The sequence below is a fragment of the Lemur catta genome, chromosome 14, assembly GCF_020740605.2.
Source record: "Lemur catta isolate mLemCat1 chromosome 14, mLemCat1.pri, whole genome shotgun sequence".
Taxonomy (NCBI): domain Eukaryota; kingdom Metazoa; phylum Chordata; class Mammalia; order Primates; family Lemuridae; genus Lemur; species Lemur catta.
Window position 1 is genome coordinate 64,969,392 of NC_059141.1, and position 71,414 is coordinate 65,040,805.

General features: G+C 47.2%; 1 protein-coding gene, 1 non-coding gene and 1 pseudogene across 5 annotated transcripts; 2 read left to right on the forward strand and 1 right to left on the reverse strand.

The window, feature by feature from the left end:
• Positions 1-18,241: 18,241 nt before the first annotated feature.
• On the reverse strand, positions 18,242-26,001 carry DYDC2 (DPY30 domain containing 2). 4 transcript variants are annotated; one of them, XM_045567965.1, is made up of 5 exons: positions 25,674-26,001; positions 23,006-23,117; positions 22,179-22,333; positions 21,637-21,759; positions 18,242-18,709 (listed from the first exon to the last, which is right to left on the reverse strand). In XM_045567965.1, the coding sequence occupies exons 3-5, from the start codon at positions 22,323-22,325 to the stop codon at positions 18,446-18,448; spliced, it is 534 nt and encodes a 177-aa protein (XP_045423921.1). In that variant the 5' UTR covers positions 22,326-22,333; positions 23,006-23,117; positions 25,674-26,001; the 3' UTR covers positions 18,242-18,445. The 4 variants fall into 4 exon arrangements, with proteins under 4 accessions (XP_045423921.1, XP_045423924.1, XP_045423923.1 ...); XM_045567968.1 differs by lacking the exon at positions 25,674-26,001 and adding an exon at positions 22,496-22,577; XM_045567967.1 differs by lacking the exon at positions 25,674-26,001 and adding an exon at positions 22,483-22,577.
• Positions 26,002-26,034: 33 nt separating this feature from the next.
• Positions 26,035-44,805, forward strand: LOC123649785 (annotated as a pseudogene).
• On the forward strand, positions 40,792-40,896 carry LOC123650522. The gene has a single exon (XR_006739389.1). It is a non-coding gene; the product is annotated as a small nucleolar RNA U13 (small nucleolar RNA).
• Positions 44,806-71,414: the final 26,609 nt, after the last annotated feature.

Here is a 71,414-nt window from a genome sequence, read left to right on the forward strand (position 1 = left end):
AATACGACTGTATTGGCTAAAGCTGGCAGCCGGCCTGGGGGCCTCAGTTTGCAAGTTTGATTGTTTCCATACTGCAAAAATATTATTTATCCTGACTTGAGGTTTTGGCACATCTCACATCCTTTGGTCTCCACGGTGTGTCTGGCACCTACTTCAGTCACTGGGTCATGTCTAGCCCTCCCTTCTGGACTGTGAGTCCCCCTGGACCCCTGGACTTTTGCACCTGAGCCCAGTGCCCCCTCACCCCACCTGAGTCCCTGAGTTCCTAAAAATGGTAACATTCTGGGTGGTGGAGGGACAGGTGGGCACCTTCCCGCACCATCTTCCCAGAGTGGGTATCTGGTCCAGGATACCCTGAGACACCCCAGAATCCCCTCTTCCCAGCCAGGGAACACCTTCTGCCACAGGGACGCCAGGAATGGGGCCAAGGAGGAGCCTGGGGGCTAGTGTTCTCCTCATGTCTGCACACAGCAGGGACAGCAGAGATGCTGCCTGAACGTGCAGAGCTCCAGGAGAGCATCATGCGTGCCTGGGCCTTGCCAGCAGGAGTCTGGAATACCAGCTCTTCCTGGTCAGACTGACCTCTCTCTTAATACAAAAGCAACAAGACGGGCATATGTGTTCAACACTATGGGAAAATTTCTCTTGTGAGCAAACAAGGCAGACCGTGGCTTTAGCACTGGCCGTGAAGTGCATAGATGCCCTTCCCAGGGGGCTGGACTCCTTCCAAAGAGTTGGTGCTGAGCTGAGGGTGGGCCCCTCTCTGCGCCCGCCCTCCCTCCGCCCCAGATGGGCAGCTGTGAAGCCAGCCCCACAGTGGAGGGACCAGGTACAGGGACCTGGTCCCAGCTGTGTTGAGGGGCCAGAGGATGGTGATTCGGTGAGGTGTAGAACTTCATTCTTAAAAATACATTCTATATAAACATCCCTGGATTTAAGGAAGGAAAAAATGGGATTGTGTGAGGGACTATAAAATGCAGTGAGATTTAATTATTCAGTAATTGTTCCAAATTATTAAACATGACAATTGCATGGCAATATGATTGGCTGTTGCTGTGCATTAACGTGGCAGCATGAACTCCAGAACAGTGAGTCTTCGTGAGTTAATCATGAGGTCAGCCCTGGAGGGAGATCACTGGCACCCTGCCAAGTGTGGGGTGGGTGTTGGTGCCTTGAGAGTGTCAGAGTGACAGAGGTCATAGCCAAGACCACACGGTGGGCTCAGGGCAGAGTGAGCTGGGAACGCTCAGGGGTCACCTATCTGTGTTGTGCATCTGTCCTTTCCAGGTGGCTCCCAGCATCTTCCCTTGTGAGTGGCAGGAAGACAGACCTAACCCAACGGAGGCAGGTGACCCAGATGGAGAGAAGCTGGGACCCTGGGCACTGTAGAGCCACCGGGCCCTGGTGCTGGAGGTGAGGTGAATCCTCCCAGTTCAGAGGATTGGGGACCTGGCACGGGAACTACTCCAGTGGATGGACAGCAGTCTCAGTGTGGGAGGGAGCTGGCCCAGCCAACACACCAGCCTGGGGGCGCGAGTCACACTAGATGCTGCTGCAGCCACCTGTGGGAGGTCCCTTCTCACCAAGAACATAAGCAGCTTCCCCTGGTAGGAAGGGGCGGTTGTCTGAGGCCTGGAGTGCGTGCTGGTTTTATGTCATGCTCCTACAGGGACACACTGAGGTTTCTTTCAGAGCCTGGACCTTGGCTTGTGCTGAATTCTGCCTTTGATCCTTTGGGATCAAAGGGAAAATAAAGTTGCACGGGTTGACAAAATCAACCTTTGTTCCCATTGCTGAGTCCATCTCTCGGTCCTCTCACTCAGGTGCAGACCCTTGGTGCCCCCAGAAGCTTCAGTTGGGGTACCTGGCTGGAGGGGTGAGAAGGGCTTGGGGTGGGGCTCCCGACAAAGCAGGTGCAGCCTCGGCACATCTGCGCCCCATCTTCCATCACGCCTCCTGCTGAGTCTCCAAGGCCCCCAAAGTGGCTTGTGGGGACCCCAAGGAGCCACGTCCCCTCCTGGCTTCAGACAACTTCCAGGACACACAGCGGGTAGCGTCTGCTGGGCCAGGCCTCCCCAGTGGCACCAAGGACCCCCAACGCCAGAGCATGGAGGGGGCCCAGTGGAACTGCAGCTCCCGCCTGAGACACACACACACACACACACACACACACCCTGCCCTCAGGCCTGGCCCTACAGTTCCCTCCTGGAGGCCCTGCCCCCTTGCTGCCCTGCCTAGGGCAGTGTGCTTCCCTCCCTGACCTGCCCCAGAGGCTGCTTGGCCACGGAGCTCTTCTCTCTTCCCGACCCTTCCCTGACATCCCCCCCTCCGTCTCCACCGTGCATCTGAATCCCGCCTGCACCATGTGTGCCCCTCCACACTGAGCTCTGCAGGCAGGACGTGTGTCTCATTCACCTCGGTGTCTCGAACACACAGACACACTCACACACAGCCACGTACACACACGTTCACATATACACACATTCAGACATAGGCATAGACACACTCACACATACACTGACACACTCACACAACACACACCCCTGAGAACACTGTTTTGCAGAAACAGGTGATCAAGTGACCTATAAAGGCTTTATGAATGTAAAAGCTTCCGCACAGCCAAAGAAATAATCACTGAGGCTTTGTCCTGGCCTAGTCTCATGGTCCCAGAATGGCTGCTGCTGCTCCAGGCAGCACACAAAGAGAGGATGACACTGAAGTGTTGTTCAGAGTCTGTTTCCTCCTGCAGATCTTAATTTCTCAGTGGAAGCTCTCCTATGTAGCCCCCTGGCAGAACATCCTCCCATCTCATTGGCCAAAACAACAGCCAAGCCAAACCCTGGTACAGGACTGTAATTACCAGAATCAACTATGGTTCTCAGTCCAGCAGGTTCTGTTCTTTGAAACAGCTTTATTGAGATACAATTCACCCACCCACAGTGGGAGGTTCAGTGGTTTGTAGTGTATTCACACAATTGTCCAGGCATGTCCACACCACAGCCAATTTGAGAACATTTTCAGCCATCATTTCAAAAGGAAACTCTGGTCTCGTTAAGCACTGTCTCCGCATCCCTCCTCCCCCAGCCCTTGGCAACCACTAATCTGCTTTCTCTCTCTGTGGACTTGCCTACTCTGGACTTTTCCCATAAATGGAATCACACCCCGTAGAGCCTTTTGTGTCTGGCTTCTTTCACTTGAAAAAAATTTTCAAGTCTGGTCTACGTTGCAGTATGTATCAGAATTTCATTCCTTTTTGTGGCTGAATAATATTCCATTATATGGATAGACTATAGTATTTATTTTATCTCTTTATTTTTAGACACAAGGTCTCTGTGTTGCCCAGGCTGCCCTCAAACTCCTGGGCCGAAGCAATCTTCCCACCTCAGCTTCCTGCATCGCTGGGACTACAGGCGCGCCACTGCACCTGGCTGGACAGACCATATTTTGTTCATCTGTTCCTCTGCTGATGGGCAGTCGGGTTGTTTCCTTCTTTTGGCTACTGTGAATAATGCTGCTGTGAACATCCCTATACCAGTTTTTGCTTCAACATGTTTCCAGTTCTTTGGGGAACATACCTAGGAATGGCTGGGTAATAGGGTATCTTTGTGCTTAAGGTCTTGAGGAGCTGCCAGGCTGTTTTCCAACCTGGCTGCACCATTTTACATCCCCACCTGCAGTGAAGGAGGCTTCCTGTTTCTCCCCTTGTTATTGTCTGTTTTTTGATCATAGCTGCCCCAGTGGGTGTGAAGTGGCACTGCACCGTGGTTCTGTCAACCTGTCAGATTCTCTTAGCATTACTCATAATGGCCAAAAAGTAGAAACAACTCAAATGTCCTCAACTGATGAATGGAAAGACAATTGTGGCATTCCATTTCTGTCCTAGGAGACTTGATTGAGAAACATGGCAGGTTCACTAAACTCCACTAAAGGAGGGACTCGAGCCAATAATTCACAGGAAAACAAACATAAAAGGGGTGGGTGAGTTGTAGTGGCAGCTGCACCTGTTGGGTTTGTTTACAAGAACAGCATTAGAGACTGACAACCCTCCCCCTCCCCCAGCTCCTCCCTACTACCCGCTAGGGGCCGGAGATCCGCCTCTTTTGTGGGGGGGGGTGTTGGGTTGGGGGGACAGGTAGTGGATTGAAAGATGCGGGGTGGGGGCGGAATACTGCGCCGCCCACGCAGGGGGAAGCAGCAGCTGGAATGGAGGGCTTGGGAGCCGCTTGCCTGTCTCTGGCTTTTTCTGTTCCCTTCCCCCACCCCATCCTGCCGCCCCATAACCCTCATCCTTTCCCAGCAACCCCGCCTACCGCAGTTCGGCGCGGCCTGGGGGCTCCTGGGTCCCCGCAGGCTGTTACTGGGGGGAGAGAGGGCGAGAGGCCCCGCGATGGAGAGACCCGCTTCCTCACCGCAGCCGGGTTCCAGGGGCCCTGGGGGAGTCCAAGCACGCATTGCTATTGTGTTGGCCGGTTGCTGCAGTGGGAGTGGCGGGGTGGGGAGGGTGAGATTCCCCCCCTGCCCTCCCCTCCCCCACCCCGCCACTCCCTCCGCAGCTGGGCGCCGCTGGCCGTGCTGGGTGACACCCGGGCTGTCCGCGGGGTCATGGGTTTTTCGGAAAGCGCTGGGGGATGGGGTACAGTACTTCTAGACGTGGGGGGAGGGATTTGTCGCCGGCAGTCAATGGCCTGGCCTAAAGTCGGGACCAACCCGGGCTATGGGTGGGCAGCCAAGACCGCACAGTCCTGGCAAAACCCGGAAGCAGCCCTGGGCGCCGCCACCTCCAGCGCCGGGTTCAGCCCTGCAGAGCTCCGGGGCCTCCTGGACCGGAGAGCCCTTCCCGTCTTCGGGAAGCCCTTCCCGTCTCCCCCTTGTCTCCCTCCTTCCAAGCCTCCATCGTTTTTAATTCGGGTATTTAACCGCCCAATTTCATCCATCTACCTGCATTTTGACGCAGAGAAACATAGGAAACGAGGCTATTGAATTAAATCCGAATTAAGACTGATCTCCAGCTTTCACGCCCCACTCTCCTTGTTTCATTCCTTTTTTTTTTTTCCTCTGTCGCCCTGGCTAGAGTGCAGTGGCATGATCATAGCTCATTGCAACCTAAGCTCCTGGGCTCAAGCGAGCCTCCTGCCTCAGCCTCCCGAGTAGCTCAGGCTACAGGCGTAGGCCATGATAACCGACTAATTTTTCTGTCAGTCCCATTTAAAACAAAAACAAAACACACATTTAAAAAAATAAAGGCTTTAAATACTATAAAATTATCACGTTTAAAACTTCATTTGCCACTATAGAAAGAAAAATTTAAACATGAAATTGCTATACTTTACCCACCAGATTAGCAATGATCAAATTTTGAAAATTTACTGTGTTGGTGAGAGGGTTAGGAAATTGGTACTTTCCTTCATTACTGGTAAGAATGTTATTTGGGGGACAATTTGGCAAAAGTTATCTCAATTACAATTCCACGTGCCCTTTGATCCACAGGCTGTATTTTTTTTGGAGTGTATCCTATGACTGTACTGGTATGAAGTCATATAAAGATGTTTATTACAGCAGTTTCTAATAAAAAATTACCAAAAACAGTCCGAACAACCAAAAACAACCTAAAAGAGCAGATGCTGATTAAATAAATTATAGTATAGTCACAATAAAATCTTATGCTGCTGTTAAAAACCGATTTTTTTCTTAAGCTATATTAAATACATGTAAAATAAAATAAAGACAAGACCAGTGTAAGACAAAAGCTAAAGTGGGGAAAGTACATAGGATCTTGCATGTTCCTAGAGAATTTCTGGAAGTATACACAGGAAACTTACTAACTGTGGGAGTGTTTGGAGACGACTTTGGCTGGGGGCCTGGAGTGGTACAGAGATTTATTTTCACCATTTACCATTTTGTACTATTTGACTTTCATCAAGTGTGTGCATGACTTTTCTTGCTTTTTAATATTTTATGTACATTTAAGTTTTTAAATTTTCAAATGATCATAGATTCACAGGAATTCTGAAGTACTATTATCTCCCCCCCCCCCCGCCCCCCGCCCTTTCCACGGTTGTTTACGTTTTATGTTCTGTAGTACCATGTCCAAACCAGGAAACTGACATTGGTACAATGTGTATCATTCTGTGCCATTGTATCAAGTGTGTAGTTTCCTGCAACCACCAAGATGTGGAACTGGACCATCACCTCAAGATCGCCCTTGTGCTGTTTCTCTGTAGTCACACCTCTCCCCCAACCATGCCTGGTGGCCACGAATTTGTTTTCCATTTTCATAATTTTGTCCCTTGAAGAATGTTATATAAATGGAATCATATAGTATGTGATCTTTTGAGATTAATTTTTTTTCACTTGGCCTAATCCTCTTGAGATCCATACATTTCATTAAGTGCTGAATAATTTGTTTCTTTTTGTTGGGCAGTATTGGCATGGATGTATCAGTTTGTTGAACCATTCCCCTACTGAGGGGCATTTTGAATGTTTTCCAGCTTTTGTCTATTGCAAGACATAGGAGAAATCATCTGGACCCTGGGAGTCAGTGAAGAGTTCATAGGTACTAAAAGCATGATCCATAGAAGAAAAAAATTGATAATTTGGACGTCAATATTAAAAACTTTGGTTCTGCAAAAGATTCTGTTAAGAGAATGAAAGGACAAGCTACAAAGAGGAAAAAATACTTGTAAACCACATATCTGACAAAGCACTCATATCTAGAATATGAGTAAAAACTCAACAGTAAAAAATAATCCAATTAGAAAATGGACAATAGACATGAAGAGACATTTCATGGCGGAGGCAAATAAGCACAAGGAAAGCACTTGCCTTTGGGGAAAGGCAAATTAAGATTATTATGAGAAATCACTGCACACTTATTTCAGAAGCTGAAATTTTAAAAGTATTGATAAAACCAAGTGCTAGCCAGGATGTGGAGAAACCAGGCTTTCCATACCTTGCATGTGGGAATATAAAATAGTACATCCCACCACTCTGAAAAATTGCTTAAAGATTAGCAGTTTCTTTAAAAGTATGCACTTATCATATTACCGGGCAATCACATTCCTGGGCATTTATTAGAGAAATTAAAATTTAAGGCCATACAAAAACCTACACATGAATGTTCATAGCTGCTGGATTTATAATATTTTGATCGGTAATTTACATACAATGAAATGCAGGAGGCTTAAATTTTATAATTCAATGTGTTTTGTCAAATTGTGCTATAACCCATCGCTATAAGATTTAGAACATTTCTAACGCCCCCAGAAAAATTTCTTTGTGCCCCTTCCAGTTAATCTGTGCCTTGCTGCTCCTTGACAAACCGCAAGGCAACTACTAGTCTGATTTCTGTAACCTTTTATTGGTTTCCATATAAATGGAACCATATAGTACATATTCTTTTATGTCTGGCTTCTTTTGCTCAGGAACGTGATTCTGAGATTCTCTGTGTTCTGGTGTGAGTCAATCCATTGCAGCTCATCTGATTTATCTCCCTAGCAGTTTGCTGCCAGGGCTGCTGAATTCTGGGCGAGTGGCAGGCCCAGATGCCTACCCAGTCCTTACTCTCATTGACTCTTCAGATGTGGCTCCTTCTGAGAGGATCTAGTGTATTTCTGAAGGGGCCACCATAACGCAAGTGCAGCTTTCTGGGCAGGTGCAAGGTTCCCCTGGAAACCTCAAAAAATGAACTGTACACGTAATTCCCTAAAAAAAGACAACTATTTGCTGTAACAATAAATACTGACACGGGACTTCATTCGTGGTCTCACAGTTCACGGGAATGCTGGAAACCCCCTAACTCCCCCCAAATTTAAACTACACTTTGTCTCCGTCTCAATCATTTCTCCATCTATATTATTTCTTTCTTTATTTCCTATTATTTCCAAATCCCTTGTGACGACCCTGCCTTGGGACCTGTTTGCTGGGAGAGTAGCTAACTCCCTGCAACGGGGTCCAGACCTGGGTGCAGGCTGAGTTCTTCCACTGCCAGCAGGAGGCTCCTTGGGGGCATTCTGTTGTCCTCGATGTCATACAACACCATATTGATGACCATTTCTTTGCTGTGAGACCCCAGAGCCAGAAGGACTGATGTACATGCATCCTCCAGTTCTCCTTGTGGCTTCTGCAAAGAAAAGGACTAGCTGTTCCCAGGCTCATCCCCAAGACGAGTCCCCAGGCTTCTGAGAATCAGCTTTCATCAAAAGTGATTCTCTTCTCTCCAGAGGCCAGGAGCTCACTCATCTCAACTCCCACCCATCCAGCATTCACCTTCCCAGTGCTGGAGGGCAAGAGTTTCCTTGAGTGTGAAAAAGGATGAGAAGACAAGAAGGGACAAGTTCTCAGCCTGCAATGTCTCTGGCTTGTGTGTTGGGGTGAGGGTGGGGACTGGAGTTTCCAAAGCACAGAGTGTGCCCTGTAGCTGCGAGTGAACCATCAGGAAGGTTGATGGAAGTGGTGGAAGCAACTTTGGAAAAGTCCCTGGACATCAGAGGTGTAGGTCACAAGACAAGTGTGCCAAGGGAAGACAGGTAAACTGGAAGGAGGATACCTCCCAGGTAGCAGTTAACCGAGAAAATAAGACAGCAGATTAAGCCAGTGTCAGGAAAGTAACTACAAAACTATGTGGATGGATAAACAAGTTGATCACATGAACATTCAGTGTAGAGGTGGGCCAGCACACTGGCGAGTGGATTTATATAGGTTAGAATATTGAGTGGGACAGCTAGTTGAGTCACAATAACAAAGGCGACTGCCTATGGTATCCCAGGAGGAAGTGGTGGATGCAGGCTGAGGATCTGGTCAGGTGCTGAAGCCAATAGCACAAATCCTTCCCGTTGTCTCTCAGCTCTTTTGCCTCACCCCTTCCCTCCATTACTGGGTCTTCCATTCTGCCTAGGTCACATTTCTTGAGGTGCACCCAGGGTGCAAGATATGGACTTGATGACACTGTTTAGAGACTTGAGGTGCTTATATCCCAGGTCCCAACTGGGTCCAAATGTCATCACCCACCAAAAGAGAACTTCTGGTCTCAGACCCGGGGTCCTTTCTTTCCTTTCCCCCAGCCTAGAGGCAAGGGCTCCTCACCATTCTCTTCAGATACAAGATGGTATCTGCCACCATCTGGCATTGTGCATGGGCCAACTCCTTGTGCAGGATCTTGACTTGGAGCAACTTCAGTGTGGCCAGCATATTCTCTGCAAAAACCTAAAGGAGAGAAGGTACTCAGGAAGAAGGGAAGGCTATAGGGTGGAAATAATAAAGAGAATGACAATCTCTGGCAGCCAAAGGAAGAGGAGGAGTGAGTGTGGAGAGAGGATTCAAGCCGGACCAGTGGTTGTGGGAGTAGAGAAGTTACAGGTCACACGAGGGACAAGGGAACCAGAGCTGGAGCTGTGAATGAACTGGACCAAGTCATGCTCTGCTCACAGGAAATATCGCTGGGTAGTAGGTGGCCACCCAGCTACGTGGATGGAGGTGTCCTACCTTGGCTGGAGCCAGAAAGAAGCCTGAGATGTCCTTACCTTACCAGCTCTTTGCAGTGACCCCACAAAGCTGTTCTTGGGCACACTGGACATATGCCATTCCTACTCCCTTCTAGCAGGCCACGTGTAGTCCTCTACAGGGGACAAGGGATGCATGGTTGCTGGGCAGCACTTTAGTGATAAGGAGGTACCCATGGCTGCTGATGTTTCTGTAAGGAATAAAGAAGGGGTGTTTCTCTTCTGCTGGATGTGGTTATTTTCTTCGGGGTATTTCATCATGGATGGTGAATACATGCAAAGAATAATGCTTAAAAATCGAAGGTGGACGCTTGGGTCCAGCCAAGACACTGCAGCTCTCTACCAACACTTCCTTAGGCAATTTGCTTAACTTTTAGGGCCTCTGTTTCTTCACATGTAAAGGGAAATATGTGACCCTTGGGGGGTGTTGGAAATGTTCTAGATGTGGACATATGCATCAAAACTCCTTGAAGTGTATACCTAAATTGGTAAGTTTAAAACACATATAAGTTATATCTCAATACAGTTGATATGAAAAATCAATGGTGGGCTGGGCATGGCGGTTCACGCCTGTAATCCTAGCACTCTAGGAGGCTGAGGCGGGTGGATCTTTTGAGCTCAGGAGTTTGAGACCAGCCTGAGCAAGAGAGAGATCCCGTCTCTACTAAAAATAGAAAGAAATTATATGGACAACTAAAATATTTATATAGAAAAAATTAGCTGGGCATGGTGGTGCATGCCAGTAGTCCCAGCTACTCAGGAGACTGAGGCAGGAGGATTGCTTGAGCCAAGGAGTTTGAGGTTGCTGTGAGCTAGGCTGACGCCACGGCATTCCAGCCTGGGCAATAGAGTGAGACACTTTCTCAAAAAAATTTAAAAAAAAAAATCAATACACTATTGGTTGTACAATAGTGTGAATGTACTTAATATCACTAAACTATACACCTAAAAATGGTTCATATGGTAAATTTTCTGTTAGGTATATTTTATCACAATTAAATAAACTGCCACCCAAACTCAATTACATTCTATATACTGACAATAAACAATTAGAATATGAACTTTGGAAAACAGCATTTAAAATAGTGCCCAAACCAAAAAATACCAAGGAATATATCTAGTAAGAGACGTACTAGATCTCCACACTGGAAATCATGCAACATTGCTGGGAATAAAATAAAGAATACCTAAATCATTAGAGGACTATATGATGGTCATGGATTGGTACACAGTATTTTAAGGTGTCAAATCTCCCTGATTTCATAAATTTTATGCATTATTCTTTGATTAACTTCTTAAAATTACTTTAAGCAGAAAGAAAGGAAGACATTCAACAATATTAAATGTAGCGAACAGTTAAGTAAGGATTTGAAATATCTAAGTCTCTTAGCCAGGGAGTCAATATTTACCCCGAAAAAATATTTCACTCTGTTGTTAGGGGAAGAAGGCACATGGCTTTGGGTTTACATGGAAGGTAAGAATGCTAGCAGCATACTGCCTAAGAAAACCATGCACACCATATACATGAACTTCTCTTTGTTAACTGGTGGGACTTACTGTCTGCCACTTCCTGCATGTGAAGGAACAAAATGGAAAAGCAAGAGTATCCAACTGGGCACTTTTGTTGTCCCTGGAGATCCCTGTGTCATCTCCAGAAACAGTGACATGCTCCCATCAGTGAGAAAAAGAATGAGTCACATTCTCGTATTCCTTCACTCAGCACACACATATTAAGAGCCTCCCATGGGCCAGACTTGCCAATCCCCCTAGAGGACAGGGACACAGCGAGGTGGCTCACAGGTCCTCCTCCTCTAGGAGATCCCCACACTGAAACATACTCATTTCACCAGCACACAATACCTGCTATAAAAGGTAATAAACCGAGGAGAGATGCTGGAGGCCACTGCCTCAGGCCTCCCCCTCTCCTCAATGGCCAACCTGGAATAAATGCCTCCCTCACTCCCAGCCAGGGAGGAAAAACTCAGGGGACCTTGATCAGATCCCTCCAGTGCTCAGTCAACTACTGCCTGGAGACTGAGACAATATGTTGAACCTGTGAAGAAGCCAGTTATTTCTGTGTTTCTCAACATCAAAGCACCTGGAAAGATTCAGTGCTATGGGTCATGGCTTCCACAGCCATTCACATCCCCATTTGCCTTGAGCCTCACTGACCTCACACCCTCCAGTTGTGTTTAACACTTTCATAGAAAAACTGACTATTACAAAGAAAGATAAACTGACAGGCTACTTTGCCTAACTTCTAACATGAAAACCTCTGCAAAGACAACCAGTCAAAGTGAGCAAGACTGCCTCTCAGTTGCTGTAATCACAGTCTCTCACTATTCACACTCACAGTGCCAGCTGGACTCTCAAATATCCCCATTTGGCCCACCTGCAAAGCCTGGAATAGCAGCTCTGCCAGGAAGTCCTTCTGGATGGAATAGGGCATGAAGGGAAATGCAAACTGGATGCCTTGAACTTTCTGGGTTCTATCAACCATGGTCCTGGGAAAAAAATCAATAGATAGTGTAGCTCTCTCCTGAGCCAGGAAGAACGGCATTGAAGTCAAGAGCAGTCTCTGTACTTGTCACAGAATTTCTCCTTGGTTGTACATTTCCTTGCAAGCAGAGACCATGTCCTCTCCGTCCTTTGCATGCCCATGTGAAGCTACACCAGAATCATGTAATGCATCCAAGGGACAATAAGTGGCTGTAGCCTAGGAGAGCCCCCAAACCAAATCTCCACTACCATCTACCACTGCTTGGATACTACTCCAGTGCCTCTGTCAAAGGCTTGCAGATGTCCTCTGGAAGATGTGCACCCCTGGGGTCAGGGAGGGTATCTGTGAGGGCCTTTGCAGCATTCTGCTCCCATGTGTCTGCAGTGCAGCGTTTGCAGCATTCTGCTCCCATGTGTCTGCAGTGCAGCGTTTGCAGCATTCTGCTCCCATGTGTCTGCAGTGCAGCGTTTGCAGCATTCTGCTCCCATGTGTCTGCAGTGCAGCGTTTGCAGCATTCTGCTCCCATGTGTCTGCAGTGCAGCGTTTGCAGCATTCTGCTCCCACGTGTCTGCAGTGCAGCGTTTGCAGCATTCTGCTCCCATGTGTCTGCAGTGCAGCGTTTGCAGCATTCTGCTCCCATGTGTCTGCAGTGCAGCGTTTGCAGCATTCTGCTCCCATGTGTCTGCAGTGTAGTGTTTGCAGCATTCTGCTCCCACGTGTCTGCAGTGCAGCGTTTGCAGCATTCTGCTCCCACGTGTCTGCAGTGCAGCGTTTGCAGCATTCTGCTCCCACGTGTCTGCAGTGCAGCGTTTGCAGCATTCTGCTCCCACGTGTCTGCAGTGCAGCGTTTGCAGCATTCTGCTCCCATGTGTCTGCAGTGCAGCGTTTGCAGCATTCTGCTCCCATGTGTCTGCAGTGCAGCGTTTGCAGCATTCTGCTCCCATGTGTCTGCAGTGCAGCGTTTGCATGCCACGGCTGCTCCACTTCACCCTGTTGTGGACACGTGGACATCATGGCACTCAGGCAGACAAGTATGAGCACAGCTTGTAGGAGTGGCACAGGTGAGCATACACACCGACACCTTACAGGTACCTTTAGTTTGCTTCTTAGTTCCCCCTGGCCTCCATTTCCAGTGCAGATAGGAGCCCCTCCCGTATTGTTCTGGCCTGAAGAAATAACAGCTTTCTCTTTGGCTCCAGACTGCAGAGTTCTCTTCAAAGACACTGACCTCTGCCTGGAGCAGCTTCCCGATGCTGAGATGACCTTATTTCTATTTTCCTGCTAGACCAAGGTCTACAGAGATCTTCTGCTCCAGGTTTATATCACATTTTGTCTCCTCTTCTGAACCTATTTTCTCCGAGATGGCTTTTACCTACCCCTTTCCTCCTTCAGCCACCATCTGGAGGACACACTCTACCATCCTGGTCCCCACACCTCTCTCACTGCAAGCTATGTCCAGGTCCATCTAAGCACAAATGCTCACAAGTCTGAAACCAATTTTGTTAATATTAATAGACCCAACACCCATCGTTACTACTCCAGCCACATGAAGACAAGTGACAGTGTCGATCCATTTAGAAGGGGGAAGGTAGCTGCCATTATGTTCTTCCAATTATAGTTTAGGGGCCACTGAAATGACCAGAGACACACACAGGTGGAGGGATAACCATAAGAAGGATGACTCCACAAAACTAGGAGAATTCAATACTGAGAGGGGGATATGCCATTGAAAAGCCATTAAAGCACGAGAGAAAGGGGAAGAAGAAAGGGACGCCACACACCCTGAGCACCTGCCAGATGCTAAACCCTCTGCAGGCCCTTTTCCTTTTAGGCTCTCTTTTACTCTCTACAACAAACACCACAAGGATACAGCTGCGTACTGATGCTTAAGCTGTGCTCAAAGTCACAGCTAATACGGGGAAAGCCAGGGAGTCAAACCCAGGTCCACATGGCTCTGCTTCAGTCAAGTTCTCTGGTTGCGAGAGAACCAGCAGAAGTAAAGGGAGGTGTGCCGAAAGTAGACATGGTGAGAGATTAAGAATTGAGACTATTTGGGAACAGCAAGAACAGAAGCTGATGACAAGGTGGGACTTCCTGCAGACTAGAACTGCACAGTGGCTTGGATTTCAAGACAGCTCCAGGAACCTCACCAACAAGTAAATGCCCTGTATTTTCATTCTCCTGTTCAGGCAGGTGCCACATGGAGCCACCATCTGACTTCCTCAGCTGGCTCAGAGTTTCTCATTACCCCAAACTTTCATCCCTCCACCTTTTATCTTCAGCTCCCACTGCCAAGTGAAAATTCCTGTCCTGCTTCCTACCTCTAAATCCCAAGGGAAAGGTCAGAGCACTGGTCAGCCTATAGACCGTGTGGTCGGGCACCCAGCCTGACCCAATCAGCTGGGCCTTGCGCCTGCTGCTCCCCCTGCCTGGAGACTAATGCATCCTCCATGTTTAGGACTCAGCTCACCTCCTCAGAGAAGCCTCCCCCTCTATCTGGCCACTGACACAGTGTTCCAACACCTCCACACACACCCCAGCTTTCAGTAACTCTCTTAGCACATTACCCTGTATTTAATTTCTTTCATTCTTAGCACTATCTGAACTCATTTTATTTCTTGGTCTCCCCCAGGAACACAAGCTGCATAAAGGAGGAACCTTGTTTGTCTTGTTCTTCCCTGGCCCCGGGACTCAGAACTGGGAGTTGCAGCTCCTTGCAGGCATTCAAGATAACACTCTGATGAATGAATGACTAGCCAGCCAGCTGTGGGCCTGTCAGCAGAGGGCTCTATTCCCAGGAGGGTGGGTACAGGGGGTCTCGTGACTTGAATAACTAGTCCAAGGGGCCAGTTCTTTAATGATTTCAGATTGTTCTCATATAACATCATGACTACACCATTGGTCAATATTTCTCTTAGCTTTATTTTATAGGTCAAGAAACAGATTCAGAAAAAGTGAAGTGACTTGCCCAAGGTCACTCAATAGGTGATTGAACCCAGAAATGGAAGCATATCAGCCAGACCCTGAAGGCTTTCAGCTTCATACTGCATCACTCTTCCTCCCACCAGGGCAAGGAGGATGAAAAAGACAGACTTGGTCACCACACTCTAGAAGGACAACATCAAACAACACAAAATAAAAGTCATTATTCTTTCGCTTCCCTGGGGGTGGTCATTAGAGATCTCATTATTCCAGAAGCTGCACCAGCTACATCACAGTTCAAGAAATCTTTAGGGCAATCTGAGGATAACGGATTCACTAAGCCCCACCAAGGACACGTGGTGTAACTTTCTCAGACCTCTTCGTGGTGGCTATCGGAGGACAACCATGAGCTCTCACGCAAGTTCTCCTCAGAATGTTCCCCCACGGCTAAGGCACACACCAGCACAGCGAGTCTCATGCCCATTAAACCAGGTAAGATTTGTGGAAGGACCTCAGGTACATGTGAGTTCTAAAACTGTTCAATTTCTTCAGTCCTCGATTATCACTTGTCACATACTTACTGAGTATGAACTGTTGTTATGGAATGAACTGTGTCTCCCCAAATTCATATGTTGAAGGCCTAACCCCCAGTGTGACTCTATGTGGAGATAAGGCTTTTAAGGAGGCAATTAAAGTTAAATGAGGTCATAAGTGTGCCGTCATCATCCAACAGAACTGATGGCTTTATAAGGAGAGAGGGGGAGAGAGAGAGAAAGAGAGAGAGAGAGAGAGAGAGAGAGAGAGAGAGAGAGAGAGAGACCTCGATTCACCATGGGAGGATGCAGATAGAAGGTGGCCGTCTGCCAGCCAGAAAGAGGCCTGGCCAGGAACCACATCTACCAGCACACTGATCTCAGACTTCTCAGCCTCCTGGCTGTGAGAAAGTAAATTTGTTGTCTAAGCCACCTTGTCTGCGGTATTTTGTTATCGCAGCCCTAGCAGACAGAGGCAGCTGTCTCCTAGGCACTATAACACTGCTGTGCTCCTAAAATGCTGAACTTCACACCTGGAAATCACCACAGCCCCAAGACAGCAGCTTTTCTGCACCTGCTGGCAACCCAAAGCCACATCATCCTGCAGGGCTGCCAGGCTCCGCCGGCTGGGGGACAGCCTGGCCCATAACATCCACATTCTCACCTTCCTCTCTCCTGGCTCCCCTCCCATCTGCATCCTCTGGGCTCTCACACTGTGTGGGACCTAACCAGCTATTTATTACTATTTACGTCCACTCCTATGACACTTCTGCCAGCAGTCTGCTCAACTGCATTCATCCGGGTCTCTTTACGGGACACTTCTCTGCCCTGATTCCCGTGTCTATGGGGCAGTGGAACTGCAGAGCCCTTGACAGGATGGGCTCTAGGGTCAGGTGCCAGGTTTGGGATCCCAGCTGTGTCCTCGCTGAGGTTTGTACCTGTAAGCCTGAGTTGCCACACCTGTAAAATGGACATGGTAATAGTGCTCACCAAGCTCTTGTGGAGAAATGTACAGAAGACGGAGGATAGAGTCCACGAATGTGTTGTACAGAGTGCCAGGAAAGATCAGTTTTGAGAGCACTGGGCCAGAGCCGAGCTTGTTGATAACCGGAGAGGCAAAACCTGTTATAATTCCCAGGGACCATGACGATTTAACTGAAGGTAGGGCGTTCCTTGGTCTGGCCTGCCTTCTCCCATTGTCCCCTCGACAGTCAATCAGATACTGGCCCCGCCCTTGCAGTTCCTGACCTTTTTCCCAGGCTGATTCACCCCGCCCGTTTGCCAATGTGGTGCCACGTGAGCACAGCCGCCCTCGCCTACCGTGATGCCGCGCCCGCTGGCGGAGGAGCATGTGTACTCTGGGTCGTGCGTGTCTGTGTGGAGTGGAACTACAGGGTCGTGGTTGGCCCGCTAGGCATTACTGCACTTGCTTTGGGGTGTCGCACCCTCAGGACTGGGGTTCAAGGAAATCTTGATTAAATATATAAATCTGAGGTCCTTAGTATATAGATTATATTTGAATGAATGTAGATAAAAAATAATTTAAAACATTTTTTCAAACATTTGTGGTTTGCTGTCATAGGAGATGTTTTAAAATATCCCTTTTATCAATACAGTGAAAAGGCAACCCATTGCATGGATGAAAATATCTGCAAATAGTATATCTGATAAGAGATTAATATCCATATTATATACAAAACTCCTAAAATTCAACAACAACAAAAAAAAAACCCAAAAACCTAATTAAGAAATGGGCAAAAGACTTGAATAGATATTTCTCCAAAGAAGATAATGGCTAATAAGCACATGAAAAGATGCTCAACATCACTCATCATTAAGGAAACACAAATCAAAACTATAATAAGATACCACCTCACATCCATTAGGATGGCTACTATCAAAAAATCAGACAATAAGTGTTGAGAAGGATATAGAGAAATTGGAAACTTTGTGCTCTATTGGTGGGACTGTAAAAGGATTTAGTTGCTATGGAAAATAGAATGGTGGTTCCTTAAAAAATTTAAAACAGAATTATCATATGATCCAGCAGTTCCACCTCTGGGTATATACTCAAAAGGACTGAAAGCAAGGTCTTGAAGAGCAAGACCTTGTACGCCATGTTTGTAGCAGCATTATTCACCATAGCTAAGATGTGGAAGTGTCTGTTGATGAACACATAAGCACAATGGGGCATATACATACTACAGAATATTATTCAGCCTTAAAAAAGGAGATTCTTATACATGCTACATAGCACATAGATGAACCTTGAATGCATCATGCTAAGTGAAATAAGCCAGACACAGAAAGGCAAATATTGTATGACTCCACTTACATGAGGTACCTAGAGTAGTCAAAATCATAGAGACAGAAAGTAGCATGGTGGTTGCCAGGGGCTGGGGAAGGGAGGAATATGGACTTGTTTAATGAGTTCAGAGTTTAAGTTTTGCAAGATGAAAAGAGTTTTGGAGCTGGTTGGTAGTTATGGGTGAACAAGAACATGAATGTACCTAATACTAGTGATCTGTACACTTAAGAGTGGTTAAGATAGTAAATCTTCTGTGGATTATACCACAATAAAAAATTTGGAAAAAAGTATAAAAAAATTGGTAACATATGTAGAGAAAAATACCAGTTACCAGTGACATAGGTAGTGGACTCCAGGACACATAAAAAATGCTCTGAGAGGCCTGCCTGCGAATTACAGCTAAAGTTAAGACCTGAATACATGAGATGGATGTGTTTTCACTGTGTAGTCTCCAAAAACAAGATAAAACAAGAGGAAAAAGTCTCAGTGGTTCATTTATTTATTTTAAATCCTTATTCACAGTTTATTTGATCCTATAACTGGTTCAAATCTTCACATGATTAAGGGGTTTTCATGGCTATCACATTAAGACGGACTGAGAGGCCACCTTTTACAGATCCTCAAATCTTGGGTTAAGTAAGAGCTCCTCCAGCTTCCAGCTTTGAGGGAAGAATTTTAGAACCATCTAGGAAGGAGATTTGGAGCCAGAAGGAATTTCATGAGCAACTTCATGCTGAAGAGCTTCCTGGTGATTTAGTTCTTGTGGAGTTGGGGGGTTCCAGTCAGCCTGGCCAGCAGACTCTGAAGGAGGGGCCTGCTGAGGCTCTCCTAGAATCACACCGGGAGCACTTTGCAGGGATTCCTGCTTCAAGGCCTCCTTCTCAAGGGGTTTCGTGTCTTCCTGCATGAATACAGTCTTCTTTGAGGAAATAGTTTCTGAAATCAGTTCCTAAATAGAAAACAACAGCAAAAAAGCAAAAAAGTTAGTGGTAGAAACACACACAGGTATAGTAAGAGCACCATATTGCTATTTTCATGCCCAAGACTCAGAACAAAACTGAAACATACTCTAACAAAGCATAAAACGAGTCTGATAGGATCAAGGTAATTTGCCAATATTTCCACTGCCTGCCAGAACAAAACCCAATACCTTTTAAAGACAACAACATAATCTAGACTCTATAAAAATCATCAACAATGTTCAGCATACAAATAACAATTATGAGACGTGAAGAAGTCAGAAAATGGGACCCATAATGTAGAGAAAAAGTATTCAATGGCAAGAGATTCCCAAATGACATAGGTGATGAAATTAACAGACAAGGACTAAAAACAGCTATTATAAATATTTTCAAACATTTAAAGGTGAAAAATAGTGAGTTAAAGTTAGGGTATATTACCAGAGAAAATGGAAATTACTAAAAAAGAACTACAGAAATTTTAGAACTGAAAAGTAGAATACCCAAAATGAAAAAATTTACTGAATCCCTAAATAGGATATTGGCCATTGCCAGAAGAAAGGGTCAAGAAACTTGAAGGCAGATCCATAGATAACGATCCAAACTGAAGCACAGAGGAAAAGATTGAAAAAAACATCAGAGCCTCAGTGAGCTATCAGACAACGTCAAGCAGTCAACACGCACATAATTGTAGTCCCTGGCTGAGGGAGGAATCCCTGGAACTTAGGCTCTACTGACCACCTCCACCCCAGTCTTTGCCTGGAAATCCCAGAGGCCCATCCTACTCCATGGGGCACTGCAGAGAGGTTGATGAGATACTTGTCCACCTGATCTCTAAGATCCTTCTAACTTCAAAGTGTGAAGTCTCTGCACAAATATCTATTGATTCTATACAGATGTATTTCTCAAACATCTGTGTGGTTCAGATCTTTACAAATAAGAATTTCTTTCTGACATAGAAGCAAAATTATGGTTTACTTCCTCTAAGCTGCCTCTGCTTAATGAAGGGAAATCAATACAAGGACAACCTTTGCCAGCTTTCTTCCAGGCCTGACTCAGATGCTACCTCCTCTGTGAACTCTTCTTAATTCCTACACTTGGATATGTTCTCAACCACACATAGCACTATGTTTCCATTCCTCTTTTGACACATCTACTAGATGAATAGTATTCAATATGGGGTACTCAAAGACTTGTTGAAGTGTGTGCAAGCAAAGATGGTTTTAAGAGATGAAGGAAAATTCTTGCAAAGCTTTAACTATGTGCTTGAAAGCCCATCCTGCTGAAATTTTAGGCAACCCATTCCAGGCTAGTTTGAAACCAGGTTTCCCAGCATTAATGACATAAGATTTGAAGGTGACCAATAGCAAGGAATAGTTTGTAATCCACCTTGAGTTGGTCAGAAACCAGAACTTGGATTCTTGTCTTATTTGATATACGTCTGCTTCTTTGCCCTTTATCCAGCCCTGTCGAATTTTACTTGGAGAGTAACTCATATCTAAATGTTGCAGCTCTCCCTTGCCAAGTAAGAAGTAAATTCAGTTTTGTTTTAGATCATGTTTGGATTCTCTTTATTTTCTTCTAACAAAGGGAATCAATTTCCATAACCACAACTTGCGTAAGAACTCTCCTAAAACTGAGAGCTTGCACATAGTCTAGGCACCATGCTGGCTCTCATTTGCCCATCTTCCCTCACAATTGCCTTTGTCTCACACTTGGCAAAAGAATGACATACCTTTTACTTATCTAAATGCTCCTAGAGAATATTGATAAAAGATGCAAAACCTCCTAAGTGCAACACGAAAAGACAATTCAAAATATTGGCGTGAGCAAAGTTTTCTTTAACAAAGGTACCATAAAGGTAGGGTGGAGTTTTGGTAGTCTTTTCCTACCTTATATATTTCTATTTCTAAAAATAGAAATATAAGCATGGTGCTAGAAAAGGATTAGAGTGGGCAGCAGAGTGATAGCAACCTTTGCTTAATAATCCTTCTCTCTCCCATCCCCCAAAATTGCTCAAAGAATGGATCCTTCTTGAAGGAGAGTTCCCTTAGACTATTGTCAAACAGTAGCATGAAACCATCTTTCTTTTGATTTAATTTATTTATAAAACCCAGCATTAAAAAGTATATCCATTAATTGTTTATGAGTCTATTAGCATAAAATATAAATAAGCTTAGTATTTTCATGTCTTCAAAGTTGGCTTTTTTGACTAGCAAAGTTTGGCTAATTTTGCTAACAAGAGCTGGTGAATTGTATAGAACTGCATTAAAGATTTTAATGCACAAGATACAGTGATAGTTAAAAAGAGGTCAGATATCAAGCCCAACATTTCAATTAAGTCAATTCTCTATCCAGGTGTCATGTACTTTGCAGAAAGCATAGAATGGCACAAGAAATTTTTCAGGAGACTAGAAAAAAATTATGGGACATAAATGATGTGCTTGTCAGACTGACTGATGAATGCAGAGTTGTTTCCAACTATTTCAAGTTCATAATTTATGTCCAATATTACGCATCACAGAGGCAGCTGAGGCTTGACGTAAAACTAAACAGAATACAAAAACTAAGTAAAGTGTTATACCTTGAAGTATGCACTGATAACAACCATATTTGGTTTCTGAAAAATACTGAATAATTTTTGAAAAAGGCTCAAAGGATCTTTTATGAGAAAATATTTGCTCCAGGTGAACAGATTAACATCAAAGGTATTTCCTGAAATCTAAAATGAATCAGTCTTTTAACATTTCCTTTTTTCATTGACAAATTGGTTTATATATAAATATGTGACCATGGAGTAACAAGTAGGCTAAGGGGAGGCTCAGTGTGCCTTGCATTGTGGCAGTGCGGACATGCAGTTTCCTGGAATCCATCATCAGGGCATGTGTGTGCTCAATGCAGAGCTCCTTCTCCCTACCTTGTGACACTTTTCACACTTCTGTTGCATCTGCCATTCTTCTTGCTTCAGCATTTCTGTCATTGCCCTTTCCCTGCAGCTACTGTCATATTCTTCCTTCAGTTGGATCTTCTCCTGCCTGTTCTGGGGTGATGTGATGGAGTGGAATCGGGTCAGCACCAGGAAGCCTTATGAATGGGTGCCCCCTCGCTGGGACAGACCTGGGTCCCCCTTGCTATGACAGACCTGAGTCCTGGGCTCTCAGGCCTGCTGCATTTCCTTCTGTAACTAGCTCTAGCCTGCCAGCAGCTCCAAACCCACCCACTCCTCAACTCCTTGAGTTGGATTTCCTTTTTTATCCTCCAAACTCCCCACACTTCAGGGATAACCGGGCCTAAGCCATACTCCTAAATTGAATAAACCAAGAAACTCCCCAGGCCAGCTCCAGAATCCTGCCCTTGGATTTCAAATTCCTCTGGGAAAGCTGAGCCCTCCCTAAGCAGCGCAGTGCACACGCGTGCGTGCGTGCACACACACACACACACACACACACACACACACACCTCTTCTCTTGCTCTAGCTGTTTTCCTATAATGATAAAGCCAGTGAGCCAGGTATTCTATTGGGTCACTGGGCCGAACTTTCGCCACTTCCACCAGTGCCTGGGTCAGGCAGTTTCCAAAGCACTTCTTTAGGTACTCACTTTCCATCCTGGGGCCTGGGAAACATCAAAACAGAGTCACATTATTTTACAAAGTTAATCTGATTGTAAAAATAGACACATTCTACCCAACTTAAATTTATTTCAGGACAAATATGTTTCTGGATCACATCCTTCCCCCCCAAAACCAACAAATACATACTTGCCAGTAGCTCTTACATCCAAATGGACTTTTTTCCTAGAGCTCTCCAGCTGTACTAGGTCAGCCAATGGGTCCTGGGGTTATCAGGCCTGCGAGAACCTTGATACGTTGGTGAGTAAGGGCAGCTAAGGGCTCTCTATTCACCCATGCATTTCTACCCTTGAGTGGGGAGGAAATAACTGAGCAGGCAGGAGGAGCTCCTGGGGAGGGGCTCTGAGCACCCAGGAAACTGTGCTATTGTGAGGTTGGAAGGTACAGTCACCTGTGACATAGAATAGACTCATTTATTTCACAAGGGACCACGGAAAAGCCCTGGGGAGGAGAGGGAAGGAAAGTGCTGGCACTGCAGCTACTGCCGGTCAGAGGATCTGGCCGCACCTGACATAATATCCTGCTCTCTTTTTCTTAAGCAAGAAACCACTTTAGGTTGGATTGATGCGCCTGGATTTGCTGTTCATCAGATTTCAAGAGTTGAAGGCAACGAAGCCCAAGTTAGAATGGAAGTTAGGAGTGGCAGTGAATCATACCAGTGGGAATGCAGATTCCAGGATCAGTCAGACCAAGTTCCAGTCCTGGTTCTGCCGCTTATTAGCTGTGTGATCTTCAGCAAGTCACTCAGTTTCTCTGAGCCTCGGTTTCCTCATTTGTAGAACAGGAAAAAAAAGTATGCACTTCATAATAATTAAATTAGAAGAGATAATAAACATATATAGGACACTTAGCCTGGCACACAGTAAGTGTTCAATAAATATTAGCTATTAGGGTAGAAGATGGTGCCATGAAATGGCCTACCACCCAGCCTACTCCTGACCAACTCCATATTCCTGAAGTTTACACATTTTAAATCCAAAAGATCCCAGTGAATAATAAAGGCTCAGATCCAGCCTTAACATTTTCTGGAAGCATTTTTCAATTTGTTGCCCCCACTCCATTTTTCAGTTTAAGGAAGGAAAAATAGGCAGACAGATAGATAGATATGGACATAGAAAAAAATGCTTTGTAGCTCTCTCCACAGCAAGGGCCTAGAAGCCAAAGTACTTCAGTAGCAATGAGCACACTGAGCATAAAGAACATGTTTTTAAATAGCCTTCCTCACTTAAAAGGAATCAGGGCTCCCTGGAGAAATGGCTGATTCCAAGGCAGAGGCAGGGGAAGTCTAATGAGCTTGGAACCTTTTGTTGTGCTAGAAAGTAAGAAAATTCTAAAAATTAAAATGGTGGGAACATACAAGCTAGCTTGAAGGGGCTCCTACTAGCCAATACTGGGGCAATTTTACCATTTATTCATATTAATAGAATGGACATTTATTCATACTAATAGAATGAAATAAAAATCCACCAGTCCATACGAGAATAAATAAATAAATAAATGGGGGAGAAAGCAAAGTCCTTTCTTAAAGTAGAATGCCAAGCAATAAGTGTGTAAAGAAAAATGGAATTTTTAAAAATCACCATTTTGTGATGGTGAATCAAGGCAGAACCATCAATAAGTGCTAAAACTGAGTGAATATTTGACAAAGAATTGGATGTTTACATAGTCTCAAAGTTTCTTCCCCCAAATTTTGTATTACTTCCATAGGGAAATATAGAAATTGTACATTGGCAAAACCTGGCTGACAACAACCTTAACCAAGTGATCAAAGTAAACATCACCAATGAAGGGACAAAGTGGCATCACATGCCTCCTGTGGTGGTGCGCTTCTTGTGGGACATAATACACTTCTGTGGATTCCTGCCCCAGATGCAGAAGTTGAATGTAATTAAGGAAACATCAAACAAAGCCAAATTGAGAGATAGTTTGCAACTGGCCTGTACTTTTTTTTTTTTTTGAGACAGAGTCTCGCTCTGTTGCCTGGGCTAGAGTGCCGTGGCGTCAGCCTAGCTCACAGCAATGTCAAACTCCTGAGTTCAAGCAATCCTCCTGCCTCAGCCTCCCGAGTAGATGGGACTACAGGCATGTGCCACCTGTACTTTTAAAAATGTTGAGGTCATGAGACAAAAAAAAAAGATGAGGACTCATTATAGATTGAAGGAGACTAAGCAGCTATAATAACTACATGTAACACATGACCCTAGATTGGATCTGGACAAGAAAAAGAATTCTATAAAGGATATTGCTGGGAAATTTGGATAAACTGAAAATGAACTGTAGACTATGTACATAATTTATAAAGGTTAAATTTCTTGATTTTGAATAAATGAAATATGAGTAAGAGAATGTTCTTGTTCTAGGGCTGAATAATGGCTCCCAAATGTGTCCATGTCCTAAAACTTGAAACCTACAAATATATTACCTTATGTGGCAAAAGGGACCTTTTGAAGATGTGATTAAAGTAAGGGTCTTGAGATGGGGAGATTATTCTGGATTATCCACGTAAATACAATCACAGTGTCTTTATAAGAGGGACCCAGTAAGGTCGGACAGGGAAGGCAATGTGATGACAGAGTAGAGGGGGAAAAGGCAATGGGATTCAGAGCCATGAGCCAAGGGTAGCCTCTAGAAGCTGGAAAAGGCAAGGAAATGGATTCTCCCCAGAGCCTTCCAAAGGAACTAGCCCTGCCAACCCTTTGGTGTTAGCCCTGTAAGATTCATTTTGGGCTTCTGATCTCAAGAACTATGCGTTTAAAGCCAATAAGTTTGGGGTAGTGGTGGAGGGTGGGGATGGAGGTGGGTGGACCAATCTGTGGTCCACCTGAGCCCATGCACTTGGATAAAGGATTTTTTACACGCTTTCTACTCAAAGCTGGCCCAATGACAGATGACCACAGAATTCCATCACCTTGGGACTTGAATGCAGAATCTTAGGTCCCACCTAAGACCTACATGATTCAGAATCTGCATTTTAAAAATCCCCAAGTGATTTGTAGTTATAGATCTACTTTGCCTTTATCGCTGTAGAAATGTCCTTCCCAGAGGGCAGAATCACCTACTCTGCCTTCCAGAAGGCCTCTCCATTCCCCTGGTCACTCGGGGGTTGCCACGCTGCTTAGGTGTGGCAAACTGTGTTAGGAGAAAGCACCTACTCTAAACTGCACATCTCCTGCAATGGTCTCAATGAAATACGCTGACCTGACAGTTACTAAAACTCCTTGTAAAGACAGTACAGCCAGAGTAGAACCACAGTGTGAGGCCTGGATGGGGAGGGATTAGAGTTGCCTTTTATAGCCAGCTTCCACCAACGCAGGGCACACTCACCAAGAGGGGTTTACTATTTTGGGGGGTTTCCCAGAGTTCCCCTGAGGGTCTGCTTACACTGCTCCTCCTTGTTCTTGGCCTTGCACTCAGAAGGCAGGGCAATAGGATAGGGGCTGTCGTTACTCACACTATATGCCCCGTGCTTGGCACACATTGGGTGCTCAGAAAATGTTTCTTGACTTAATCAGCGAGGACTCTGACGCTTGCGGGCCCAGGTAAGGGCTCATGCTTTCTTTGATTCGTCAGTGATCATCCTGACACTTACTACCTCAACTAACATTTATTATGGCCCTGCCCAGCACCTCCTCCCCCCGCCCCCGGAAGCTAGAGGCCTACTTTGTACAAACGACTAGGCCGGGGAATACTGCAATGGCTCAGGCCTAGCAGAGGCTGGATGGCTTCCCAGAGGTGGGGGCAACCTGAGTTGGTTCTAAAAGGAACCCAGCAGAAGTCACCAGCAGTGCAACGGTGAGGAGCTGTGAAAGTGCTGGGCCACAGAGCTTGCAGCGAGGGTCTCCCAGGCACTCTGGCGGGGGCGGTGCTCCAGCCCCTCTCAGTGAGACGGCCCTGTAGGCCTCTCCCCCGAGCCCGCTCCGCCTTCACCCCTCCCCGGGCGTGCCTGCCGGCCTGTCGGGCTCCGTCGCTCTTTTCCGCGGCCCCTTCGCAAAGCTGCTGGGCTCGCGTCTCCTCCGCTCCTCCGCGCGCCCGCTCCGCCCTGCCGCGCCCCGGCCCGCGCGCCCCCCGCGCACCGCCCGGGCCCCGCTCCCGGCCACGCGCCTACTCGGCCCCGAGGCGCGCGCGCTCGTTGCCTGGCAACGGACGCGCCTCCCGGGCTGCGGGGAGGCGCGCGCACCGCGAAGGCGCCGGCCCTTGCCGGGATCCCGTCCTCTCGCGCGGCTGCGGTGGGGCCGGCAGAGGCGGTGCTGACGGTTGGAGCCTGGGAGTCGCGCGGGACTCACCCCGGTCGCGCCCGGGCCGTCGGCGGCGGCACCTTCGCCCCGAGCGGGGAGTCGCGTGGCACCTGCCGCGTGGGGGGTGGACCCGGGCGGGAAACCAGCCCGAGCGCCCCAGGTCCATGGTTGCCGGATGAAACAGTGCATAGCATGCCCAGTTAAATTCGAATTTCAGATGAACGAGTTACTTTTTAGTACAGATGTAGTATAGTACACGGTGACTCGTTGTTTATCAGAAATTCATATTTAACTAGGTGACCTGCGGTGTTTGCCAGGTCCGGCCCGGCCGCCCGGCACACTCCCTGCCCCCTCGCTGGCCAGCTGTCGCCCAGGGACCCGCAGGGCCCTCCTTCCAGCTCCTGTGGCGGATTCGGGAAGGGGCTTTCTCCTGCTCAGCCAACACGCCTGTTTTGCACATGAAAAATAACTTGCAGTGGGACAGATGGGTACTTATTGTTTCAGGAACAGGAAACATGTTAAGCGACATGGCGAGCCTCGCCCAGGTCCCGGTGATACACTGCTATACAACGCCCAGAAACTCCACACAGACCCTCGACTGGGCCCAACGCTTAGGCCAGAGGTTTTCCTTTTAGGGACAACAGTCCTCTTCCCATGTTTTATCTTATTGGAGCAGCAACAGGAGTCCATTCCCTTTCTTATGTTACTTCACTTCAAATGGCGTGGAGATGTCTATGGATTATTTTTGTCTTTAGAGTGTATCCCGCTGAAGAAGTACAGTGAGGACACTGTGTTCCAAAGTCAGTTATAGTAATTCTTTTCTGTGTGTGGTTAGGACATCAGTGCCAGCCTCATCGGGAATTAGGTTCACTGCGCCAGTTTGTTTTCAGTTTTTAGAGTTTTTAGTTTTTATGACTACATTTATGTATACACACATACACATTCCTTTCCCCACTGCTATTGCTAAAACAGAAATTGTATATGGTATATTGTGTACCACATACAAATTCTGCACCTTACTTTTTTCACTTCATTCTGTGTCCTAGAGATCACTCCCTACTTTAGAGAGCGTCCTGAGTCTGTTTTGTATGTGCATAATAACCCGTTGTGTTTCTGTGTTTCATCAGTCCTCCTTTTTGATGAACATTGAGATGGTGCTCCAGTTTGACTATTGTAAATAATGGTGCCAATAGCTATGCGTATATTCCATTTCATATTTTTGCAAGGGTCTCTTTGAGACAGGATCCTAGAAGTGAGATTGGTGGATCAAGGGGTAAATGCATATGTGATTTTCTAGATTTTGCCGAATTCCCCTCCTTAGGGGTTATACCATTTTACACTCCAACCATCATCGTATGACATAAGAGCAGTATTGGGGCCTATAGATGGACCTCAGGATATCAGTGTTTCTGAAATTTTATGTAGAACATTAGTGAATTTGTCCAGGGATAGGTCTAGACACACTGGCATGCCATCCCCCATAACTGCCATGCTCATTCCTATATCAGAGCCCTGTTTCATACCTGGGAGACTCTTCATTCTCTTAAAGAAGAACTAATTCTTTCAGTAAATTTGAGCTTAGTTCAAATATCACCCCTCAGAGAAGATTTCCTTGACTTCCTTGACTTGTTCAAATACCCCTATTATTTGGTCTTCATAGCACTTATTTCAATTTCAATTTTACATTTACTGATTTGAATATGTGTCTAATATTTGTCTTCCCTACTCATCTGTAAGTTCCATGAAGTCAGAGACTGTTTATGTTTCAATTTGGGCTCTATAACAAATTACCAGACGGGTGTCATAAACAACACACATTTATTTCTCACAGTTCTAGAGACTGGGAAGTCACAGATCAAGGTGTTGGCATTTCTGGTGTCTGGTGAGGACCCTCTTGCTGGTTTGCAGACGGCTGTCTTCTAGTTGCATTCTCACATCCCATTCTCTCCTGTCTCTTCTTATAAGGTCATTAATCCGATTCATTAGGGCTCCACTCTTATAATCTAATTACCTCCTTAAAGTCCTGCCTCCCAATACCATCACATTGTGGGTTAGGATTTTAACATATGGATTTGGGGGCGGGAACATAGATGTTAAATCCATGAAAGTTTTGTATTCCCAGTAGCTATCCTGGTGCCTGACAGATAATAGGTATTTGTGGAATAATTGATTACATGTCATCAGATTCTCTGAGGAGTCTGAATTTCATAAAATATTAAGGGTAATCTGAGGGTGTTTAGTGTTTTTCAAAGCACATGAGATATAGTTAGTGGTTGCTGCACTTTTTCTTTTTTAAAAACAGTCTAGTCTAAGATTATTCCTATCTCTGTAACCAGAAAGACTGGAACATAACTGGGATAGAGGAGGAACCACCCTGGAGAGACAGCTGTGTCAGCCCTGTGAACAAAACTCTTCTCAACATTGCTTAAGCCCATGAGTTTGAGGTTGCAGTGAGCTGGGATGATGCCACTGCACTCTGGCCTGGGCAACAGAGCAAGACCCTGCCTCAAAAAAACAAAAACAAAAAAAACACTCCTCAGGAAGCTAGAGGAGCTTGTCTTCCAGTGGGAGGACACACACACACACACACACACACACACACACACACACACACATATAAAATTCTCACATAGTGTGACAAATGCCGTGTGAGCTGCTTGGAAAAGGAGGAACTTCTTTGGGTTGCCTGGGAAAGCTCAGGGAATGACTGATCTACCCCTTGCGGGTGGGGAGATATTTTGCAAGTTGAGAGTGAGGGATTATCCGTGCAGAGTCGTGGAGGTGGACAAGTGCTAGGCGTGATCAGCAGAAAGGCAGGATATGCAGTGGAGTCAGAGCCTGGGGTGTGTTGGGACAGGAGAGATGTCTGGAGGTGAACCTGAAAAGAAAATTGGGGCCAGATTGTGAGGAGTGTCATCTGCTGCTCTTTGGAGGCTGAATTTTTATTTTTTGGCCTTGGAAATTCATGAATTTTTTTAAGGTGGACTGTCATGATTTTTTGTAAAAATGGCTCTCATGGCTTAGGAGGAGCATCCTAGTATAATCATTAGGGTTGGGGCTCTGGAATCAGGACGTGGGTGCAAACTCTGTCTCCTTCATCTGTCTGCTGTGTGATCCTGAATGTGCACTTATGCTCTTAATGCCGGGCTTCCTCATCTGTCCACTGGGGGCCATGATACCCCAATTAGGGGCTATGTTGTAAAATTCAATGAGACACACATTGCTTGGCATAAAGTCATCCTGCAATCAGTAATGATAGTATCTCTTTCCTGACTTTTGGACTTGAGAGTCCTTCAGGGTTTTGAAGCTATTTTAGTGGTAGTGACTTCTGTGGAGCCCCTTTGGAAACCATGAGAAGTTTCTGGGGCCAGTTTGCTTGTGCCATCCCTAACGGGGCTCCCCATGACTAGTGATAGGGTGTAATGCTTTGTTGACCTCCCTGGACTTTACTCCTACTGTGCCTTAATTGAAAATTTCCTGCACTAATGCAAAACACTTATTTTTAAAAGTTTTTATCTGGAAGTCAGAAATGGAGTCGATATATCTTCAAAAGCACCTTGGAACATGTCTAACTCAAGGTCTTGCAGAAGTGGCAAAAATTCACCCAGTGGATCCTATTTAGCACTGTGAATTTACAAGTATAAGGAAAATGTGACCATGGAACAACTGGTAAGTATGAATCTCCTTTTGGGAAATCAGAAGAGTAAAGTAATTGACCCAGTTTGTCTAAAATTGTCTGTTTTTTCTTTAAATTCAGTATTATTATTTTTCTATTATAAAAATAATATTTATCATATAAAAACCTGGAAAATATGAAAAAGTAGAAAGAGTAGAAAAGAGAAAACAATACTCAAGCCTTCCATTTAGATTTTTAGGTGTTTTCTTCTATGCATACACATTCGTCCATAAATTATTTCTACACATTCATCCATAAATTATTTTTTACCTACTTGTGATCATACATAATGTATAATTTTAATTTTGTGCTCTTTACTCAAATAAAACACACATCTTCCCAAATTATTATACAGTTTCCAAATGGATAGACTATAATTTGCTTAACCCCGTCCCTACTGTTGGTGATTAAGATTTTTTCAAGATCGTTTTTACAAATCATTTTATGTCTAATAAGTCATGTGCTATTGTTTTTAAACAATGCTAGAGACAGAAGGAAATGGCCGAGTTGGAGCGTGAAAGAGAACTAGCTCTGATGGAGCAGGAGATGATGGAGAGGCTCAGAGCAGAGGAGCTCTTGTTTCAGCAGGTAAGACAAGTGAGAGAGTTCAGAGGGGACTGGAATGAGTGATGCCAGCCTCAGTGTGGCGCAACCCAAATGCTGAAAAACTCCCCAGTTACTTAGATGCGGCTTTGTAATGTCTCCCCCTTTATGGATGTGGTGTCTTCTTTGCTGGAGCAGCAGCAGTGAGGTTTTATGACTATGCTCACGTATTACACACGTCCACATTTCTTTCCTCACCACTGCTGCTAACACAAGAGGTGCAGGCCTCTGGGCGAGAGCAAGCCCCCAGGGTGTGCTGTCACAGAAGCCACAGGGAAAGAGGGCTTCAGTGAGACCCAGTGGTCAGCCCTGTCTATTGCTGAACTGCAAAGTGCTCCTTCACAGCTGCTGTAATTTGAGCAGAGCAGGGTGGGTGGAGCATGAGCTGGCCTGGGGGTAAGCTGGGGAGAGGGAAAGCGCAGGCAGTGCTTTCAGGGAGATCTTGAGGGGAAGGAGAGATGGTTTTGTGTTTGTTTTGATTTAGGAGCACAGTAGGGGGAAGTGACTGACATTAGGAAATGGAGGGGAAGATTCATAGAGTCAGCTCTCCCTGGAGATCAGAGGGAATTGGGTTTAGCAGGTGGAAGGTCACTTCTTTGATTATAAGTGAGGGAAAGAGCAGAGGGTACAGTGGGTATGTAGGTTTCATGGCACAAAATTGGGGGCAGCTTCTGTGTGACCATTTATGTTTTCTTTATGAAGTAGGGACCATGATCATCTGCCAAGAATGAGGCGGTAAGGTAGGAGGTGGGGAAAGGGGTGAAGGTTTGGAATGGTGGCTTTGGAGAAGGGAAGAGAGAGTTGACTGAGGAAACTTACCATTACCTGGTGGCAACTGGAGACCAAGTATTCATGATTGGTGCCATTTGGCTTGGCTGTGTGATTACGTGATTTCCTTCCCTTAGGCCTGGATATCTGAGTGCAGATGTGGAGAGGCAGACCCTTGGGCCGAAGTAGGTCTGTGGTAGCAGGACTGGGGGGCTGAAGATGTTGGTAAGGGGATGGGTGACGAGATGGGGCATGGAGTAGACGCTAATAAGGGAAAGTTCCAGAGTGGCTTCTGCACTAAGTTACTTTATAGAGAGCTTCTGAACTAAATTTAAGCCACCTCTATAGTTCTACCATATGGTACTTAACGCTAGAGTTTCGACTCGAATCCACACATTTAAAAAAGGGAAAGAGGCCTATTATTTAGATGTTTGGACAAAAATAAAAATATAGACCTGGCAAATAGCTTCTCTGCCTAATCTCCCATCCTTGATACTGAAGTAGAAAATTCTAGGCACCTTAGATGGATAGGGCTGTTGCAAACTTTGCTGCTTCTGAGTCTTCATTTTCAGTCATTTGGCTTATTCTTTTTTTTTTTTTCTTTTTGAGACAGAGTCTCACTCTGTTGCCCAGTCTAGAGTGCCATGGCATCAGCCTAGCTCACAACAACCTCAAACTCCTGGGCTCCAGTGATCCTCCTGCCTCAGCCTCCCGAGTAGCTGGGACTACAGACACGAACTACCACACCTGGCTTGATTTTTTTTTTCTTCTAGTTTTAGTTGTCTGGCTAATTTCTTCTATTTTTAGTGGAGACAGGATCTCCTTCTTGCTCATGCTGGTCTCGAACCCCTGACCTCCAGTGACACTCCCGCCTCGGCCTCCCAGAGTGCTAGGATTACAGGCGTGACCATTGTGCCTGGCCTGGCTTATTCTTGAGGGGAGATTGCAAAGTGTTGAGTTGGGTGTCAGATTCTCATCCAAACAGACAAGTGTCTCCTGCAGCAGCTGCAAGTTTGAATGAGGATCCATCCTTCCTCCTACAGCTCCTATGGCTAGTGTCTGTCTCCCGTCTATCAGAGCAAGGAGATTTCTCAGCAGTTCTCCTTCCCCAAGGCAATTACATCACTAATGGGGGGATACTTCACTTTCTTTGACTCATCTACTAAATCTTACTTGCATATAATTTGACAATACTAGAAATCAAACATTTCTCTAGCCATCTTATGTTGACCCGTATGAACTAATCTGCTGTGCAATGAACCCTAAGTATTGTATTGGAGGGTGGAAGATAAAATAATATTCCGCAGAAGAATTTATGGCCTGTTAAAGAAGTAGATTCATAGGCAGAAATAGATGCTAGAAGAGAGACCAACCAACAGAGAAGGGCTTGAGAGTGAGGCTGAGATGAAGAGAAACAGGGGGGCCTCCCGGAGCGGGCTGCCTAGAGGAGCTGGAGGCTGGGGCCGCTGCTCCCCTCCCTGCTGGCTGCAAGAGCAGCTGCCCTCACAGTCAGTACTGCCACAGGGAAATGCCTGGGAATTCAGGCGCTCTCCTGCAAGCCCAGCTTCTTGTCAACAGGGAAGAATTTTTACTGCCATTTTCTATGTAAGAGCTTATTACTGAGGTAAAAGCTTTTTTGGATTTTGTTTTTTTAGTTTGTTTGAATGGCTCTCTAGTGGTTTTCATCATATGTGAAGAAAAGAACTGGGTTTTGAAAATTTCCTGAAAATGTTAAGAAACTGGTTATTTTTGACCAGTCTGGTTGGTATTTAACAACTGCACTGTGCATTATTGTTGAAAGATTGGGATTATTTCACTTCTTCTACCAATGTCTGAAAGTTGATTGAATGATTTGTTTCTGCATTTTAGCTACCTAACCCATCACTTTCATCTTAGTGGAAATATATAGGACTACCAAGAAATTACCTTTAAAATCCTTTTGTAAATCAAATATTAATCACTGTTTATTATCTATTTGTAAAAATGTATCATTTAAAATATGCATGATTTAAAAAATGGAGTTGTAAAATGCTCTTAATGGGATGAGATTAGCTTATTTGTGAGATGGTGCTGGAGTGGTGGTGAGAAGTTCGTTTCTAGCTTGGGAACTGGCAGACTCCTTCTGTAAATGGTCAGAGAGTAGATACTTTATACTTTGCAGGCCAAGAGGCAAAATTGAGGAGATTATGTCGGTGTTATGGTACACTAGGTACGTACAGCAAGAGAGAAAACAAATTACCACAAATGTTTTATTGAGGAAATCAAATAATAATAATAATAATTGAATATAAATTTTTATAACACAGGCTTACTATTGAGAATTAAATTTTTTTAAAAAAGATAACATTTCACTTAGTTGGAGTTCAAAATTAGTGTTCCCTATCATCAAAATTGATTGAAAATATTTATCTGTTAGTGCTAATCTAGAATGAGATTTTATGTATTTCATCTTTGAAATGTCTTTTCACACAAATAGGTACTGTACAATAATATCAGTCTGTATGCATATAATTTAAATTGAGCACATTCATCTCTTAGAAGGCATTTGCGGAATTCTATTGGATTTCTTTGTTGATATTTGCCTTTTAACATGCCATTACCTTGTATTATAATCACTTCCAATTGAAGGTTGGTGGAAACTTCTTAACTGCACAGTTAAATGGATTTTGAAATATGGGAGTTTCTTTTGCACTTACATTGAGGCTTAACAAACACTCTGGAACTATTGATTGAGATTAGAAAATATATCCATTGCCAATTTGTGTGGGAATGGAGATCTAATATCTTGTTTTAGTGTGTGACAGCACTGGAAGTGTGTAAAGCAGCTTGACGTTACTTGTGATTCCAACAACATGAGTTGTTCAAGTGACATCACAACAGTGTAAGTTTCACATATAAGTGCTGTTTTGCCTTGTAATTTTAGGTGGAATTAAGAAACATTACCAAGTCTGCAGCAAAAGCTAATTTACAAAGCCATTAATGTTTGATAATAGTGGTTGAGAGTGGTTCTTCTCCTTAAGAAAAATTTAAATCTTATACACTACTAACTTATTTGAAGAAGAAATCAAGAAAACAATCCCACTGAAGATAGCATCAAAAAGAATAAAATAGTTAGGAATAAATTTAACCAAGGAGGTGAAAGATCTATACACTGAAAACTATGAAATGCTAATGAAAAAATTAAAGACACAAATATATGGAAAAATATTCTGTCTTCAGCAATTGGGAGAGTTGATATTTTTAAAATGTCTATACAACCTAAAGCAATCTATAGAATCAACTTAATCCCTACAAAAATTCCAATGACATTCTTCACAGAAATAGCAAAAAATTCTAAAATTTACGTAGACCCACAAAAGATCCTAAATAGCCAAAGCAGTCCTGAGGGAGATAAGCAAAGTTGGAGGCATCACACTACCTGATTCAAAATTATATCACAAAGCTACAGTAATTAACACAACATGGTACTGGCCTAAAGTCGGACACATGAAACAATGGAACAGAACATAGAGACCAGGAATGAACCCAAGCATATACAGTCAGTTTTTGACAAGGCCTGTAAGAAGACACAATAGGGAAAGGATCATCTCTTCAACAGATAGTGTTGGGACAACTGGATATCCCAGGCAAAAGACTGGAACTGGACCCTAGTCTTGCAACATACACAAGAATCATTCAGAATGGATTAAAGACCTAAATGTAAGACCTGAATCTGTAAAACTCCTAGAAGAAAACATAGTATGGGAAAAGCTCCTTGACATTTGTCTTGGCAATGAATTTTTTGGAGATGACACCAAAAGCACAGGAAACAGAAAAAATAAACAAGTGGGACTAGATCAAATTAACATGCTTCTGCACAGCAAAGGAAACAATCAACCAAATGAAAAGGCAGCCTATGGATTGGGAGAAAATATTTGTGAACCATATATCTGATAAGGGGTTAAAATTCAAAATATATAAGAAGCTCAAACTCAATAGCGCAAAAAAAAAAAAAAAAGTAACCCAGTTAAAAAATGGGCAAAAGACCTGATTAAAGATTTCTCCAAAGAAGACCTAAAAATGGCCTAAAAGACCTAAAAACAGTGAAAAGATGCTCAGTATCACTAGTCATCAGGGAAAGTCAAGTCCAATCACTATGAGATACCACCTCACACCTGTTAGGATGGCTGTCATCCAAAAGAGAGGAGTTAACAAGTGTTGGTGAGGGTGTGGAGGAAGGGGAACTCTGTACACTGTTGGTGACAATAGGCTGGTGCAGCTATTATGGAAAACAGTACGGAGGTATGTCAGAAAGTTAAGACTAGAACTACACCATGACCCATCAATCCCTCTTCTGGGTATATATCCAAAGGAAATTAAGTCAGCACCTCATAGAGATGATCTACCCTGCCACGTTCATGGCAGCGTTGTTGGCAATAGCCAAGACAGCAGAAGCAACCTAAATGTCTGTCAAGAGATGACTGGATAAAGAAATTGTGATATCTACCTGTCTATCTCATGTATATCTTATATATCTCTCTCATATGTATGTGTCACATATGTATGTGTATATAAAGGAATATTCAGCTTTAAAAAAGAAGGAAATTCTGCCATTTGTGACAACATGGATGAAACTGAAGGACATTATGTTAAGTGAAATAAGCCAGACACAAAACAAAAAATACTGCATGATCTCTCTTCTATGTGGAAATCTGAAAAAAAAAAAGTTGAATACATAGAAACAAAATAAAGGTGGTTACCAGAGGTGGGGTGTTGGGGGTGGGAGGGGAGGATGAGATGTAGATTGAAAGGCACAGAATTGCAGTTCTGTAGGATGAGCAAATATAGAGATCTAAGGTACAGCATGAGGACTATAGTGAATAATGTTGTATTATATACTGAAAATGTTTTAAGAATGTAGGTTTTAGGTGCTGTTCCCATAAAAACGTAACTGTGTGAGATGATGGGTATGTTAAATTGCTTACCTGTAGTAATCCTTTCACTGTACATGTATATCGAGACATCATGTTGTATACACCTTAAATTTACACAATAAAAAAATAAAAACTTGGCCATGGGCTCAAAAATTCACAATAAAACATTACCACTGTTAAGTCATGGAACTGCTGTGTGGTAGGACAAATCGGATACATTCAGCTTCTGTTTCTGACAGCAATTCACAGAACTGATGATGGTCAAGTTTACAAGAGTGAATGAAGGTCACGGTTGACACTGCTGCCTCAATAACACATGATAGATTCAAAATTTTTTTGCAGAGTAGCTGCTGTTGAATAATATGATGAATATTCACAGGCTTTAAGTACTCACAAGTTTTCTCACAAGTTTGTAAATTTGTTCAGCTCATCTTTTTTCTATTCCACACTTTTTTTTTTTTTTTGAGACAATGTCTTACTCTGTCACCCTGGCTAGAGTGCAGTGGTGCGATCATAGCTCACAGCAACGTCAAACTCCTGGGCTCAAGCGATTCTCTTGTCTCAGCCTCCCCAGTAGCTGGGACTAAAGGCATGCACCACCATGCCTGCCTAATTGTTCTATTTTTTGTAGAGACAGGGTCTCACTCTTGCTCAGGCTGGTCTTGAACTCGTGGCCTTGAGAAATCCTCCCACCTCAGCCTCCCAGAGTGGTAGGATTACAGGTGTGAGCCACTGCAGATGTTCGCAACACTGGGAACATATTTCTTTTTATCACCTTTGGTTATAACACATCTTAGCAGATTTCACTTCAGTTGTATTTAATTAGTGTTTCTCAACTTCTTTGAAAATATTCTTGTTTGCAATTGTTCTATGAAGACTATTTGTAGAGGCTGGTTCTTCAATCATTTCAAACTCAGCATCAACTCTTTAGATAAACAACAACTGAGCAGTGTTGGGAACATCTGCCTACTCATCCAGAGCCAAGGGAAACCACTCCAAATCATTTGCCTTGTTTTTTATTGACTATTGATGTTGTTCCCAATGTCAACTCTTTGAACAACTGTTCTCACCAAATGGCTAAAATCTTAAACAAGCTTATTTTTTTTCAGCCACTGAAATCAAACATGTTTGAATTAACTCACCATTGGTAAATGTCTTTCCTTGCTTGGATAACACATCAGCTACTTGGAAGCTTACTTTTGTTGCAGCCGTATTGTCATTTTTAATTTCTGTAAAGAAATGATAATTCTGGTTTAAATTTTCTAATTTTTCTGACCTTTGCTTTCTTGGGAGTTGGGGATATTATGATGAGTGCTGGTAATGCCAATGCTTATTGTATTCTTTTAGCACAGGGTCATTGTATAATAAAAGCCATATTTTGCCATTTAATTTGATTACAAAATAATCTACACTCCATTTTGCTTTAAAAGTGAGACATTCAAAGTTCACCTCTTGTATTGATATGATGAATATAATTGTTCCAATGTCAGGGTATAATGATATTGTAGCACTCCTAACACTGTTATAACGATGTCACTGATTTGTAGTGTGCTCAGCAGTAGGACAAAGCGATGACAGCGCCATGTACGGTCTCTGTTGCAACTATTCCACTCTGCTGTTGTACTGCAAAAGCAGAAATGGACAATAGACAATGCATAAGCAAATGAGCATGGCTTGTCTCAATAAAACTTCAAGGATACTGAAATTTGAATTTCATATAATTTTTATATGTCATGAAATATTATTATTCTTTTGATTTTTTCCAACCAGTTAAAAATGTAAAACCCATTCTTAGCTCATGGGCTGTCCAAAAACAGACTTTATTGCTGACCCCTACCACTGTGACATATATATTGAGTTGGGACCAAGTATACTGTTGGTTATCCATGATTTCAGATAATATTCGTAAGATTTTCTGACCCACTGTTCTACATCCAAGGTCTGGCTGTATGAAGACCCATCTATGCTTAAAGAGGTTTTGTCTGGGAAAATTACTGTACTCTCATTTTTAACTTCGAGAGAAGCAGAGCAAATGACTTGATTTTGTATAAATTATGCTTTCTACAATTAGCAATTAAGGAAGCTTCCTTTTTAAAATTTTATGCTTCAGGAAGCATTTGTAGAAACCTGCAGTATTAGGTGGTTGTGATCATTTATTTTTGTAAATTTCTGAAATTAGGTGGTTATAAACTTAATTATCTTGCAATTAATTTGAATATAATATGACATATATTTCTGATTATTCAGCAACAGCTGGCATTCCAACTGGAGTTGGAAAAGCAAGAAAAGAGAGACAGAGAATAGAAGAACTACAGAGAGCTCAAGAACAATTAGAGAAGGTAATTTGAAGTTTTATAAAAGTCTATTTTATTTAAAACTTCTTAGAATCCTCAACCTGTTTCTTCCAGCTGTTATAGCAGAAAGATCATGGATTTCGTAATGTAAAAACCTGTCTCACATTAGCTGTGTACCTTAAACAGATTCATAAACTTTTTCATTCTTGGTTTACCTGTTTCAAAAAGAAGGATAGTAGTATAATGTTATCAACAATATCTCATTGGATTCTTGTGATGATCAATTGTGATCATGTATGTGAAACTTCTTTGTGAGCAGTAGAGTTCTCTAACAGTGATCCTCTGAACATTTTAGTCAAAAGTTAGATGTTCTTAATTATGGTAGCTGGTGTTGTAGTTTAAGTTCTTTGTAATATTGAGAATATTCTGATCTCTGAGACAATAGTACATCTCTTCATATTAGATCTATTAACTATAATTTACATTTTAAAATATGTTTTTAGGTGGATATTTCATGCTTCTCATTAAAATAAACTATGCAGTAACTTATTTCTAAAAAGCCCATCTTCATCGATTGTGTCTGTATAATGTCAAGCCTCTACTGTGACCAGTATTCCCTAGTATCCAAAAAGTATAGGTCATATGGACCAAACATCTGGTTGACTGAGTTTATAGCTACTATCTCTTACTCAAATGTTGCTTCCATTATTTATTTCATTAAATTGAAAAAAATTAAAATTAAAAACAAGCAGGTTTTATAGAATATGTTCAATATGTTTATTAATGCTTAGATGAGAGCATCATTATTTAAAGCATTTATAAAAGCGTGAAGAGTGAATTAAATTTAAAAAAACATTTCAAAGGATAAATTGAAAGCCCTACACATAATTTTGAAAAGTACACATGCTGAAGTTTTCTTAGTCTGAGTGTAGTAGGAGCATATGGATATGCACATATGAACACACACATTTGAGAATCCTCTTTCTCTTTCATGACGATTCACAAAGGAATGATAAATGTTTAAGGTGATGGATATCTCAGTTACCCTGACTTGATCATTATACATAGTATGCTTGTATCAAAATATCACACGCACCCCATAAATATGTACAAATACTATATATCCATAAAAATTAAAACAATTCAGTGATCCAAGTTGAAAACGGAGAGGAAAAACAGGAACATATCAAGAGGACAATGATCAAAATAAGGGAGTTTAAAGTATGTTTTTTAGATGACCTGATAGCCATATTTGAATGCTTAGAGTCTGTAGGAAGGATGAGTCTCTGCTTCGCGGCTCCAGGGTGTTGCATTCGTGTTATTTCATCATCTCCAGGCATCATCAGCCTGTATGACCAGAGTCACAGACTTCAATGATCCACTTCCTACGGGCTTGTCATCCCTCAGTCCCTGCCCCGCCCCAGCACCCCTGCTTCACCCATTGCTCGGAGATGAGCCCGTTCACGTCTTCTGCCTTGGCCTGCTTGTGGCTGCCGACACACAACTTAAACTATCACTTGCAAAAGGAAATTCACTTGAAGGATCCTGGTTTGAAGAAAGGGTTAACAGGCACGGTGTGAAGGACTCTTGGTACAATTGGGCCTTCCAGACCTTCGCGAGCAAGGGAATCGGGTGCTGCCAGGCTCTGGCCTCTGCTGCCCTCTGGTGGCCAGTCTCAGTCTCTCCCGCCGTGGCCTGGCTCGCCGCACACGAGGACGCGGTGAGAAACCTGGTCCTTCCGGCTCCCGAGCCTCGCACTGCTGGGGCTCCTACCATCCAAGGGGCATGGATTCCATTTTTTTGGCTTCAGTTAAGAAAAGAATCTTGGGGAAGGATTCTGACCGGTTTAGTTTGCGTGAAATATCCATCCCTGTGGCTGGGGGACATGATCCTATAAGAACACGGGTGTTCCCACTGTAGCCTTGTGGATGCGGGATGAGAAGGTACCAGGTGATCCTTTGGTGGTTCCTAAGCGTGGTGGCTGATTTTTCACGCGCATGTGTCAGATGCGCCTCCCTGAAACCTTGTTACAACTTACCGCACATCACCCCTCTGATGTGGAAAAGAAAAAAGAAGGAGTGGTTACCAGGACTGGTGTTGGGAAAACAGTACCGTACGCGTCCCTGTAATTAGGGTGACCGTGTGTGTGATCACGAGATCACGAATCTTCCAACAGCCAGTACAGATCAGCTCAGGACGAGTTAGGTCACCCTGCTGAGGGAAAAGATGGGTGCCACGGCAAGGCCCGGCTGGGCTGGAGGAGCAGCTTCACGTTCAGAAAGTCGCCTGCGCTGCGGGCAGCACGTGCCCGCTGCGGTGTCGACGGTATCGCGGAGGGCAGCGCTCGGGCACGACGGGGACGAGTTACGCATTCGGCGGTGACCTGGGCCGGGCTAGCGCCTCCAGAAATATTTACCGCCTACTATGTGCAAAACTCAACTGCCAGTTCTCTTTAAAATCTCTTCTTCTAAGAATTGGTTAGAATTTTTATGTTGTCACTTTTCACATTTGCTAATAATGTGGCTTCAGTTTAAATGTTTCAGTCCATTTCATTTTTTAAAAGTTTTATTTGTAAGTTTCACATATAAAACATAGTGTCTTCTGTTAGTGTAGAGTTTTCAATAAGGCTGTGATCTGCAGTTTTGTGATACCACTCCTCACAGAGTGATAGCATTTTTGCTTTAAATTGATCATAGCATTATGAAAAAATAAAAATGCTTGAAAATTAAACATGGAATCAAAATGAAGTATATTCTAAATATTTTTTCACTTGTATATATTAAAGGAGATGGAAATGAATATGGCTAAGAGTGAAGACACTTCACATTCAGAGGTGAGAGGAAAAAGTCATTCTATGTTACATGAAATGAATGAGTATTCTGTAAAGCTTAATTTTGATGCATTAGTAGCTACATTTTTAATAAGGACATTATAAAAATAGCTAGTCCAAATATATATTCCACTAATAACAAGTCATAAGTATGTGCTTTGAAGGAAAATCTCAGTGAATAAAAATTGGACATTCAGTTTGTGTTTGTATTTTTAAAAATTAGAATATCCTGAGATATTGAATATATAATCACTTATAAGTATTTTGAATTTTTGCATGTATTTTTATAGGTTTAGGCATTTGTTCCTAGTTTTCTCTTGTCATTAACAGGTATTGGCTAATTCCATTAATTAACAATGCTTCATTTTGATGTAATTTGATGTAATTTAGAAATTTTGTATCAAAATTGAAAGAAAAGTAATGCATTAATTTTGAAGGAGATTTTTGTTTTTGAGAGAGTCTCACTCTGTTGCCCCAGCTAGAGTGCAGTGGCATCACCATAGCCCACTGCAACCTCTCAAACCCCTGGGCTCAAGCGCTCCTCCTGTCTCAGCCTCCTGAGCAGCTAGAACTATAGGCACACACCACCACATCCAATTACTTGTTTAATTTTTTGCAGAGACAGGGTCTCACTCTTGCTTGGGCTAATCGCAAACTGCTGACCATAAGTGATCCTCCCGCTTAGCCTCCCAGAGTGCTAAGATTACAGGCTTGAGCCACTGCACCTGGCCCATAATTTTGAAGGCATTTAAAAGTGAAAATGGATTTTATGATTGTAGGGGGCAACATAAGACTCAGGCAAAACGCTGGCTGAAATCAGTGATCGATATGGAGCACCTAACTTGAGCAGAGTGGAAGAACTTGATGAGCCAGTTCTATCTGATTTAAGTATCAAAATGTTTTGTAAAAATCAGATTTTTTAAAAATTTAGGCAAAGCCTAGGGGAAATGAGGCCAGGGTTGGTTGACAAATGGGCCTCTTGCTTCATAGACTGAAAGCCAGTTCCCTGGTTGCTGACGATATTCCTAACTGGCATTCTGCCTTTCTGTGAAGCCTGTCACTGGCGTATCTGTATCTATAATTTAGACCCTGAAAATCGCAACACTTCCCCAAAATGTGTTTTTAAAATCATGTGTGAAATATATAATCTTTAAATTTGGGTAGCTATCACTCTAGCAAACCCTAGAACCAAATAAATATCCTAATGACAGTGCATGCTTTTATAGTATATGAGTACCTTTGTTTACTTAACAAGCATGTCGTGTCTTCTGTGTGCCGGGCTCTGTGCCAGATGCTGTTGTGAATAGGACAGTCTCATACCTTGGAGTTTACTGTCTGGGGGCGGGAACAGACAGACAAGCATTTAATAGTCTTTGTTAGAGTGACCAGGTAAGTTATTGTCCAAACTGGTATGTTTTTGAGGATGCATGGAGGATATTAATAATTGAGCCATACCAGCAGGGGTAATCCAGGACTGTCGTGGCAGGAGGATGGAGTGGGTGACTTTAGTCAGTGTGCACTGACAAGGCAGGACAGCTGGCACAGTCAAGAAGGCTTGGTCAGGGAAGGCTTCCCAGAGAAAGTCAATGATTTGTTACCGAGTGGTGATGTGGGAGGCTGAGGATGGTGTTGCTGGCAGAGAGCAGAGGGCAGAGAGGAGGGAGTCTGGAGGGAGTGAGCCGGGGAGGGTTGTGGGATGAGGCTGGGAGAAAGCAGGGACCAGACCAAGGAAGGACTTAATATTCCTGCTCAGGAGCTTAGATTTTATCCTAAAGGCAGTGGAGGCTGATACGTTCAGAACTGCGTGTTAGAAAGACCATCTGGCTACAATAAGGCAAAGAGAGTGGAGAAGCTGGTCTGAGACCAGTTAGGAGGCTGTGGTAGTAATCTAGAGAAACAGGACATGGACAGCCTGCAGCCAATGGTGTTTCCAAGAGCTGTTCAGAACGTGGAGCTGGATGGACTTGGTGCCAGTCTGTTGTGAATATACTTTTAGTAAATGTCTGCTACGATGTGTCACATGCAAAATCATTGAGGGCATGGGCCAGTGGGAGAGGTGCTCTGAGGGACAGCGAAGGGAGACCTGATCTAGACTGGTTGAATCTTCTTGAGGAAGAGAAGCTTGAGATTAGCCTGAGATGAGCCCAGAGGAGGGAGAGAGAAAGATGCTTTCAAGGGGCTGAAATGCCTGAGGATTGTGGCTGGGTTGCATGGAGCTAGGAGGAAATGTGATTTACAGCTGGAGAGGTGGAGAAAGGCCAGGTCATGCTGGGTTCCATGTGTTGCTGGGATTTTGGACTTAAGTGCCTTGGGAGTTACTAAATGGACTTAAGTATTTGATCTGTGTTTTTATAAGGTGGACCTAGAATTGGAGAGGGCAGGAATGGAAAAGGGAAACCACTTAGGAGGTTGTTGCAGTCACCCGACGCAAGACAACCAGGGTTAGACAGCAGAGACAGAGAGAACTGGGTGGATTTGAGATTGGCTCGCAGGATAAGAGGGGGGGGGGGCCAGGAGAAAGCCCAAATTTCTTCCCTGGGCAAATGAGCTAGGAGTGTTGCTATGTGATAAGTTGATGAATATAAGAGGAAGTAGGTTTTTTGAAAATGATGGCTTCAGTTGCAGAGATGTTGCCTTTCAGGCAGCTCTGAGATACACAGGTGAAAATGGCCAAGACCAGCTGATGTATGCTATGGGGCTAGAGGACAGACAAGGGCCCAGGCAGGAGATATAAATTCAACAGTCGTGGGCATCTGTGCTAAATGACACGAGGGGAGTGAGTCAGTACCTAGGACAGTGTTCAGTGTGCACAGGCCTGGGGGCTCAGGGAGGCCCATTACAAATCCCGACATTTAAGGGGTGGCCACAGGAAGAGGACCTCACAAGAACGAGAAAGCATAGCAAGAGAAATAGAAGAAAAGGTGGGATAATAACTACGTAGAGAGTATAATTTATGATCATATTCTGTTTGAATATTGTCTGAAATTGTCTCAAACTCTCAGCTTCATTCCCACAGTCACATAGAAATTACGTAAACTCTGTTTTCTTTGGCTTGCACCTTTTCACAGTTCTAATTAAAGCAAATTTACTTTTAATTTTGCTTTTAGGTTGCATTAAACATTGATCAAGATTTGTAGGAACAACCAACCTAAGAGCAATAAATTTTTATGCTCGTTTCAAGTTTCAAATCATGAGGTCCCCATTTTGTATGTCTTTCCTCCAAACTAGAACTCTACCTCTTTTTTTCCTCTGAATTCACCTTTACAAATGGGCTTCGAGGGTAGCCTTAGCATGTTGTTTTGGATCCCCTAGTGCAACTGGTTATGTGGAGGATTCCACTGGGAAAATGGGAGAGTTTGCTGAAGCAGCCAAAAGGGGCCAAGGGGAGACAAGCTGACACAGCGTGTGCATCTGCGTGTGAGCAAGACGGCCTGAGAGGCAAGTTGCTGTCTGTGAACGAGGCCGCCACTGTGCAGGGCTCGGGAGTATTCAGCATGCTCCAGATATGGCGTCTCTTCCTGGGAGTGAACTGCAAAGCTTTCCCCAGTTTGCTGGGAGGTGATGCTTCGTAGAACCACTTAATCTACACTAGGGTGATGGGGCTGGGATGGGGAAGGAGTGCTTCACCACTCTCCAGCTTAGTTTGTTCATCCACACCCGGGAACGGATGTGGGGGCTTCCCCTTCCTCACTGCGCAGCTGGGTGTCCAGGGTCCCCTCTTCCTCTTTGGGGTCTATGAAATCCAGGCATGTTGTAGGAAGTTTCCACATAGAGTGAATCGAATGGGACCGAACAAAGTTTTGGGGTGCGAAGAAACAGAGTGTCTTCTGGAACAATCAGTAAGCTCAAATACCAGGGCAACTGTTGAAGGGAAGATCCCACTGGCTACAAGCCACACACTCCTGGTCCCTTTGAGGTTTCAGATCTATCCTTGGATTTGTGGAAGAACTTTACTTCCTTTACCAAATTCTTCCAAATCTAAGTCTATGATATGTGTCCTTTCTGTTCTTAAAGGCACGTGTATGAAAATACAAATGTCAGAAACACACTCCTCTCTTTTTAGATTTGATTTTTGTTTACAATATAATTTTCCTGAGGCAATGAGAACCGAATAGCCCGGTTGCTTACATGGTGCTGTGATTGGATGTGTCCCCCAAAGTTCACGTGTTGGCAGCTTAACCCCCAATGCCACAGGGTTGAGAGGTGGGACCTTGAAGAGGTGAGTAGGTCCTGAGGGCTCTGCTCACACGAGTGGATTAAGTGGGTTGGTTGGCGTGAGTGGGCTTGTTACAAAGGCAGGTTTGGCCCCTCTTGCTCTCTCGCTCTTCCACCTTCCGCCACGGGATGATGCCACAAGAACCCTCTCACCAGATGCGGCCTCTCGACCTTGGACTTCCTAGCCTCTAGAACTGGGAGAAATAAATTTCTTTTCTTTATGCATTACCTAGTCTGTGGTATTCTGTAGTAGCAACACGAAGTGGATTAAGATAAATGGGAAGAGAAAAAGGGAATAAATGGAAGGAAAAGTATTAGTTTCATTAAAAAGAAATGTCATTCTGCCATACCAGTTCTGTATATTTTTGAGCAAAAAGTCACAGGAGCCCTGGAGAGATGACGTCTGTGTCAGTCCAGCTGCCAGGCACTGTGCCCCAGGACAGATGACTTGCACGCACAGCCACCCAGGCAGGAGTGTTTATGGGATACGAGGAGCACAGTGTCTTCCAGGCCTTGGCCTCAGCCTGAGGGGGCTCCACCGTGGAGGGCTGGGGCTGAGACAGGCTCAGGGGGCTCTTGGGCTCAGCACAACCTGTGGCCGTCTCCGAGGGGTATTATCTGGAGCTTGGATTTGGCAGCAGGAGTCTGAGCCTGTGGGGGATGGGTGCAGGCCTAGGGGCTTAGCAGGTGACCTTTCCCACGCTCAGCCTTTTCAAGTGAAAGATACATGCCAACCTGAGGGTCCCTGGGGACAGGGTTAGGTTAGAGCGGGGGTTAGGATGGCCGGCCCCAGTTGCACACTCTGGGTTAGGGTTAGGGTTTGGGTCAGGGTTCGGAAAGCTGGTCCCTTGGGAGGGCCTGGCTCGCAGCTACACGTCCCTGGGAAGCTCTGACACTCACCATGGATGGTCCCCTTGGTGATGTGCCCGAGGCCTGAGTGCTTGGAGACAGGGAGGAGCTCAGAACGCCGTGAAATCTGCTGTCCAAGTCACAGTGAGAATGGGCAAATCACAGTACTTGCCTGGTCCCCTACCCTGTCCACCTGGGTCTGCACAGTGGACAATGGCTCTGGCATAGGTTGGGAGCAGGATTTTAGCAGTCAACTCTGTCTAGTTCAACCTCCATTTGTTAATGTTTCTTTCAGAGAAGAAATAAGGAAAGGTCTTGAAAAACTTCAGAAGGTGGTTCCTAAAGGACACACATCCATGCAAGAAGGATTTAAAAGTGTATAGACCCCTAGATCTCAGAGAGTCTATTCTAGTTTACAAGGTCTTACCATTACTGGGTTCACCTCACTGTCCATCCCCATATTTCTTCATTTCCTTGCAGGCAAAAACCCTCCCTCGGCTTTCCTGAGTGGACAGTGCACCCTGCACGCTTTTCTGAGCTGCCATCAACAGGCTTCTCCTGGCAAGGGCTGGCAGTCCCACTGGTCACTCCCTCGGGAAACAGCCTCGTCGTTGCCATGGGCCGCATGACTCAGGGGCTGCAGACTCAGCCAGGGAAGGAAGCTGGTTGCGAGGATGTGGCTTTGGGAGGGAGGATGCAGGCTGTCGGCCTTGAGCAGCGAGGCTGGGCCTGCGGAGGCTGAGGGTCTGGGGACAGGAGGTGACGGCAGCCTGGAGCCAGGGCGGGCAAGCAGAGCTGCCTGTGTGGAGGGGTGGCCTGGGCAGCCGCAGAGGCTTCAGGAAGGCCTGCTGGGGACTTCCTGCCGCAGTGTCCTTCATGGCTGCCTCCCGCTTCAGGAGGAGCAGGTGACGAGGACGAGAGAAGAAACCCGCAGCAGGTGCGTCATGACATGCAGCTCGGGTGTGCAGCCACGCACCTGGTGAGTGTCATCTCCTGGAGGGGCCAGGCTCATGGGAAAGCAGTGTCCCGCGGCATGGGGTCTCAGAGGTCACTGGCTCAGTTGTCCTCACCCAGGAGCTGGGCAGCATGACACGAGGAGGCTCCATCAGGCCGGGGGCACCCGTGCTGAGACGGGTTCCAGAGACAGGAGGAAGAAACCGAGGGTCTCCTGCCCCTCAGCAGGGAGGGGCTGGCAGCGGGAATGGGCCCGAGCAGCTGGAGCAGCTGCAGTCTGGGGGCAGGGGCTGGGGGCAGCTCCCGAATGTGAGGGTGACGAGGAGAAAGGAACAGCCGGTGGCTGAGACAGGAGCTGCTGCTGCGTCGCCCCACCCCAGAGCATAGCAGGCTCAGGCCTGAATGTCCCAGGGCCTGAGGCGGCAAAGGCCAGTCCCTCCGGGATCCGAGGAGGCCTGGCCGCTGGAGGGACGGCAGGGAGAGGAGCGCAGCTGCCATGACTGTGGTAGGACGAGGGACCGAGGCCTCCACCTTGCGGCTGGGGTGGGGCTGCGGCAGCTCCCCCCCTCTCCTGCTTCCCTGTCTGCAGAGCTGAGGGCCCTGGGAGGCAGGGCTGGCATCTGCCTGGGGGCATCTCTGAAGGAGCAGCACTTCCCTGTGGTGGTGCCCGTTGCAGGGACTGTCTGTCCCCTTTCTGGCCCAGACCGCAAGCCTCCGATCTGTTGGCTTCTGAGGAAGGGGCTCCGTCTCACTCGTGTCTCAAGGACCGTCCAGGGCCTGCCTGGGGCGCTCAGTGGTTGCTCAGTGAACGTCTGTGTAGCTGACCTGGGTGTGCCGAGGGCCCACTGTGTTCTCTGCTCTCGCTCCCGCAGGGTGGATGAGGATGAGGATGGCCTGCAGGAAGGACGAGGAATGGAGGCGAGACCCCTGTCCTCAGGTGCCGCCGTGTCTGGGCCCGCGTCCCGGGCTCTCCAGCCCCTGGGAGAATGCCAGGGTCGCTCCGGCTGCTGCCCACCCTCCTGCTGAGGAAGGAGCTTCCGGCTCATGGACTCTGCGGCTTCCCAGACCCAGCCTGGTCCCTAGTCGCTCCCCTGGCAGGCTGGGCCCTGGGGAGGCCCGTCCTGGGGCGGGCACTGTCGGGGCCGTCCCTGTGTCGCCGGTGCTGGCAGGGGGTGTGGGGAGGCCGGGCAGAAGCGCCTGCCCTGCCAGTCTCGGGGGGCTGCTTCTCTTCCTCTCTGCATTTCCATCTGCACGCAGCGCTGGGACGCATGTGTCGCCTGACACGTCTCAAATTTAAACATATTTGGTTTGATTCATTTCAGGCTTTTCTTTTCTGTTGAAAGAAGGTATTTCCCTCTATTTTCCTCTTTTCCAAGCCTTAGAGCAGTAGAGAGAATATTCAGCTCTGACTCCTGCTCTCCCTTTGGGGATGTGTGTGACGCAGCCCTCCCCCGACACCCACTGTCCCCAGACTGGCAGAATCTTCCCCACGGTGAGAGTCCCCACCCACGGAACACACACTTTCCTAAGATCCCCAAACCTCCAAAGCAGCCGGATCAGAGGCTGAGTCCGGCTAAGGGAGGAAGTGACGTCTTGTGGGTGTTCCCTGGAACTTCTGGGGCAGCAGGAGACTGGGGGAGTCCCCGGCCCCCTGGTTAGATGAGACCTGAGGGGAGATATACTCGTGTCCTCCCTCGGGTTGGTACATCGTGGTCGCTGTCCTCATGTCCTCAGCCTCTTAGGCTGTGGCTCCCCGACGTGCAGGCGCGTTACAGTCCCCTCTGTGAAACGCTGTGTGTTCCTCGGGCAGGTCACGACTGCAGTTGGACACACCCCGGGCTGGCCACCGTGTGCACGAAGTACACAGGAGTCCCTTTGGCAAGGACATCCGGCTTGTCCCCCTCGGCTCTCGGCAGGTAAAGAGCGGGAAGGTGTCCTCACCCGGGCGCCATCCTGCTCTGCTCCCTGTGCCTTTGTCTTCCTTGTCCGGCCCGGAACGGCGCGGGGCGGGAGGCCGGCTGCGCAGCCCTTCTCGGCCGGAGCGGCCATCACGGAAGGAAAGGAAGAGGCGGGTGGGCTGGGCTGGCAGGTGCGGGCGGTCGCTTGTGAGTCGCTTGGCGGCACCGTGTCTTTGCCTCTTCCCTTCCCCTGCCTTATAGGGCCTGCGGGTGAACAAAGACAGGCAGAGCCTGGGGGCCGTGCAGCTTGTCCACACTGCCGTGTGCAGACGTGGAGAAGCAACACGCAGCCACCGAGCCCCCGGTGCAGCCTCAGGACGTCTGCAGAGAGCGGGGCACGGCTGGATGGGACCAAGGATCTGGGGCCACGTGGGCCAGGGACACGGGAAATAAAGACCACACGTATCTTGAATGGGAGGGACGGCAGAGCAGACCCTGCTTCCGTCCTAAAGACCCTCTCCTTAGGAAAAGGAGCTCCTGCCTTCTGGGTCAGTGTCCAGTCCCCGTCCCTGGCTTGGAGATGATTTTATCGGCTCCTTATGGAGAACACGAGGGCAAATCCCAGAGTTTCCTGATGAGACCACAGTGGGCAGCACGTGGAAGAGCTGTATCGCCCCAACCCCTGGTTTCAACAGGACAAACCCACTCTCGGCCCCACACACAGCCGCCGTCCTCTGTCTCTGCTCCCTGTGCCTGTGCCGCCTTCAGAGAAGAAGAGTGAAGCTGAGGGCAGACGCCAGAGGGAAGGAGGCAGGAGAAGCAGCTGCCTGCCCCTTCCACAACCATGAGCACAGGGACGAGATCCTGGCACAGGGGACGGACAGTGAGCAGCTGCTGGCCCTTGGGAAGGAGGCCTGGGCCTGTCCCTGTTGCGGTAGCTGGGGTGCCATTCCGGCAGCCTGGGTGATGACTCTGGAGGTTCGGGAAGCAGCTCTTGGCTCTGAGGACTAGGCCATGGGGGGTTCTTCCTGATGCCATAATTTGGGGGGATGCCACCCCCGGTGGTTAGACTGGCAGCTGCAGCACATGCAAATGGCACCAAACCCATTCGCTCCGGTGCTGGGTTGGAGGAGGCCGTGGATCCCTTGGTGGCCCTGGGTTGCAGGGCCAACTGTTATTGGGGACAGCAGATAGCAGCCAGGAAAGAGTGTGCATTCGTCACGAACCTCAGTCAGAGGATGGCAGAAACTGAGAAGAGTGCGACAAGTGTGCCACAGAGCACGACTGCATTTCCAAATGGCTTTTCAACGTCTACCGCTGCCTGTGGCACAGGACAATCCTGTCTTCTTTGAGCTCCTATGTCCGTCGCCTGGCCACACTGTGACAGGGCCCAGGAATGCACAGCTGGGGGCTGCTGGCGGGCTCAGGTCTGAAACCCCTGTTGAGTCATGGCCCGAGGTCGCCGGTCCTTGGGGAGACTCCTAGAGGTGTAGGAGGGGGGATTGCGCTCTGGGGCGGGTGATGTGCCGAAGGGCAGGGGAGCGAGGAAGGGCCCAGGTGTGCTGCTGGGCCTCAGTGTCGCTGCTGTGGTGCAGACTGAGAGACTCTCATGTCAGAGGTACCTGCGGGAGGACTTGTGGGTGAAATGCGTGGTATCTTGAATTTTGCTTTAAAATCCTCTGTCAAAACATAGGGAAGAGTTAGATGACACACTACTAATAAAAATACTAATAAAAATGGTTAGAGCTTGGTCATGGCTAGAGGGAGTTTGTTACACTGTTGATTCTACTTTTGTGCACATTTAAAAATAATGAACAATGAAAAATTAAAGAAATGTTTTTAAAAATTGCTGCCTGTCCTGCTGCCTGCTCCCCTCAGCATTCCTGTCACCGCACTGGGGTGTGTCTCCTTCCCTGGGAGCATCACTGGGGTTTCACCATCTCTGTGTTCCCAGTGCCCAGCCTGGGGGCCGGCACAGGGTAGGTGCTCAGTAACTGAATTGGGGAAAAAGGTGGACAGCTGTGTCAAGGGTGGGCGTCCCTCCTGGCCACCGTGACCAAGAGCCCCACAGCTGGAGCTGCCCAGCGAGCAGGGCTTGGTGGGGTGGGCAGATGGGGGATGGTACAGTACCTGGGCAGATCTGAACCAGGAACCTTCTGACCGGGACCAGTGTGTGTGCCGGGTGCTCACCTGCTCCCAGCTCTCTCCCCCTGCCCAAGGTCTTGCTCCTCTCAGGCTGCTGTGCTCTCACTTTTCCCAGCATCTAAACCTCTTAGGAAAGGACTAGGAAGGTATGAGTGACCAGTCACACTTAACCCTGCCCCTGGAGGTTTTTGCATTTAAATAAGGGACAAGGCCTGTGTTAAGGGGATGGGCTTAATTGGTGGCTCCGTAGACTCTGACCAGCTGTCAGGGAAGTCTGGGGGGTGAGAAGGTATCCCTGGCCCTGAAGTCATGTCCATTCCCAACCGTACGCTCCGCTTGCACATTGTGTCCTCCCTCAACTAGAACCAGAGGTGGCCGAGATGAACAACTAAGGCAAGAACAGCATCCTCACTCCCATGTCCTCCAGGGATCGTGGGTGTGGAGGGGGACAGGTAGAAAGGGCACGTTTCACCCCTCGACACAGCACTTCAACTCGATTTCTGCTCCACTCGACCCAGCAGAGGTTGCAGCTGGAGTGACTGTCCCTGTCGACCCTGGCTATGCCCTCTGCTCCCTTCCTGCAGGGGACGAGGGGTGCCCCACAACCCAACCAGCACCGCCACCCTCTTAGCCCAGGAGACTTTGTGGACACAGCCCCAATCCCCAGGGACAATCCCAGGAAAGGTGGGGCATTCTCGGCGCTTGTCTTCAGCTCCTCCAGCCTTGCCGTTCAGTGCCTTCCCCACCCCAGACCCAGGACGTCGCGCGGTCTCTCCCCACATCCAGCCCTGCTCTGCAGAGACAGCAGCAAACCTGCAGATCGGGGTGTCGGTGGCCAGCGAGGCTTCCCCTGTGACTCCCCGCGGGTGTGCATGGTGGCTGCCCAGTGAGCGAGAAGCGGATCCAAGGCAGAGCGCAAAGTCACACCTGGGAACAGGGGGAAGCCGCCTGGCAAGGGCAGGGCGGGGGTGTTTGCAGGAGACACCCTGGGCGGGTGTGGGGTCTGCAGTGGGTCACAGTTGAGGACCCACCGGCCGCTGATGTGACCACCGACAGGGGCCTGTTCAGGGTGGTTGCGGCAGGTGGCCACAAAGCGATGGGAGGAGGGCAGACAGCTGGCCTGGGCATGGTGGGGGGCTGGACGGGAAGGGCGAGGGCCAAGGGGGCGGAGCCCGAGGGTGGGCGTGCTGCGAGCTCTGGGGGTCCCGGGGGACGGCTCGGAGAGACAGGAGACACAGGGAAAGGGGACAGGGTCAGTGACATGAGGGCGGGGAATGGGAGGCGGCCCGACTGCAGACTTGAGTTCAGTGAGGAGGGAAGACAAAGGCCGGCCCTCTGTCAGCGTCTTTAGAGCACAGGGAGGCAGGGAGGGCGCGTGGGAACAGGCGGGGCGTCCTCCCGGCTGTCCTGGGGGTGCTCCTGTCTTCAGCAGGAGGCGCGACGCCAGGCCGGGTGTGGGGTGAGGCAGTGCGGGCGGCGTCTGGGAGGTTAGAAGCGGTCCCTGTGGGAGGAAAGGAATGTAACCTGCAGGGGACACCCGGCCTGCGCGCTGCTCAGAGACTTTGACCCACACAGGGCTCCAGGCCTGAGTGAAGACGTCCCGGTCCCTGAGTGTGGGACCTGGTCCCTGAGCGTGGGACTTGTTCCAGCCACCCGTGTACAGACCCGGGAACGCTTCTGCCCCACCCAGAGGCGGGGTGACCGCCCTGCTCAGCCTGCCTGTCAGGGTCCCCGCCCCGCCCTCCCGCCACCGCAGAGCCCTGACCCCCGCAGCAGGCGGCTAATGGGGTCCTCCCTCCATGCTCGCTCTGTGGCCGGGATGATGGGCCACTCAGCCTGCACGTGCAGACGCGTGTGTGCACGTGTGCGCGCGCCGGTGTGTGTGTGTATCTGTGCGTGTATGTGTGTGTATGTGTGTGCGTGTATTTGTGCGTGTGTGTATGTGTGTGTGTGTGTGCGTGTGTGTGTGTGTCTGTGTCTGTGCGTGTATGTGTGTGTGTGTGCGTGTATGTGTGCGTGTGTATGTGTGCGTGTGTGTGTGTCTGTGTCTGTGCGTGTATGTGTGTGTGTGTGTCTGTGTGTCTGTGTCTGTGTGTGCGTGTGTGCGTGTATGTGCCTGTGTGTGTGTGTCTGTGTGTCTGTGTGTGTATGTCTGTGTGTGTGTGCGTGTATTTGTGCGTGTGTCTGTGTGTGTGTGTGTGTGTGTGTGTGCGTGCGTGTGAGAGAGTGAGAAGAGCACTTGGTGTCTTTCCTTCCGCCTCTGACCACAGAGGACAAGAGACTGAGCTGCCCTGCGTGGAAGCTTCTCTCTCGCTCCTCCAATGCCGCTTTCCTGTCCTTGGCTCCCACCCCACCCACTGGTGCTGCACCGCGGACGCTGCTCGGGTCTGGCCTTGGAGTTACTCCCCCTTTTCTCTTCAAATTTGTCCTGTGTTTCATTTCTAATTCAACGCATTTTAGAACTTTGCTTTGGCCATTTTATTTTATTTTTTTAATTCAGCATATTATGGGGGTATAAACGTTTAGGTTACGTATATTGCCCTTCCCCCGCCCGACCCCAAGTCAGAGCTTCAAGCGTGTCCAGAGGGTGCGCACCGCACTCTTTATGTGTGTACACACCCATCCCCTCCCCCCATCTGCCTGATGCCGGATGAATATTATTCCCATATGCACCCTTAGGTCTTGATCAGTTAAAATGCTTTGGCGATTTTAAAACCCTGTCATCATGAGCTGTTCTTGCTGCTTTAGTCCTTGTTTATCTTTCTCGAACATTCTACGTGCACTTATTTTACTGCTGCTCTCAGATTGCTCTGTCATCTCTAGTTTCTGGGACCAGAGCCTTCCTGGTTTTTGTGTCTGCTGACTGGCTTTGTTGGATCCCTGGGAGGTTTTCCTCCGAGCTCCTGTCCAGTAGGACATGGTTTTCTGTGAGGATCCCAGTGGCCCTGTGTGGGGAAGGTGTCTGCAGAGGGACAGTTTACCGTTTGGTTTTCTGGGCCCTGGCAGAGTCTCTCAGTTCCTGATGGGCTGTAATGTGGCCATCGCAGCTCGGATTGTCTGCACCAACTCAGTGCAGACTTGGGGCTGTGATTTCCTGCAGGTGCCCAGGGCGAGTGGCCTTCCTCTGAGCTGAGTCCTGGGCTGGGCATGAGGCTCCTCATTCTGTTTTATGGGGTGGGAGGTTAGGGTTGGAGGGGGCTCTCCAGCCCCTGGCTTATGAGGGAGCAGATTCCAGCTCTCTCCATGCTGAGAGCTGAGGCTTCACCTCCCAACCCACCTGTCACCCGGCCTCTTAGGCCTTTAGGCATCAGTCACAGTCTCGAATCTTCATGGTTCTTCATAGCCAATCTCTGCTGTGGCTTCAAGTTTCCTTCCTTAAACATTTGGGAGTAAAATTTTTTGACACTTAGAAACTTGATTTTCTTGCTTCTTGTCGAACTTCGCATTAAAAAGTTGTGCTCAGCATTGAGGCTTCAGTGGACGATGTGGGCATTAACTTCTGTGGGTGCCAACCAGCCCCATGGTTTATTTCCCCCCGCAGTAGTGTTCAGTAGCCCGAGATGGGCACAGAAAAGGCAAACAGTTGGCTTCATTCATCATCAGTGTGACCCTGAGCACGTGACACAAAGGAAAGGGGCCAGGGACGTGTGCTGTGTTGGAATGAGGGTGGTCTAAGGGTCAGGCTCTGGAGCCAGGACTTGAAAGAATATGGAGACGAGACGTGGGTGGGTGGGAGGCCCTGCTGAGGTCAACACGATCGTGGGGGAGCCCCGAGTCCGTGTCGCGGGAGCCTCTGCACTGCTGGTGAGAGTGATGTCTGGATTGTGTGTGAGGGCATGACAGGCTCAGGATGTGGTCGGGACCAGGGGATGACGTGCAGTGCAGAGAAGTGGAGGTCAGGAGGGCCAGGACCATTCAAGGCCACCACAGTGGGCGGGTCATCTCATGGTGCTGAAGTTCCCTGGATAACAGGGGGCCGTGGGCCAGGCAGTGCCAGCAAGTGCCCCAGTCTCAGTGAGTGGGAGTGGGGGGCTGGTGTTGCGGAGGAGGGGAAGGGAGAGGCAGGTCTCTTCCATGGGTGCCCGACAGGGCACAGGGCTCAAAGGCTTGGGTGTGTCAAGCCTTGCAGGGGGCCGGAGCCCGCCCAGCTGTGGGTGCCCAGCAGGAGGCTGCACGTTTCCTGGGAGGCACGTGGGCTGGAACCGTGGTACTGTGGGCTTAGGGTGGTGCAGGTGCCCCCTCCCAGTACTCTCCTGCCTCTCTGTGTTTTAAACAAACATCTCCAGCCTCCATAAAGGGGAAAGTAGCTCCAATGGTTGGAAAGTGACAACAAATGGGTATGAAACCAGCTATACAGTGGAACAGAGACAGTGTGGTACATATACACAGTGGAAGACTATCTGGCCATGAAAAAGAGTGAAATCATGTCATTTGCAGCAACATGGATGGAACTGGAGGTCATTATGTTAAGTGAAATAAGTCAGGCACAGAAAGACAAATATTGCATGTCGTCACCCATATGTGGGAGCTAAAAATATTGATTTCATGGATGTAGAGAGTAGAACGATGGTTACCAGAGCCTGGGAAAGGTGTTTGTGGTGAGGGGATGAAGGGAGGGTGGTTAATGGGCATGAAAATACACTTAGGCAGGAGGGAGGTTTTCCAATATTCGGTAGTAGAGTAGGGTGACTATAGGTAACAATAATGTACTGTGTATTTTAAAATAACTAGAAGAGAAGACTGGAAAATTCCCAACACATGGAAATGACAAATATTTGAGGTGATGATACCCCAAATACCCTGACTTGATCATTACACATTCTATGCATGTAACACAATACCATATAACACAATACCAGAAAAATGTACAAAAATTATATATTAATAAAATTTTTTTTAAAAAGGTAAAGCTGCAGTGACCTCCAAGAACACCAGGTGACCAGGTGAGGTATCTGTGGATTCAGTTGTGCTCACTTCTGTCTTCTTTGTAACTGGAGATTGTGGGTGAATTTTTTTCTTGGATTCTGAGCTCCACTAATTTGTGTTCTGAGTGCTCTGTGTTTATTTGAGCTATATTTAGACTGGACTGGTCTGGGATTGGATTTGATTTGATCATTAACTAAGTTGGATACAATTAGAGGCCTTGGGCCTTGCGTAGGTACCTTTTTAATAGTGGGTTGGTCTCAATCCCAAGAGCCTAGGACTCCACCTTCTGGGACTCCAGATAATTTTACATATAAAACTTATGGGGGTGGGTGCCGGGGCTCACTCCTGTAATCCCAGCCTTCTGGGAGTCTGAGGGGGGAGAACTGCGTGAGGCCGGAAGTTCAAGAACAGCCTGGGCAACATAACTGAGATCCTGGCTCTACAATAAAGAAAAAAAATCAGCACGGGCCTGTAGTCCCAGATACTTGGGAGGCAGAGGCAGAGGCAGGAAGATCTCCAGAGCCCAGGAGTTTGAGGTTGCAATGAGCTATGATGACATCACTGCACTGTAGCCTGGGTGACACAATGTGACACTGTCTTAAAAAAAAAGAAAAAACATTCAAACTTATGGGCCCATAAGGATGTGTGCATTTTCAGAAATATGAATTAACCTTACTAGAGACAGCTTAGAGCTAAGATGGCCACAGATGAGGAATTTTTTTTTTTAGAGACAGTCTCACTATGTCGCCCAGGCTGGAGTGCAGTGGCTAGTCACAGTTGTGACCATAGTATAGTGCAGGCTTGAACTCCTGCCTCAGCCTCCTGAGTAGCTGGGCTGATGGGTGTGCACTGCCATGTCTGGCTCACAATGGGAAGTTTTAGTTTGGATAAAATTATCTGTGAGGCATATTAGAAAAAAGGGTATCAAAACCCCACAAAACAGTGGGATAGTTTCTTTCATTGGTATTCAGTCACCTAAAAGACTAAATGAACCAATATATTGTGCCTTCAAAAGATTCTTTGCGAAAAGCAAATGAAAAGCCTTAGCAACAGACCAAGGACCTGACGAGAGAGGCCTGCACTCTGCACTGCCCCTGCCCACCCCTTCTCCTCATGGTCCCTCTCTGCATCCTCTGAGGCCACTGACCGTTTCGCTGAATTTCCCTTTCACCCTAAAGATGACAGTGCTTAGTTAGGCAGACGCCTTACACAGTAAGACCTTGTGACCAGCCCAGCCTTCCTGCCGTGACCACCCGCGCTCCGTGCTCTGAAACTGAGCTCGGAGCCGTCACAGGGGACTTTCCTAACCTCAAACACTGGCTGAGGACTTTGGAATCTCATACGGGGTTGTGATATAGGACTCCATGACTTAACCCATTTATTCACATATTGGGACCTGGTGAAGCTCAACAACGGATGGCAGCAGCAGAAGGGACAAACCTGATAGGACATTATAGACCCTCCTAACCTCCTCATAAGCAGGGTAAAAGGAGCTAAAAAATGATGAAAGCATTTTAGATTCAATTTATAAAATTTTTTCCGTAAAAAATTGATTGGTCCATCATGAATCCTGCAGACAAAAAAAGGATAAACCAGTTTCAGATCACAGAACTCACTTAGAAACACAGTGTGAGACATTCTGGACTCAAAGTACAGCAAGGACTGTGTCGCGCGGGGACTGAAGCGGCATTCATTGCTCTGAATCCAAATGGATTCCATCCTGACCTTAGCAGCTTAATTAAAAACTGTGCACCAGGATGGGAAGTTACAGAGGTGACTGAATTGGGGGTCTTAGCTGAGAATTCTGAGGGGACTTTAGAGCAAGAAAAACCCAAAAGGCCGACAAGATTACAACTCTCCAATCACAGCAGTTACAGGGGCTGGGACCAAAGGGACCTTCTCGCCCCAAGAGATGTTAACTCAGGATAAACACTCACAAGGTTCTGAGGGATCCCCTGGTAAACTGCTCCCTGCAATGCCTTTAAATAAACAGAAACAAGAGTTAAAATAAATGGGGGATCTCGTCCAATCCTGGTGGATACCAGAGCTGCCCTTTTTAAAGCCCACTCTAATAAGCCAACAAAGCCCCGGGAGTATTAATAAAAAGGTCCTTTCTGTGGTGAGGATTTTGAATCAAGTTCCAGAAGTTCCCATATCTGAACACATCCAGTTGGCCTTGGGGCTATTAGCAGACAGAGGAGCCTTTTCACTGCGTGACACCGATTCAGTCGACTTGCTGGGGCTGGACTCACTTTTAAAGCTGAAAGGGCCTGCACAGGCCTCCTCGGAGGAAGAAATACTCCCAGAGCTCCTGGACTGTCCCGAAGCAGGACCGCTGGGCTCTCTACAGATCAACACTCAGGCCGGTGAGACCCCGACCTCTCTAAAACACCTGGATGTTCGTGGGTCTCTTCCTCATCCGATACAGGAAGCATTAGAAGTGCAGAACCTACAAAGATCCAGTTGATCATTCTAAACCTTTGCCTAGATTACTCCAATGTCCACTAAAACCTGAAGCAACTCAAGAGTCCCATGAATTGCAGAACGTTTAATTGAAAAAGGACTTATAATTCCATGTACGAGTCCTTATAACACTCTAATCCTACCAGTCAAAAAATCAAATGGATGAGGTTGGAGATTTGTTCAAAATTTATAGACAATTAATAAAATCTTAGTATAAAGGTTTCCTGTAGTCCCAATCCTAATACTTTATGATCTAACATACCCACTGATTCAAGGGGGCTCGTGGTAATAGACCACTGCTCAGCTTTCGTTAGCATTCCAGCTCATAAAGAGAGCCAATACCGGTTGCTTGTACTTGGAAACATCGGGGGACACCCGGACTGCAACGCATGAGGATCTACTGCAGCCCCTTTGTGTTTCCCGGGCATCGCATCAGGACTTTGCACCCCTGCAGTTGCCTCAGAATTCTCCCTCTGTTTCTCATGGAGATGACCTGCTGTTATGCTCTCCCACCAACGGGTGCTCTGACAGTGACTCAATTTACCTTTCACAGCAACTCTCACATAAACGTCACAAGGCCTTATGGAAAAACTTGAGTTTTCAGGGAAAAAATCCGCTAGTTGAGACACGACTGATGAAGGGATTTCCTTCTTGCCTGAAAGAATAAAACCTATTCAAAATTTTCCTTGGCCTGCAATCAAGCGACAATTTAGAGGTGTTTCTTGGACTTGCAGGAAGGATATTGCAGATCCTGGGTCCCAGAGTTTTCCCTCAGGGGCCTCACCACTGTATGAGCTCACTAGAAACGCAGCCCCAGAGCCTTTACCTTGGGAAGACAGTCACAAGCAGGCTTTTAACCGTGAAATTGGCCATAGCAAAGCCTCCAGCTTTAGGACTTCCAAACTACACTAAATTTTTTACCTTGTTTATTCATGAACATAACAATCAGGTATTAGGAGTTCTCTCCAGAAAACAGGGGAAAACACAGGCCCATTGCATATTATAGCCTGCAGCTGACCATTAGCTAGGGCGTACCCAATTGTTTAAAAGCAGTAGCAGCAGCAGCCACTTGGTAGAAGCTTCATCTGAGTTGGTTTCAGGGAATGAACTTAATTTGCAAGTCTCACGTGCTGTGAGTGTATTAAATTTCATCCAAACTCAGCATTTTCTAGCAAGCAGACTAGTATCTTAGGAAATTCTTCTCCTGTCTCCTTCTATCTCCATCTGAAATGCTGCAACCTACGTAATCTGCTACTTTATTCCCTCTGCCTGATGGTGAGGAAGACCACAACGGTGTGAGTACAGTACTGGACATAGTGGCCCCTGGTGATTTACAAGGCACTTCATTGGAAAATCCTGAGTAACAACTTTTTGTTGGTGGGTCCTATGGTGAAACTCAAAGGAAAATATCAGGCATGGTTTGCTGTTACCACCCAAAATGAGTTAATAAACTAGAGAACTTTTCTTCAAGTAAGTCAGCTCCACTTGCAGAGCTTTATGCTCTCACCTGAGACTGTCCTATAGTTAAGGATAAGCCAGTAAATATTTATACAGATAGCGGGCATGCTTTTGAAGTAGTATATGATTTTGGTATGTTATGGAAACAACAAGAGTTTCTCGCTTTCAGTGGGACCTCAGTCAAAAAATGGACTCCAAGTACATGAACTCCTTTCTGCTATGCTCTTACCATTATAGATTGCTTTTTTATTTTTTTAAGAGACAGGTCTTGCTAAGTTGCCCAGACTGATCTCAAACTCGTGGCCTCAAGCAATCCTCCCACCTCAGCCTCCCAAGTCACTAAGATCACAGGTGTCAACTACCATGCCTGGCTACCATTATTAAGATTGACGCTTATATTTTTGAAACTGCACCGGAATATCAAGAGAATGCCCTGGCAGATTTTTGTGCTAAATCAGCTGTTAGGATATGCAATTTGAATGAACTTCATAAAATTAACCAAGTCAACTTCCTTATGATGACCTATTTAATAATCAGTACAATTTACCTGATTTGGGAAAAAAAAACAAGACAAATTTGGTATCTAAAGAATGGAAATTCGATGTTAAGTATGGACTCATGGAGGGCCCAGATGGTTACCTGGTCCTTCCTGAGTCTTTAAAGGTTCCATTCTTAAAAGCTCCACAACCCATCATGGAGCAGAAAAAGTAATCCAAATTATCAAAAAATATTGGTGGAGTCACTGTTCCCAAAATTGCTAAAAGGGTTTATAAGCAGTGTTTGGCTTGTCAAAGTCATAATCCCAGGAAAACAATAGAACTTCAGGTGGTGTATTCTGCTACCTGATGGACCATTTGACCATTTACAGGTGGACTCCATTCAGTTGCTACCCTCAATGGGATATCAGTATGTTCTTGTATGTTTTCTGGTTGGGTAGAGGCTTTCCCATGTATGCATGTAGTGCCCATGCAATGACAGTAGCTAAGAAATAATTATAAAATATTTTTCCTTTATGGGGCATCACTGGAGAAATCTCTAGTGATAGGGAAACTCATTTTATTGGGCAAGTTGTATAGCAATTCAACAAGGTGTTATGAACATAATAATTGTCCTTATGAGCACTATCATTGTCCTTATCACACTCAGTCTTCTGGAAAGGTTGAAAGAACACATGGCATCTTAAAACTAAAATTGGCAAAGTTAACAGAGTCCATTTGGGTTGCCTTGGCCAAAGGTACTACCATTGGCTTTAAAGGCAAACAGCCCACTCCCATTGGAAAACATAAGTTGACCCCTTATAAAATAGTCACTGGAAGGTTTATACCCTTCCTTCCTTCAGTCCTTATGAAACACACCAGAGTTTAGGAGACCATCTCCCACTCTCCTAAGTACTGCTTACTTTTCTGCACTTGCTAGAAACACCCTAACTTTTCTAATTAATAACCTGATCATTACCAAATATAGAAAACCTATTTGAGTGATGCCTGCAAGAAGTAGATTGTGTTCCCAGGCATCACTTACTCAAGACCTGGAAATTACCTATGTGGGTACCAGTAATTGCTTGCATAATGTCACCAGATTAAATCTAGTAGGGTTGTTTTTACTAAATGTGGTTATACACCCTTACAACATGTTATAAGGGGACCACAAAAAAGCAAATTTCCAGCTGGACCCTGTTCAGGAGCTATGCAGATTTGTGGGCAAAGAAATTTAACTGACCATTCTCAAATGCCAGTAGGTGCCCTCTTCTTCCAAGCCCAGAAGGCCTGTAGTGGGGAACCTGCCTATTCTCTTCTGCCTCCTTGCTCATACAGGCCTTGTTGCTTGGCCTGGCTCACTTCTGCCTTTGGAATCGCTTCCCCTGAAAGTTCCCAGGACGGCTCCTATGATCAGGAGCCAAAATCGTCAATACCAAAATTAGCACCAACCTTGACACAGATGGAGATAAGCTAGTTTCCACTGAGGAAATATCCCACTAAGGGTGCCTGGGGGCTCACTTGTGGTGGTAGTGTGGTTCTGGTTGTATGGAATTTAGAGCTAATCCATACATTGGGGAAAATCTTGGGTTTTGTAGCCAATTGGACCTCCTGTGGCTTCAGATGGGTAGAATCCACTCTGTGAAAGGTGGATGGTTAGTCACATATGGGTTCAACAAAGCACTTAATGATCCATCATGTAACTCCAGATCTCCTTTTTGCTCAAGTTGAAGGCTTATGTTTTATATTGAACAAAATCAAATGTTGTACCTATCTCTACCCTTACTTTGTTGATGCTACTGTATCCTTAGACACTGCCACCAAATACAGTAAAGAAATCTCTCAAGAGAAAGAAACACATGATACGTTTACAGGAGCAACTAACAGTTGGTTTGCTGGCATCCTAAATGGTGGATGACAAGCTTGGTTTTTCCCAGGTTTTCTAATTTTTCTATTTCTTCTCCAGGTAATTACGATGTGTGCTACCAGCTTAACAACAAAATCAGGCCATTTTGTCATCACACCCTGAACAAGGACTATGACGAATTGGACTCAGATACTGCTGAGCTGCCTATACTGCCTGCACCTTGGCTTGTTTGATTTGGTTTGTTTCATTTCATAAGAAATCTTGTTAAGGAGGACACTTGGTCTTTTCATGTTGTCCTCTTGATGGTCATCATAACAGTCCCCTTGGTGTGCTGTACCCTCTAGAAGCTTAAATGTTTGCGTGCAGCCATCCCCATCCATCACTCGCTGGATGGCCTCACTTTGGCTGGGTCAGCAAGAACTGGCACCAGCGCCATGAGCAAGAAGACATAGCTTTGTTTTTTGTGGTTCTCTTACGTTTCAAGTTCCCAGGCCAGTAACATTTGCTGAGCAGAACTTTGTAACCCTGTTGCACTGACACATTCCCTTCTGAGTTTCTTTTTCAGAAACCGTGGAGCCTCCTGCAGCCACGAGATAGCTACAAAGCCTCACCTCACCTCTTCGGAGAAGGCAAGATAAGTGACACCCCACCACAGATTGTGCCCGAGGACCCACTGAGCCTCCACACAAGGCTGAAAGACTGACCAGTGTTAACCCCTAGCTCATTATGATATGAAAATCCCGCCCTGGGAGGGACTTGTCCCCCATTTTTTGATCATGGCATGCATGTCCTAGCATGATTTCTCACTGTGCTTACATGCCCTGCACTCCACCCCAAACACGTAATGACGCTCACTCCCCTCGTGCATCATTCATTTCACCTCCAGAAACCCCCCTGACCCTGCTGACTAGGGAGGCGGATTTGAGGCAGTTTATACCTCCCCTGCCCCCATGTAGACACATCTGCTGTAATAGATGCTTTCTTCCATGGCCCCCCTCAGCTTTCTAGTTGGCTTTCTGTGCCACCAGCAACAGTGAACCCCCTTTGTGGGCTCATCAACAGAACATAAAAATGTATTCAACTGGCGGGACCTCATGACCTGTGAGTTCTATCCTGAGACCAAATAACTCATGTATGATGGTGACAGAGAAGGGAATCAACAAAATTGAGAGGCTGATCAAAGGGGTGAAATTGTTGGATCAAACTAAACTTTGTCCTGAGAAAGCCTCTGTACTCACACGCTTGAGTGTTCATGTATGAACCACAACCTACCTTAGTACACAAACAAACTGAAAACCTGATTTAGGAGTGTGTTTCTGGAAGCATCTGAGCCCCAGCCAATCACAGCAGCCGGGCTTTGACCACTCGCAGGCAGTCGAAGGTTTGAACTCAAGCCGTCCACACCCGCCTGAGTAAGGCAAACCCCGAGAGCTGTTTCTGTGCCTCCCTGTGCTCTCCGTATGTCACCTTCCTCTACTTGTGCAGAAATCTCATGCAACCCTGTGTCAGCCCCAGGGTCCCTCTGAATCTGTTCTGATGCTGGGGGCTGCCCTATTCCGGAATCATATTTTGCTTTTTTCTTGCTCAATTAAACTCTATTAAATTTAATTTGCCTAAAGTTTTTCTTTTAACTCACATTAATCATTAAACATACATAAGTGCACCTGCGCACACACGCATGTGTGTCATCACCACTACGGGGTTATCGCCTGAATCTGTTTATTCCAGATAGCGTTTGGTTGACTTGCTGTTATTTTAATTGCTGGGGCTTAATATAAGGCAAATGTTCTCTCATTGTTTTTCTTTTTCAAAAATTCCTTAACTATTCTTAACTGTTTATTTGTTCAGGTTTACTTCAAATTCATTTTGATCAAAATCCTTGAAAATATTTCAATACAATTTTCACTGAAGTAACCTTAAGCTCATGAATTCCTCTGGGAAAAGCTGACATTGGTCGAGGATTTTATATTTTCAAATCTTCTCTTATACCAACAAGTAAAGTTTTGTGATTTCTTTTCATCATAGGTCAGCACGTTTCTGTTACACTTATGCATGGGTATTTTGTTTTTTTGTTGCTATTGTGAAGAGAATAGAATCTTTTATATTTATTTTTAGCTTCCATGTCTCTACTTACTCACTGCAACACGTGAACAATCACTCCAGACCTGGTGTTTGCTGCTGCTGTGGGGTCCCTTTGATGTCCCCCAGGGCAAGACCCAGGGCGCTGATGCAGAGGCCACTCTGCTCCCCTGCCCTAGCCCATCCCCCAGGGCTGCAGGGACCTCTGAGGGTTGGATCTGCACTTGCAGTGGGGGGGAGGGGTTGGGGCACCCCACAATAGAGGAGACCCCCTGGTGGCTGCAGACCCGGGGTCCTGGGGTAAGTGTGAGGGGGTGAGGGAGGTCCCCTGAAGGCAGAGGGGGTCCCCTTCCTTGCTGCCTTTCCACCCATTGCAGAGATCTAAGCCAGCAACCATTGCTCACATCAGCTCAACCCATCCACAGTGGAAGGACCTTTCCTGAAGTGACTGGCAAAGGGTTGCTCTAAAGCCTTACTTGCCAGTGAGTGCTTTGGAGTTTGGGCGCTATTTCCAGATTTCCTGATTATGTTATGGGGAAGTGTAAGCGTGTGTTGGGGCAAAAGGGGGTGTTGAGGAGTCCAAGGGGAGACAGCTGCTATCACAGTATCAAAGTCTGTTGGCAGATAAGGGACATACAAGCTTTCAGGAGTTTTGCAGGGCTTTGCCTTGAAGGAATCTGTGAATGTGTCAGTTCACAGATGAAAAGCTGCCTAGCCACAGGAGGGCATCTCACCCGTCAGAGGCGTATACAAGGCAGTGCCCGTCTGGAGACCTGGAGGCCTTCGCCTGATGCTTGTGTAAGACAGAGCTCCGCATGTGGCCACAGGTTAAGGACTGATCAAAGAATGCCCGCCCTGCAGACACCTGCAGCTAAAGACAATTAGCCTCAAGGACAGTTCCTACTTCACTCCTGACCACTTGTATCAATTAACAAGAAACTAGATAAAGAAATATATAGCTTCTATGTTTCTGTTTAACCTTTCTGCTAATTGACAATTTTATTTTAGGGCTTAGAAGCTTATCTTAGAAAACTTTTGTAACCATTTGTTCACGTAGATGGAGTTAATTAAGGCATCTCTAGAAACTTCTGGGGAGTTGTAAAACCTAAATGAATTATCTGTTATATGTAAATTTGTAACCACTGGCAACTAATTGCTGCAGCAATAAATACTGATGTGGGACTTCACTCAGGGCCTCACAGCTCATGGGAATGCTGGAGGACCCCTGGCTCCCCCATCACTTTAAACTATACTCTCTCTCTGTCTCGGTTATTTCTCTGTTTCTATTATTTCCAAATCTCTTGTGACCATCCTGCCTGGGACCTGTTTTGCTGGGAGGGTAGCTAACTCCTGGCAAAAGTTATGATCTGAGAATTCCCCAGAGAGAACTGGCTTGAAGTTAGGACTCCTGGACAGTTGGGGGCCACACCCCAACCCGGCTCCACTGCCCCTGCCCCTTGGTTGCGCTCCCTCCATGGGCTCAGAGAAGGATTGCGGAGCCCTTTGGTCATGAACGCACCCTGAGGCCCATCCGTATCAAGCTCTGCTGTTACCCAGAACAACTGCTTCTCAGCAAACATACATGAGTTCAAATTTAGAAGGAGGTCTGCAAGTGACACAGCATGAACAGCAAGATATTAATAGCCACAAATGTTTTGCATGTACAGTAAGTCCTCAATAAAAGTCATCCATAGGTTCCTGGAAACTGTGACTTTAAGTGAAATGATGTATCAGGAAACTAATTTTCCCAAAGCCTAATTGAGAGAAACAAGAGTCAAGTTACTGTGGCATATTTCTGGTCACAAAGACATCACTGAACTTCTAAATAAAGACCAAAATGCTTCTAATATTAAATACTAAAGTAAATGTGAGCTGTACATACATTTAAGAAAGATTAATAAAAACAAGTAAGATAATTATTTACCTATTAGTAATTATTCCAGTTCAGGTTCTTGGGTGGCTGGAGCCTATCCCAGCAGCTCAGGGTGCAAGGCAGGAGCCAGCCCGGACGGGACGCCAGCCCACCACAGGGTGCACTCTCACACACACCACCCCCACTCAGGCTGGGACCGTGTAGACATGCCAGTTCACCTAACGTGCACATCTTTGGGATATAGGAGGAAACCAGAGGACCCAGAGGAAACCTGAGCAGACATGGGGAGAACATGCAAACTCCACGCAGACACTGCCCAAGGGTGGGGATAATTTTTTTTTTGTTGTTAACATAAGGAAATAACATTAAATGAAATAACATCATTCGAGGACCTGCTGTGTAATACTTTGCACTGTTGAACGACAGGCTTTTCAGAGGTCTCCATAGATCATCACCCTGACAGCATGACACGGGGGACAGAGCCTAGACTCAGACGTGAGCCTCTCCTGGGGTCAGTTCGTGGCCTGGCTCTACCATGCAACAACTCTGCCATGTACAGCCCATCACTCAATGTCAAAGCCTCAGTTTCCACAGATGTGAAATGCAGAGTAGTGACCTCCTTGGAGGACAAAGAGGTGGCCACATACATGGTAAGGACCTGGAGCCGGGCTGTCTGACGCTGGCCCGATTGCTTCCTGGCTGTGCAGGCGAGTTATGTAACTTGTTAGCTGAGTTGCCAAGCAGCCTTGGCCGGTGTCTGGTGCTGCACCCCCAGGACTGGGGTTGCAGGCTGACCCTGTGCTCTGCAGGGGGCTGCAGGTCCCCGCGGACAGCCATCCTCTTTAGTGCATGGCTCCCCTTAGACCCTGGAACCCATACACTGAAGGCTTAAACAGGAGAGACCTGCAACTCCTCCCCACATCTGAGTATTTGGGGACCCAGCAGAAGTCTTACCAGACACTCAGCAAGGTTTCCATGGTTGGGAGCACAGGTCAAATTAAATGGGACAAGAGTAGCTAGAAGGGAGCCAAGGTCTACAAAGTACAGTTCTGGGCCCCCTCGGTTCAGGAAAGAGCTGGAGTTAACTTCAAATAGCCCTGGATGCTGCCCCTTACTCTCTGTTTTGCCATCAGTAAAGCATGGATGGTCACTCCCGCTCACAGAACTGCAGGTGGACTTCATGCGATGGCAGCGGCAAGGGCCTGGCAGGGCCCTGGCAAGTGCCCTCCATAAGGCAATTACTCTGCCACCCTCCCCAAAACCTTATCTTCAAAGAGCTGCCCTCAGGAATGGACAACTTCAGGATCTCTTGATTCCCGTCCTCCCCATGCTGGGCAGTGAGGCCTCCTCCGGCTGCTGTCCCTTCTCCTCCCTCCCGCCTTGCTTTCCTGCCCTTGAAATGAGAGGTGCCCCTTGTCACAGCCCTCGGGCTTGCTCGGTGCCTCGGCCCTGAGAGGGCTTCTCTGGCCGGGTGAGTGGTCCGTCCAGCGCAGAGGGCGAGGCCCGCGCTCTGTGACTGTACCTGGGCTGTGGCAACATGCAGAGGCGCCTCAGGGAATCAGATGGAGAATGGGCTCCCGCGCAAGCGCGGCCAGGCCCGAGAGCCCTGGTCAGATGGACAGGGCCGGGCCCGGCTGCCGGAGGAGCCCTGAGTGCCCCCGACACTGGCCCTGCCAGGGCTCCCAGCCCGTCTCTGCACAGCAGCACTCCAGAAGCTTCCGGCCTGCACAGGCCTTCCAAGTGCGCACACACCTGGCCACCGAGGGCCTGTGTGGGCCTGATTTAGGGAATATGGCCAGTGGGGGCATCACTACAGACCCTGGGGACCAGACCGTCCTCCAGGCCCAGTCGGTACTGGACTGGGGGAAGCGCAGGCAGGTGAGCCCCAGGCTGGGCCAGCAGCAGGGCTGTCGGGAGCCCCAGGCCTGAGCAGGGAGCCCTCCCAGGGCTTGGGGGAACCACCAGAAGGTCAGGGGTGTGGATCTGAAAGAGGAGCAGGGCAGTCTGAAGGGTGGGGCCGGGCCCAGCGTCACCTCCAGCTCTACGACTCCTGGACTTGAGGACCTGGGACACGCCACTCAACCGCTCTGTGCTCAGTCCCCCTCAGCAAACTGGGATAATAAACAGTAGCAGCTACTCGTACAGTCACTGGGAGGATAATGCAGTGAACACATGGAAGGTTCTGAGGCCAGCAACTGGCCCACGGGACACCCAATCAGTATCAGTCCTCATTAACATTAAGTCACAAGGAGAACTATTGGAACAGTTTCAGTTCTCCGCATGGCCCCAAGGCGATGACACAAGGAGGGACTCTTTAGCACCTTCTAGACCCAGTCAGTGTTGCCCAGACCGCACTGTCAACCACACCCACCAGCACTCCTGGCACCCAGGGACCAGCAAAGGAAATGCAGGGTGCCTTATCCAGAAACGGTCAGGGGGACCCACGGGCACCGTTTCCTCCTGTCCTGGGTGTTCCTGCTCAGCAGGTAACCTGAGACACAGTCCCAGAGGGCCACTGTCAAGGGCAAAAGCAGTGGCCTCCTGCCCATTGGGAGGGTCCCTGTTCCCGGCTCACCTGGACCCTGTGTGGACGCCACATCAGTGGCACCTGGTTGCAGCTAGGCTGAGCGAGGCCGCACAGGGTACCCAGATTGTCCTGAAAAGCAACGTGGCCATGAGGAACAAGACGGCCTGGAGGCTGGCCCAGAGGCGGCAGGACCCCACTCCCCTCAGCTCTGTCCCCGGGAAGACAGAGCTCCAGGCTCCCCTGGGGAGGGGCCCTGGGGGCCTGGTGTGCCAAGGGCTGGTCACCGAGGGTCACAGGGAGGTTTGCAATCTGGCACAAAACAGTGTTTTTGGTGTAGGAGGAGGAGAAGCCAGTGGCAGATCTAGAGGAAAAGTCCAAAGTCTGGAGGGACAGGTGGTGGCCCAGCTGAGGTCCTGGAGGGGAACCTGGGCACAGGACCTGGCAGGAACTCGGGTGGGGAAAGGAGGCTGCTTTAGGGGCACACGAGGGGAAGGCGGAGGAAAGGCCTGTGCCCTGCTTAGGGGGCCGTGTGCCGGAGACCAGGGCAGAGAGAGGAGGAGGGCAGGGTCTAGCTAGGCGGGACATGGCCCTGCAGCCGTGGGCACCAGCACGGCCCCAGGGCTCTGCAGTCCGGCCTTCCTGGAGGGGTTGCGGGAGGAGCTGTGCCCTACAAGCCAGAACAAGCCGCTGGCAGGTGACTTCCTCCCGCTGGAGGGCGTGCTTTGGCTGCTCTGGGCCACACACTCAGGGGAGAGGCAGGCCTGGCCTCCCCGCTGCCCTCTGGGGTGGCAGAGGGGCTGGAGGCTCCCAGCGGGAAGCGGGGATCCGACCAGGCTCAGAGCCTGGCCCGGGAAGGAGGAGGGAGTTCTCTCCCCCTCACCCCCGGCCCCCCAGGGGCCTCTCCCTCCCTGTCTGGGGGCCCCATGGCTGCTGCCTGGCTGGTTCCCCCTCCCCAAGGAGGCCAAAGGACTTCCTGGGCAAGGGGGGTCCTCGGGGTGAATTGCTGCTGTTTGGGCCCCAGGGCTCAAACTCCTCACAGCAACCTGTGAGCGCCCTTGTGTCTCCATCTCCACCCCTCCTCCCTGCAGCCCCTGTCACCCCATCTCAGCAGGTGACGAGGCCCACTGGGTGAGCGCGTTCCTCACTCTATGTGAATGGCTTGCTGCCAGGCCAAGCAGGTGCCACCGTCCTTTCCAGACAGCTTCCACGGGGGTAAGAATGTGGCTCAGGACTGGTTGTTTCTGTTTGTTCCCTGACCTCTGCGAGCCTCTCTGTGGCTCAGTTTGTGGGCTCAGGCACCCACAGGCAGGTGGTTAGAAACCCAAGCCACTGCCCAAGCTGAGTGTGACCTCTGTGAGAACCAGGGACTGGCCAGTGTCACCATCTGCCACTGTCCAGAACCCTGGATGCTTCCAGAGGGGGAACCCCAGGTGCGGGACAGGCCTGGGGCTGGGGGGACAGGAGCCCTCATGCTCGTTGCCCTCTAGGGAGGGCTGGGCCTCCGGTTTTCCCTCAGCACCGAGCGGTCACGTCCAGCGCCAACAGAGCCACGCTGCCTCTGGGGCCGGGCTCTATAATGTGACCCGGCTGCCCCCCTCCCCCCCTCCTCCCCACTCGGCGCTTCTCACCTCTGACCCTCGCATCCCGCACACTCTGCACAGTCCTTGGCACCTGGAGCAACAAACAATCACTGCGGGGCACGCAGGCGGTGGTGGTAGTGGTGGCAGACGTGGCGAAGGTGATTTCTCTGGTTCCGGCTGCTAGAAGGAGAAAAACAGCCGTCTGCCTCCTTGTCTGGCAGACTCTGGGCAGCAGGGACGTGGGGTCCATGGCCCCAGCACCCGGCACAGGGCTGGCCCCTCAGCAGACACTTGTCACTGAATGAAAGCACCAGGGAGGGGCACCCCCCACAGGGGAGCGTCCTCCCTGGGGGAAACCCGCACACTCCTCCAGGTTTGCCACTATGGCTGCAACTCCGTCCTGTGCGCTTGGTGCTTCCTCGGCCACCCATGTTGG

Excerpts from the sequence above, each read along its gene's own strand:
- DYDC2 (XM_045567965.1), bottom strand. The coding sequence starts at position 22,325 with ATGGAAAGTGAGTACCTAAAGAAGTGCTTTGGAAACTGCCTGACCCAG. Across the intron at positions 21,760-22,178 it reads CAGCTAGAGCAAGAGAAGAG|AACAGGCAGGAGAAGATCCA; the intron begins GTGTGTGTGTGT and ends ACATCACCCCAG. Across the intron at positions 18,710-21,636 it reads AGTGTGAAAAGTGTCACAAG|GAACTGATTTCAGAAACTAT; the intron begins GTAGGGAGAAGG and ends TTTTCTATTTAG.